Genomic DNA, 72,089 nt, shown 5'->3' on the forward strand with positions numbered 1-72,089 from the left:
GTTTACCAGACTATTAAGATGGAATAAAAAAAGAGGTTGAGAGAAGAGGAAGAAGCAAATATGGCGGACATAAGTGATGCTGTAAGAGAGGCAGGAAACAAAGAGAACTAAGTTCAAATTATGGAGAAAGACTTTAATCAGAATAGCTTTCAACCAGTCTGGCCTCTTTTTCTGATATTCCTTTTGACACGTTCTAGTAGCTTTCAATCAGTCTGGCCTGACATTCTTCTATTTTTGAGTTTTATGCCAATATATTTTATTCCTCTTATTTGAGCTCAAAATTTTAGGGACCACTCTAACAAAAAAGATCCATGTTACATGGATCTAGAATCCAAGCACTTTCATTGGCTGGACTTATATTATTTTAATGGGCTCTAAAAGGGCCCGTTTAGAGCCCAAATTTCCCCTAATGCTTCCCATGGATCCCTCTGCCTCGACTACCCCTCATCCTCCATGAAGAATGGATTCTTCGCACTATGTGCAAGTTTGTGTAGGATTATGATGATGTGTTGGACCCTAATATGATTGACACCATTCGGTTTTTAGGCTCATTTGTTGTCCTTTTTTGGTGAAATTTATTGACTGGCATGCATTTGATGAAGGTCAATAATGCATGGCCTTTGACATCAACAAAGGTCCCACACTTCACCAAATACTCGGCTACTATAAATGAGTACAGTGGATGCAAGGCTAGCGTATCCTCACTTTCAAAGATATGTTCGAAAACACCCTCTAGAGACATCCTCAAAGCCTTCTATTAAACAACATGAAGTCTCACTTTGATTTCTACTAGAACTTCAATGGCTTCTACCACTAATATTTCGTGGAGCTTCACTATCAATTTTGAGGACAAAACTGTGATTAGGGAAGGGGATATGTTAACCACATTGGCTAACATTACTCTAAAACATGTGGTAACTTCTTTAAGCCATATTTTTGTACCACACGCGATACACTTCATGTAAAACAACTAGGGGAAATCTCCAAGCTTATGACTTGTGTGATGCCAAAAGATAGTCAAACATCGAGCTTACAACTTGTGAATGCAGGTGATGTACAATTTGATTGGAAATCAAACTAGACTAGCTCATTGGGCCCCTGAACATTACTTGGGACAGTCGAGCATTGTATAAATAAGTATTATATATAAGACATTCTCACTAATGAGAAAACACATAATCCCATTATCACAATAGAGTTTAAACCTTTGTTCTCTTGTGATTAAAGTTTCTTGTATGCTTTTCTCTTCTTCCTTGTTGCATGCATGCTTAGGGTTTTTGTAGATAAGTGATAGTGTTGATGTATGGACTCTTCTGCCCTTCTCCTTCTCTCTCAATACTTTCACTCACTATGGAATCAAAGTGGAGGAGTGGAGGTTGAGCTTTCCATAGCTCTTTTCTTCCCACCCATTTTCAAAGCTCCTTTTAATTGACAAAAAAGGAGGCAAGGTTGAGGGCCTAGCTCTCCACAAGAGAGAGCTACTCTACCAAGAGTGGCTTAAGGTGCAAACCGGTATGACCCTTGCATTCTCCTATCCTTATCTCTATCTTACAAGGCCTAAGTGTTCTCTCCCATGAATAACAATGCAACCAAACAAGTTTAAGTGATACAAATGGTTTTCTATCAGTAAACTATGTTCAAGAAATCATGCTATGAACAACTTCTACAGTGGGGTTTCTGTTCACAATGTAAACTGAAGTTGCCTATTGCTTCACTCCAAAAGTAGTGAGGCCTCCCTTTCTCATTCATTAATGTAGGGGAAACTTTTGCAATGTGCCTAATCTTTGTTTCTATAACCCCATTTTGTAGTTGGGTGTACTACATGTGAGCTACCTCTTTATCCTATACTCTGTTAGATAATCACTGAATCCATTCAAGAATTATTCTCCCCCACTTGAGCTTAGGCATTTTATGTATTATGCCTTTATCTTTCTAAACCATTGCCTTCTTGAAACTCTAAAAATACGTAAACACTTCGCTTTTCTCTTTCATGAAGTAAACCCACATAGAATGCACTACATCCAATGATCTTTGACTCACATTCCTATCATGTGAAAATGCATGCTTAGACTATTTTTCCAATTGGCATGCTTCATATACTTTGTGCATTCCATCCACTTTAAACTTTGTTTAACTTGTAACAATTCTTTGGGCCTACATATTTTTTTAGCTCGCTAAATATTGACATGATCAATATGCTTATACTAAATGTCAATGTCTTTAATCACACATGTACCATGTGCAAACATTACAGCCTTCACTTCAAGCATGTTTATATACAATGTAAGCATTCTACAAATTTTGTTACCCCTTGTAACCATGCGACATTAGTTATTGAAGTCTTCTACATAACATCTATGAGGGTTAAACCATTCGTCCAATAGATAACCGAGTTCTTTGTAATGTTTAAAATATGAAATGTATTAACTAGGTATGTCACTTTTTCATCCTGCATAGATAATGGCACCTTACAACCATGGAAAATGTATTGCGCAGTATCATCACACCTATTTCCACATACCCTAGATTTTTTATTTTTTATATATCTCTAAACCACTCTCTATGACTGGCCATGTGGTTAGAACAACCCAAATCAACATGCCATACATCTCTAGGGTTTTATACAGATGTGATCATAGAACTAAGCATCATATGTTGCATCACAAAGAAGGTGCTCACTTCTATCTTTAGTTTGCATGCTTGAAGACGCATAGTTTCCTCCAGCTTCCCATTTTTAATGTTAATCTACTTTTTATAGCACTCTTTGCTATATGACCTAGTTTTCCATAATAATAGCACTCCATGTTATTTCGGCTTTGATTTCTTTGCCATTCACCTTGGCCTCTTTAGCTCCCTCTACCTCTAGAGCAACCTTCTCCTCCTGTTTTTACATTAGGTTCTTGTTGTTGTCCATGATTTCTATTTCTAAAACAACCTCACCTTAGTCTCTAGATAATGATATACCTCAACTTCTACTTGTGTTCGTGTAGAAGGCCTATTTCTGCATATTTTTAGTGCATATCTCTAGAAGATGATGTACTCCTGATATTTATCTCCAAAAGATGATGTACTCTTGATATTTATCTCCTCAATAATAAGAAAGGCTATAAGATCCTCAAAGTTTGGAATGCATGTGATTTCTATGCTTTGCATTTTAGACACCCATCTAATTGTTTTCTTCAACCTCTATAGAATTCTTCACTAGTGTATAGCAGCTACTCAATTCTTCAGACACAACATCCTTGCTTACTTGTATCTCACAAATGCAATAGGGTTATTACATCTATAACCTTTTTTCTCAAGAGAAAAACAAATGAATATATACATTTTTATGCCTTGGGATCTAACTTACTTCTCACCTTATCTAGTACATATACATAAGCCATGCATGCAAACACTTTCAAGTGTACCAAATCTGGTTTTCTACTACTGAGCTTTTAATCAGGCACCATGTCACCATACAAGTTACTGCATTGGTATCATATTCATGATATAAATTGTAATTGTTACTATTTTAGCCAAAAAAAAAATACTAAGGTTTTTTCCTTTCTTTCTTGCTCATCATTGCACAAGCAATTTCTACAATGTGCATGTTCTTCCTTTTTGTAACCCCATTTTGATATGTGGTGTACATGTATGATTGTTGAACTCATTGGAGAAATATCATCAGGCATTTTATGTACATGTCTTTGTCTTTCTCTACCATAGCTTTGAAGTTATGAAAGTGATCAATACTATTAGAATATAACACAATAGAAAGATAGTAAAACAAAGTGCAATAAGGCAATGAGAGAATTCAAAATTCTTAAATAGATATAATGTTGTGGTGCTGTCCAGCACTCTCAAGTAGAGCTTCGATGGTGATCTAGACAAACTCTGGATGGGGCATGTACTAATTGTAGAGGGTTTGGATAGTCACAAGCATTGGATACCTTAGCTTGTGAGCAACCATGCCTATATATAGTGTGGGAAGTGGTGTGGTAGGCACATATATAATGCGGGTAGTTATGTGGCATAGACATGATCACCACCCTTAACGCAGCCAATCGACCACCACCCACTAACAATGAACCCATACTATTAAGCCGCCCCAGCTAATGCTCAAAACCTTGACCATCCCCTAACAATCAATGGTCACAAATAACGACCCTATCACGACATCTAAGCCGAGGCTCCCACCAAAGACATCATGCACCAATGGCTTCTACTCATAATGGGGACTTTCACAAATATGCACCAAATATCGATGTGGGATACATGTTGAGAGGCGAGCATCGAGTGTATACTAACAAATACTTCACTCCTGTTTCATGAAATACACCCACACTTTCCTAGTGTGATCATATCAATGAAGGTCACATAATCGTGGCATTCTTTGATTGATGCTAACTTAGTTGCTCCCTAAACATCTGTGTACCACATCCAAAGGTCTTTAACTTGCATGCTTACCATTTAGAACTGCATGCTTACCTTGTTTTCCCAATTAGCATGCTTCACATACTTTATGCATCCAATCCACCTTGAACTCTGGCAACTATAATAATGTTTTAGGCCTTCATATTTTTTAGCCACTCCAATGCAGTTATGTAAGTATTAATGTTTGCACTCACACATATACCAAACATTGTAGCTCTACTTCAGGCATGCTTGCATCCCAATGTGAACATTCTACCAACTCTATTTCCATTTGGAACCAAGTAGCACTAATTATTAAAGTCTTCTACAATGTCATAACATATATGAGGGTAGCCATCACGTGGAGACTCTAATCAATCATTTGAACCAAGAGAAACCAAGCTCTTTTGTTATGTTTGGCACATGAAACACATCGGCAAGGTAGCAATGTTCTTCATTTTTCCATCCTAATAAAAATAAATAATTTTTACTAATATGTGCATTAGGGCACAATGTATCACCTAGTTCTACATGCCCTGGCTTCTTCAAATTCCTCAAATTTATGAACCACTCACCATGTTTGGTCATATGGTTAGAGGCTATCTTCATCATGTTTACTTGAAGATGCATAGTCCCCTCGATACAACTTTCGACTTTTTATATTATTCTTATTTTTATATCTGCCCTTTGCTATATATGCCTTTGTTTTCCATAATAATAGAATTCTATGCTATTTCCAGTCCGATTTATTGCCATCCACCTCGGTCTCTCTGGCTCACCTAGCCTCTAAACTAGCCTCTTCCACATGTTTGTGATTGAGAGTGCTTTTGTTATTATCTATGTTCATGTTTTCATATCGGCCTTTTCACCTCTACCTATAGATGAAGATCTACCTCTACCTCTATCTCTACATGTGTCTCAGTAGAAATCCTACTCCTATATATTCCTAAAAATGATTACTCCCGACATTCATCTTTATCACTTAATCAAAAAGGCTATAAGATCTCAAATAGGGAAAGTTTCTCGAGTTTGGATAGAAGCTCAAAAATCGTGCTCCAATAGAGACCATAGCATCAACAAGATCTTTAATCTTCAATGAATAATCATTGATGCATAGCTTTCCCTTTATCACATTTTGCAACTCTTGGTTTAGGCATATCTTTCTAGCCTTAGAACATTTGATATATATCTTAACTAAGGTATATATATTTCTAACCTTGGTACTCATGCATCTTAACTAAGGTATCCCACACATCTTTTGGTGTTTCTACATCCTATATATGACCAATCATAGAGTTCAACACACTAATAGGGAGCCAGTAAGTGACCTTGTTGGCCCTCTTATTATGCCATACTTTAAAAGCTTGTATCTGTTGTGGAGTGAAATTTTCTATGGGAAGCTTTGGCTCCTTCTCATCACCTGTAATTAAATCCCAATATCCTTTTTGCATGAGAAAATTTGTCATCATGAACTTCCATGCTTGCAAAATGTTATTGTCCTACTTCTCTCTCAAAAATGTTAAACAGGCGGCATAGTTACTTACAATAGCTTTCATCTCTAAACAGAAATGATATTCCGCTAGTAGTGAAAGTAAATTTTGCACTTAATGCAATCCTACAATCTTCAGTGATATGTCTAACACATATATCCATAATCCACCTATAGTACAATAAACCTCTTATATTGTAATGTTTTTATGTGAACTAGTTACATCAATATACATGCTCAAGTATATATGTTTTTATGTGAAGAACTAGTCACATCAACATATATGTATCATACATATGCAAATCCCAAAATCTCTATGAGCACTTCACATCAACTAGAATTCCCAATTGTTTGTGTGTGAGCATCGAAACATTGCACAAGACAAAACAATCACTATCAACACTTTCACAGAGTGTCTGTGAAAATCTTGCAAGCCCAAAATCGGGCCTGAAACGACTTCGAAATTATTTTCAAATATTAGAGAGCCTATGAGCTAACTTGCATAGTATACATTATTCTCTTTCTTCACACTGAAGAGGGCTCCCCAAGATATGATAATGCCCCTTCCTATTGTGATTGTTGTTGATATCCCTAACTAGTAGCTGCTACTTGTGTAGGGATTTGCTTGGTAATCAAAGTGAAAGAGATGGAATTAACCTTACTTGTGTACCAATTCCTTCGCTTACCTCTTTCTTGGTGGCTCTCGATCTTGTTTACACAAATTGATGCTCTAATACCATGAGAAAAATACAAGGGAGAGGGTGAGCTTGAGCTCCTTTGGCAAGAAAACTTCTTCTATATTCTTACTTCTCTATAACTATCATAAAGATAAGGATACATGATATAAGGGAAAGTACTCTCCTACTAAAACATACAAGGTCAGTCCATAGTGCGAATCCGACTATATGGAGCTGGCACTACAAGTATGCCATAACTCTATTAAACTAGATTGGTTGTCACACAACCTCTAAACCATTGGTAGACAAGTTCGGTCCATAGTGTGAACCCGACTATATGGAGCTAGCACTATAAGTATGCCATAACTCTATTAAACTAAATTGGTTGTCACACAGCCTCTGAACCATTGGTAGAATATCAACCATAATCTCACTAACCATGCTAGTGGCCTAAGTGCAGAGCTATCATCCTAGCATGTTATCCGTATCCGCACTAGTTGAATTCGACATCTCAACAAGGGTCTCATCAATTGATAACAACTAGAGTTGACAACAATGTTCATGGGCCCCTCCCTCACCACAACCATCTACTCATCGATATCCTCAAGCCCTCATACTTTGATCTCAATGAGGCCTCAATAAGCCACCTCCACCATCCCACAGGGAAGTTACCTTGGAACGATGGGAACGACCCAAGAGTGTCCTTATGAGCAACAAATCACTTATCCACCCTGTGTATGGGACATCACCTTCCAACACAACTTGGTGAGGGTATCAAAGGAGGGCCATCAGGACATAACAAGACCATGTGCATCTCACAGCTCTAAGAAATGTCTCCCATACACCATGACCTCCTGACGGTCCTGTGATGATCTCTGTAGCCCTGTGTCAAGGATGCCCAACTCCTGTAGTCTAATAGGGTCGTCCAGATCAAGTAGTAGGACATGCTGACTTCCCATCATGGCATTGACGTTCCTGAGTAGGAGGAGTTCCCCCATCTATGAGAACTCCATAATATCCCCATATAATGGTAAGAACAGTGACTGGCCATGCTATGCGGCTTAAGGGGAGTGGCTTGGTGCAAAATAACACACACATCAATGTGGATGACTCTGTCTTACCACTAAGTTGTAGCCGCACCCAAAGATACCATGCATCCTCGTCCTTCTGGACAATGCTAAGAATCTGTCAGAGATGGGATCTAAAAAGGACAGCTACCCCTCCTAAGCCACGTACTCGTCCTCCTGGTGTGCGGGTCTCGCCTCAAAATGCTTACTCCCACTCATACACGGCTATGTATGGTAAACATCTCTCATGGCTCTGATGAGTCTCTCTATAAGAAATGGCATCCCTACCAATGAGAATCTCACTCAAAACCCTTGGATTTGACTACAAGGCGTGCCATTGCAGTTCCATACTGTTAACCTCAGGTGTTTGGTCTTATAAACACTCAATGATGATAATGACCTTACCATCTCTATAGATAGCCCACTTGCCCACTCTATGGGTCTCATCATGTACTATCACCATCACCTCATGCCGGTGTACCCTTCTCGGTGTAGCCTCTGGCATTCCCTGTTGCTACATCTGGGTCTCTTTTAGTGTCCAAATCTCGTCCTCCTGGTGGCTCACCTCTCTTGCCAATTCTTAAATATTGTTATTCTTTCCCTATATCTCCTTGTGGAGGCCTTCCAGCCGTTTTTCATCTTGGTTTAGGACCCTATCCCCAACACCTTCTTCTGCTCGCGCAGCACCTTCTTAATGCTCTGTGGGGATTTGTGCTTCTTCACCACCTCCACCCAATCTTTCTTTGTGGTCTACAATTCTTTCAACTGCTCCAAGTCCATCCTTAGACCCTCCTAAAGATTTAGTACACTGTATGGTCCTTGACAGTAGCCTTTAGGGCTTCCATTTCTGCTCGAAATTCCCTTGTCACTGGGGCAGCCTCTAGCATTACCTGTTGGTGCATCTGGATCTCTTTCAACGTCCGAATCTCGTCCTCCTTATGGCTCACCTTTGTTGCCAATCCTCAATCTTGTTATTCTTGCCCTCTATCTCCTTATGGAGGCCTTTCTCTGCAGCCCCTCTAGTGAATCAGAAATAAGAACAATATCATCTGCATACAAGAGGATCGGTATCAAGACTCCTGCCAAATGTGCTCTTGGTCCTCCCTGTCTGTCTATGTAATCCGAGATCTCGTCAATGTATAGACCAAATAGAGTAGGAGACAAGGGACAGCCCTGCTTCACCCCCAATAGTGCTGTGTATGATCTCTCAGTCATCTCCTGGAGTCGTACTCTGCCTGTGACTAACTCATACAGTGTAATGATACCCCACAACATCTCTACTGGCACTCCCATATCTGCAGTCTCTTGATCAGTCTGGCCTGTGGGACAGTGTCAAAAGCTTTGCGGGCTCTCCCCTCCTCAATGATCCCCCGTAGTGTAAAGATATGATCTAGTGTGGAGTGCCCTCCCTTGAAGCCTGCTGCCTGCCCCGATGCTCTGAGTCTCTGCTCCTCGGACCATCTACTAAGCTCATGCTCCAAAATCGAACCATAAATCTTGGCCAAAATGTGACCATTCATGATAGTCCTATAGTTATTGGGGTCCATGGGGTCACCTGCTTTCAAGATAAGTACAATAGTATTCGATGACCAGCTGACAGGGAAGCCTTCACATAAAGCCCTGTTAAACATGTGAACCAAAAAGGGGCTAGCATGTCTCTAGCATGGGAGAAATGCTCGGTGGAGTCCATCATGATCCTGTGCTCTCCCAGTCTACATCTTGTATAGGGTACAATAAGTGATGGGATGTGGAACAGCTAAATAAAAACAGGCAATCAACCCTGTATGTCAGGCAAGGGTCCATCCAAGATGTCCATCATGGGTGATACAAGAAGACTAGAGATGTCAATAGTTTGCTGTGAGGATGAGGCTCCTTGATGGCGGGCCAATATATCTTTAATCTGCGAGAGAGAGAGAGAGAGAGAGAGAGAGAGAGAGAGAGAGAGAGAGAGAGAGTGTTGTATTAACGTCTACTAGAGGCAACACCATAATCCATAAGCATTCTAGAACAAAGAAGCAACAAGCATGCATTCAAGTTACTACAACAAGAGAACCTTACTCAAAAGGAGGCGAGGGATATTTATTTGGCCAAGCCGTGCTAGTTATCAAATAACATTTAGTGGCTTGTGTTTTACAACAAGGTAATCATGAAGTAATCAATCACCACAACAAACAGACAAGAATATGATTCTAAAACATTCAAACAATTTTAAAGGCACAAAAAAATGGATTATAAAGGAAGTGACCCAATGCAATTCAAGCAAAAGAAATTACACTTAGTAAGGGTTAGACCAACTAGCAAGGCAAATAGGGTAGTCTATCACGAGGGCAGAGCCCTGATTGAGAATTTCCTTCCAACCAAACCAATACCCAAAACAAAAATATGAATGCATACACTAGAGCACTACTAGCTAATTAGTGTGATTTTCTTTTTAGTGTGGGTATTTTCTATTGGTGGACACAAATTCGGGTGTATTTGATCCCATAGGACATTGTCTTTCACATACATATAATTTCTTTCTTTCACGTTTATGTTTATAATCTTCCAATTACACGAGAAAGATATGTAACGATATCGGTTTCATAGACCCATTTGGGTCTTTGCTAAGACATTACAGAATCTTCCGTTCTTTCTTTTATAAAACGCAAGCGAGTTTCTCTTGTTTGATAAGTAAAACACCATGTGTATTCCATGAGTAACAAATACTCACGGCTTTTCATAAGTTAATGATCGACAAAATGTACATTTATATAGCTTATTTCAAAGCTCACTTACGACAAGCTCGTAAAAAGCATGACAAGGTTAATTAATTGTGACAGTCTCGTCCACTAGTAAAAGTGCCTTTTCTAATCAGCAATTGTCTTCACTTGATCGTCCAGAATGCCCATCCTCAACACCTTTCCCTACTACACTTCTATCTCCAAGAAACTCAATGAGCCTATTTTCACTTGAACTCATTTACCAGCACATGTTCTCTTTCGTGTTCATGTGTTTTTTGACACCCAGTTTTATCATAGATCATATTTACTTTCGGCCTCAGAAAGAGAGAGAGAGTAATATGTAACAAACTCTCCCCAACAAAGAGAATCTTAGATTTCAAAAACCAGCACAAACTTCCCCCATGGGTCTTTCGTACATCTTTTTCACCACAATCCTCACGATGTACTTCAAAGATTTAGTTTTTTCTTCAGCCAGAAATCCAACCTAACAATCCCCATGTTCTTTAAGACAGCTTTCCAGACCTTTGCAAAACCATGGCAGATAAACCAACATGTGCAAAGAAAATATCAATGGACCATATCATAGGAGCGTTTGAGTGTAGTCATGATAAAGGGCATCCATCACAAATACTGTGCCCGAATATATATGGTCTAAACAAAGCTCCTCTTGAAATTGAATCGAGCTTTCTCCACCTCTTTAGTTCTGTTTTCTCAACTTCTCTAATTATCCACATCCCATGCATATTTTACATAAAGAGCATTAAGCTGTTGCCTGCATAGGGCCTAGGCAAAGTTTTTCCCACTCCTTTCCATCATTGCAGTCCACCTTATGTAACTGCAGCCTGGTTTAAGTGCCCTTCGAGCTGCACATCTTCGTGGGCCTTTGATGCACTTGAAATTGCTCATGAGTCATAGGTTGCTCACAGATGGATGTCTTCAAACAGAAGCTCGCCACATAAGGTTCAGAGTCCACACGTGTCCAGCGGACATGTCTGAAACCACCCTTAATGGTTCCAACCTTGCAGCTTTTTGCAACATTTAATTAAGTCCACTTTTTGAAAATGCATCATGAAGGCATGTTGTTTACAGAAAATTACATTTATTTTCCAGAATTTAAGGAAACAAATCAACTTCTTTTGAACTCTTCGTCATCGTTCAAATGCCTATCTGCATTTTCCAAGACAGAATTGATATCTGCTTCCGAGGGTAGTAGTCCCAAAAGTGGCAAAGGAAGCAAAGAAGTAGCATTACACAGGATCAAGAGCAAAGCCAAATTATTGAAATTTTGACTCGTAACCCCAAGAACCTGAGTGAGCCATGCTCCAAGTAGACCACCACATACACTCCCTCCGTTAGATATTGACATTAGAGTTGCGAAGAGGGTGGCCTCCACACCTGGTGGGCATAATCTTGCTGCCAAAACGAGGACAGGCATAAATGAAACCTGCACAAACAAGCATAACTATTATCCTTCTCTATCAACTGGAATATTTCACCTTATCAGATTAACAAGTTTCCAGCAACTTTGGCAAAACCATCCAGTGCATGTAAAGCAAGAAGCAATCTAAGCGGAGTCTGGTGGTGCTTTCAGGAGGCTTTAACAAGTCCTACAGTAAAGCACTCCTTGACAAAACGCCACAAGTTTTCTTTGCATGTATGAAATTTAAACTAGAACTTTCTTTCTCGACCTATCAAGTGAAAAGAGAACATCAGCCACACTGCTAAGAAAGCGGGAGCTCCCAATCGTGATGTGCACACTCCCCTCCCCCCTGTAGCCTCGTGTGCCCTAGCCGTCCTCTAGCTTCTACACGCCAGCCTTGCACCGCTCCCCCCCTCCCTCTCCTTGCGCTGCTTTGCCCCTTGCTCGTCTGCTTCACCTCTTCCCACTTGCCTGCTTCACCTCTTCTCCCTTGCCTGCCCTCACCCTCCCATCTGCTCAGCACTGTCCTAGTCTTGGTTGCAGGAAACGTGGGCTGAAGGCGGGGAAACGTTGTTTCCCGTTTCTTGGCCGGTGTGCAGTGTGCACGTTTCCCACCTTGGAAACGTAGATTTTTTTATGCATGTGGTGTGGCCTTCTCATTGGCTCGCTCCCCATATTTTTATTTTTATTTTTTCAGAAAGAGACTTCTATTAAGTATGAAAAAGACATACAACAATCACAGCTATAAGCCGGAAAAGAATAGAATCACTCCAATATGTAAGGTGATTTCAACCTGTCATGGCCCTATGAAAATGGAACAGCACAAGTGTGGGCATGGTGGTTGCTGAGTCAAAATATTGAATGATTCACATGGGGGGGTGCCCGGACAGAGTTAATGATGTGTAGACATCCCTAGGTGTGAAAGGGGGAACTAGAACATTAAAATTTTAATGTTTTATTGAAGGTTGCCCCTAGGCCTTAGTGGCCCCTAGGGAACTTCAATATTTATTAAAGTTGGGGCCCTAGGATTATTATGGGGAGGGGGCAACTCCACTTTTGGAGTGCATGCCTCTCTCTCTACTCTCTCTCTCTCTTCTTTTTGGAAAACGTGAAGCCTACGTGCAAGAAGGAAGCGTGGAAAAGCAAGAAGAGCGCAAGCCGGCTGCTGCAGATTTTTGGGCTGCTGTTTTTCTGTGCAAACCAGCCATACAGCTCTGTACGGCTGGTGGAAAAGCAAGAAGAGAGCAAGTCGGCTGCTGTTTTTCTGTGCAAACCAGCCGTACAGCTCTGTACGGACAGGTTGCTGCAAGTACACTTCTGGTACAGGCTGCGCACAGGTGCTGCTGCAAGTGCATCTGCTGGTACAGGGACTGGCTGTTGCAGGTGGCTGCTGTTCCTGGTACAGGCCGTACAGCACTGTACGGCTGCAGTACAGTGTACGGACTGGTCTGGAGCAGGCGGCGCTGGACTGTGCAGGTTCAGTCGGGTACAGCTGGGAGCATGCGCACCAGAATCCTCAGGCGACAGCAGAACTGGCCGTACAGTTCTGTACGGACAGATTCTGACACGTGTGTAGGGGCAGTACGGACTGGTTCTGTGCAGCTTCTATGGTCTGAACAGTCAGGTTCAGAATTGAAGTGGATGCAGAGAGGAAGGTACAGACAAGTACACTCACACGTGTGAAGCAGGGTTGTTGAAACAAGTGCCTGCAAGTACAGATTGGTACCGTTACTTCCTCCGGTGCAGATCCACGAGCTGATTTTGGGTAAGCTCTGAGTTTGTTCATCTATCTCTCTCTCTCTATTGCTTTATGTCTGTTGCAGATTTGAGCTATTTGGCCCCTTGTGAGAGGAGGGGTATGGCAGATTGAAAAGGGTGGAGACAGGTGTTGAACAGTGAATGTATGTATGAGCTGAGATGTTGAATCATGTGCTTGAGATATGCCAGATGTATGCTCATGGCTGCCCTGCTTAGTGGTCTTGGCTGATCAGAGGGAGGCACAGTGTGTTGCTTTGAGACACAGATCTGTGTGTGTGAATCCTCTGTGCTAAGAGGTATTGTGGGCTATCAGATTGGACATACAGGTGTAATCTCTTGGCTGATTTTGTTGTACTCAGCCTTTCATACTTTTGAAATTGAATAAAGAAATACCGCAAGGGGTGCCAAGCTTTGGGGCTCGCTTTGTTTTCAGATTTGGGCACTCTAGCTCCAATCTTTTCTGTTTTCATATCTAGACTACAAGTGGACGGGTGACTGCTAGTCCACCGCACTCTAGTTTCATACAAATGGCCGGTTTCAAGGTTCCGTTGCCGGGACCAATCATCAACTTTCTGAAGGGGGTGAGCTCGTGGTTGCCTCGAAGAAAGCCATCGCTGAAAAATTCAGCAAACATGTCTGATACAGAGGATGAGTACTTCTGTCATGAAGAGGAAGAGCAAGAGACTTCTCCTGAGAGAGATGTATCTGAGGATATACATGCAGGAGAACAGGCTGCAGATGTTGAGCAATATGAGGATGTAACACAGCCAGAAGATGTACTTGGTAAAGAGGATGATGATGCTCGGTTCAAAGATCGTTTGGCTGGTGTTATGGATGTATTTATGCAGCTCACACAAAGTGAGAGGTTTGCTGAATTTATGAGATCCCGTACAGAGCCCGAGAAGAAGAAGAAGAAGGTTCGTTCTAAGAACCTTCCTCAGGGTCATAGTGGTGCCATCCCACAGGATCCATCTTTTGGCCAGTTTCCGAACATGCAGCATGCTTATGGAGCAAACTCACAGAGTTCCTTCTTTGGACAGCCATCAATTCCTCAGTAGAATATGCATCCAGGTTATTTTGGTGGTGGCTCGGTGTTCCAATCTATGACTGGGGGTTACCCTCAGGGAGGCATGGGTATGCATGGGCCTTTTGGAGCTAATTTTTAGCCTGGTATGCAGGGGAATATGTATGGTGGTATGCAGTCCGGTATGCAAGGAAATATGTTTGGAGGCATGCAGCCTGGAATGCAAGGCAATATGTATGGTGGCATGCAGCCAGGTATGCATAACGGAATGTTTGGAAACATGGCTGGAATGTATGGTATGCCACGTGTGGGAATGGGTAATGTTGACCCAATGATGGGCATGAATGTTGGGGGCAGCAATCTTGCAAAGCCACTTCCATATGATAATCTAACGCCTATGGGAAAGGCGAAGGATTACAAGGAAGGGGGAGCTGCAGTGAAGTTTGATACATTCAGTGGGGCCAAAGATAAACTTAAAGCACTCACCTTTTTACAGCAGTTTGATGCTGCTTTTTCTGGTGGGAATTACACAGAGTCCTCTAAGGTGAGAAAAGCTGCCACTTTTCTCAAGGGCAATGCTTTGCAGTGGTGTCACAAATTAGACTTAGACTCATCATCTTGTGCATCCTTTACATAAATCAAATACGCAGAAAGATGCTTTTTCATTACTGATGAAATCGCCGAAACGGATACAATAGAAACAGATTCTCCTTTGAGTTTTACATCCAGTACATGTTCTTACCCTCTATGAGTCAGAGTGATTTTCCTATTGTATGTATCCACCACTGCATGTACTCTGTGGCACCATGGCATCCCCAACAAAACATCACAGCCATCAAGTGGCATGATGAAGAACTCTTCGCTGTCCACATAACCCTGCAAATGAAGCCGAAGCTTCCCAATGATAGGAGTAACGGGTTCTGCATACCCTGGACAAGCCATATTAGCCTCATGTAACGACCCCATCTCCTCTGCACGGATCCCCAATCAGCCAGCCAAATTTGGTGAAATAAAGTTGGCTCTAGCACCTGTGTCAAAGAATATCAAGGCATTCTGATCTCTCACTTTGCCCCATGCCCTGCACAACTGTGTCTCTTCACCACCTGGCTGTTCCCCCACAAGATCAGGAACTAATCCCGCAGAAGGTTTTGGTTTCTTTGACTTGGGCTCTCCTTTATTGTCAGAGTCCTTTTGGGACTTTCTCTTGGGACAATTAAATGACATGTGAAATGACATGTGTCCCTCTTCTGTACAGTAAAAACACTTCCGAGCATCTCTCAAAGCCTGTCTTTCCTCAGAAGTCCTCTTGGGTATTGGCAACTTCTTATACTTCGTCTCTGAAGACCCTTTAACATCACGTGAAGCATGCCCAGATTTTTCAGCTTTCTTGCTCAAGTTCTTACTGCCTTTAAACCCAGATGATCCTCCAATGAGTAACGCATTAGCTGTCATAGCATTTTCAATCATCTGTGACATGTTCGTTACTCTTGTCTTGATACAATAATCTCGCACCTCTTTGGGCAGCCCACAACAATACTTCTCTACCTGCTCAGACAAAGGCACTGCACGGTAAGAAGTCACTGGGAGTAAAGCTTCCCAAAACTTCTTGTTATAATCCTCCAAATTCTCACACTTTGAAGCATCCAACTTGTGCCATGCAGTCATAACATCCACCTCAAATGTAGATGCGAGCCATACGGAAGAGAAAACCTGTTTAAATTGTACCCAAGTGGTGGGTGCTATTCCCCCCAAGTGTAGATTGTCGTCGTGGGCCACGTACTGGTTGAGAGGCCGTGGAGATAGAGGGTGCCGGTGTCGTGGATGGAGTAACATTCCGACTTGATGGTGAAGGTCATGGTGTGCATGATCCCGATCCACCACATGACTCCATTGTAGAGGCTTGAGTTCCTCTCCCCATCGTCGCCGGATCCACGGCCACTCGTGGTGTCCTTCTTGTTGCTTCGACCGCCTCGTAGACGCTGAGCTTGTCAAGAAGTTCCCGTCTCTTCTTAGGCATGACATTCGTGCAAAACCTCACCTCATGCCCACTCTCATGCAAGAGGTGGGCTCGCACTTTGTCGGCCCGTTCGCGGTACGGGCAAAGCTTGCATACCCATGGCCGAGAACCGCCTCCATGAGCGGATGGGGTGTAGTTAACCTCCTCCTACCATGTCCATCCCATTGTCCTTCTACGGGAAGCCCCGGCACGTGAGAAGGATGCCATGGTTGAAGATGGCTCGACTCTTGAGCCTTGACGAATGAGAGAGAGAGAGAGAGAGAGAGAGAGAGAGAGAGAGAGAGAGAGAGAGAGAAAGAAAGATATATTAACGTCTACGAGAGGCCAAAGTCGGCCTATGAGACAAAAAATAATACAACTGTGTTCTTCCGGTCATCGGAAGAAAAGGAAAAGAAAGAAAAGAAAAAGTGTGCATGTGTCTGGATACAACTGTGAATCATCATGGATCCGTGGAGCCCATATACAAACAATATAAAGGGGGGTGGGGATGTGGATGGAGTGCTAAGGCAAGATGCATCTCTATATGCTTAAGGGGTAGTACAAGCATGCTATGCAGATCTATGTCTAACTCCATCCAGTGCCATAAGAGGGATATAAGATATCATACATCGCCGATGCTGAGGCTGTGAGTGGCGTGAACATGTACCCTGAGTCTGAATGAATGCGGGCTAGCCTCTCTTGTGTCTCCATCTGGTGTCTCATCCGGATAGCTGCTATCTCTCAGGGACGGAGTCAGGGTGCTCTATGTCCAGTCTGTCTAGGTCTCCTCCTGGCTCTCAATTCCTCTGCTCTCTGTGCGGTCACCCCACGTGGTACATCAGCTGGCACTGGCATAGCTCTCTGGAAGAAATCTGTGAGCTGGGACTGTCTCCCACCCCTAGTGGGAGCGGGTGTCTGGAGGAGTCTCTCTCGAGGAGTGGGCACCCCTGCTTCACACCAATGGTGCTAGCAACTGTGTCGGACAAGCCTCCTGGGCATCGGACTCTCCCAAAGACCTGCTCATATAGCCTGTATATGCCCCACATCATGTCTGAGGGTATGCCTAGTGTCTGTAGTCGCCGAAAGAGGCGCTCTCTGGGCACAGTATCAAATGCCTTGCGGAAATCCACAAAGCAACAATAGAGTCGTTGCCTCCGTGCCTTGGCCTGATCAATCAGGCACCTCAATGTAAAAATGTGGTCGATGGTCGAGAAGGCTCGTCGGAAGCCTGTCTGGCCTGCTGCTCTCAATCCCCCATCCTCTACATGAGTGCTCAGCTCTGCCTCCAAAACTGCCCCGTATAGTTTGGCCAATATATGGTGAAATGAAATGAAATGATGACCTATGAGACCAAAAAGGTTACAACAATTGGTGGATCTGATACAATGTTTGTGTAGGAAAAGCTAAAACAACTAAACTAACTGAAACTGAAACAACTACTATAAGGAAAAGTAAGGTACTAGGAGCTCCTAATGGATAACATCTGGGAAGGAAAACTCCAACAACAAAGGTAAGCATCATATACATCACTATCCAAAGATTTCTCTCATCGGTCGATGGCGGATATCCTCAATGTCCTCCATGGTGAGTACTATGACTGGACGTCTCCCATGCCGTGCTCGTATGGTCCTGACCCTCTGTTGTAGTCTCCGTCGGTGTTGGGATTTTATTAACATCTTCCAAAAGACCGAACTCGGCCTATGAGACAAATCGGTGTACCTGTATGGGGTATCCTCTGTCATCCAAACAAAATGAAAAAGTACTAAACTAAAAAGCTGAATCTGGGTGTGCAATAAGTACAAGGAGTGGGGGACGGGATGGAGCTCTACTACTAGAAGAATGCAAAGCTATATGCATGGAGTATACAATCATGATATGCAACCTAGCTAGCTTCATCCTGTACCATACTAGGGGTATAAAATGGTATACATCAATGAAGGGGGGGATGTCCACAGCTCCCTGAAGAACATGCCTGGGTCTGCTCTGAAGCGAGCCAGTCGCTCCGCACCCTCCCTGTGAAACTGAGCTCTGATCTCTGTCATCTCTCTCTAGTATAGACGTGGTGTCCGAAAGCCAGGTGTCCTCTGTCCCCTGCGGGCTCTAAGTGTCTCTGCTCTCTGGAGAGTAATTCCCTGTAGGGGCTGGGAGTGGGATGGATCCTTGAAAAAATGTAGTAATTTGTGTCTGTCGTCCCCCCTCTGGAGCTGTCTGAGCCTGTAATGATGTCTCTCTATGACGCTGTATGTCTAGAATGAATCTCCCCAGTATGCGCTGGTTTGCTGCCTCAAAGATCTGGCATAGGGAATGTGGCTCTCTGAATAAAATGGGATATCTCTCTCTCATGGCTGTATATGCTCTGCATCTGCATACATAATGCTCCTCACTCTCCACCTCCTCTCTGCACAATCTGCATACCCTCTCCTCTCGGGGGATCCGTGCTGCTCTGCCAGTCTCGATCTCCAATCGATGTGATGAAACTCTAAGCTGACCAATAGCCACTCGGGAGCCGTGTGGTAAAAAGCCCTCCATGTATCTAGGCCTCTCTATAAATCCATCATCAGTGATACTCATGAAGTGATCTCTATAGTATAGCATCTTCGGTGGAAGAGGCTATGTAGGCAATATCCATGTCTCTCGTGTATAGAGCTGCCATATACTCTGTTCCTCTCACTATGAGAGAGACGGATATGTGGTGCATCCCTGTCATACTGGAATGGTGGTAGATGATCCATGTCTAGGCCATGCTGTGAGAACCAATGTGTGACCTGTGCAAAGTGCATACCATGATCCTCTGTCTCCTGCCTCAGCCAGCTGTCTAGATGCCTCAAAAGCTCTGTATGACAATCTGTCCTGTGGCATCTCTCTGAATCTGTCTAGCAGGCATATAGTCTGGAATATGGCCTCTACCATCATAGGAGGCGCAGCAAACTCTGCTCGGATAATGTCATGAGGTACTGACGGTTTGCTGCGTATCATGTGTGCCATCATGAGGGCCTGTGGTCGCTCTCTCTCTCTCCACCAATGGGTAGCAAGGCCTGGCGCCCATACCGCTGCTCCATACATCAGTGCCGCTGTGACTAATGTGTCAAATAGCCACCCCTTCGTCCGGGGCTCCTGAAAATGCGCCTGGTGGCACTGTCTCTCTAGCATAGCCAATGCTGCATATCCCTGTGTCAATCTAGCTCTGGCTGCTGAACCCATGGTGAAGCGTATGGCTGCTGCAGAGAAGGTAACCCCTAGGTACACGTATGATGTCACCACCTCCACCTGGCGTCCTGCGAGACTGAATGTCAACTGACTCCTGCCCTGTCTCGATGTATGAAAGACCATAACCTTGGTTTTCCCAAGGTTCACAGTAAGACCCCTCTGTGTGCAGAAATCATCGAGTGCATGTAGATGCTGCTGTAGACCTCCTTGAGACTCAGACACTAATACAATATCATCAACATAAAGCATAATATGTACTGAGGTACCTGCTAAATCAACTCCATCTCCGCCTCCCCATGTAATGAAGTCAGCCACCTCATCAATGTATAACCCAAATAGCGTGGGGGAAAGTGGGCATCCTTGCTTCACACCAATGGTGCTAGCAATAGTCTCGGACATACCTCCTGGACATTTGACTCGCCCAAAAACCTGCTCATATAATGCATAGATGCCCCATGTCATATCTGCTGGTATGCCAAGAGAGTGCAGGCGCTGAAAGAGCCTCTCTCGTGGTATTGTGTCAAATGCCTTGTGAAAATCCACAAAGCAGCAATAGAGCTTTGTCTTCCTCACTCTGGCCTGCTCAATCATACATCTCAAAGTGAATACATGGTCAATGATAGAGAAAGCTCTCCTGAGGCCTGCCTGCCCTGATGAGCGTAAACCTGCTCGCTCAGCATATAAGCTAAGCTCTTGCTCCAACACTGCACCATAGAGTTTGGCCAACACGTGGCCAACCATAACCGTCCTGTAGTTGCTCGGATCAAGCATATCCCCTGTTTTGTGAATCGGCACAATGGTGTGCATCGTCCACTCCGCAGGCAAACCCTCTGCTAGTGCCCTGTTAAACAGGTGTGCAAGAAAAGGAGCCAAAGAATCTACTGCATATATGAGATGCTCACCTTGCAGGCCCATATGGTCGGCGGCCCGTCCATGCTGTAAGCGACGGATAGCTTCCTTTACCATCGAGTGGGTAAAGAAGCTAGCTGTGGTAGGTCGAGGCTCCTGTGGTGGCTGAGGTATAGGCTGCCAATGTATATGTCTGCCATGTCATGTGTGAAGTAGATGGTAGTGTGTGGCGTCGGTATGTGGGGGGCTGGTGATACTGATGATCCGGCTAGTGAAAATGCCAAGTATGTATGATCTGCCCCAATAGGACGAGGTCGAATGGAGAATGAGGTGACAAGCTGTGATGCCTCCAAAGACCCATGATGTAGTCTACCACCGTGCCTCCGGTCCGTGTATGACCCCCATGTGGGAAGCATGTCAGCCCTCCTGATCCCGACCACTGTAGCATCCCGTTATAAATAACGAGACGATGCCTAGCTCCCAACTCTAGTAAGTGGTCCCCATAAGGCCCCAAACCACTAATCCATGGGCCGGCCATCAATGATGACCCGACCATCTCGATAGAAGGCCTTCTTGCCTTCTCTCCTCGCGTGTAAACTCGTGGCATGCAAGCTCTCCTATGCTCAAGCTGCATCCTCGTGAGATCATCATCCAAGAAAATAGGAGCTCCCTCTAAACCTCGTAGTATGACCCTCTTCCTCATGAAGGTGACCCTCTCTGTCTCTCCTGCAAACTGTAGGATGAGGGTTCGCTTGCGTGTTGAGTCTTTCCCGGCTCTCCATGCTTTGGTGAAGGGGAGAGGATCCTCTTCCCTGTAGTCGAGCTTCATGCATAGAAGCTGTCCATCTTTCTCGGGAGTGGAGTCGGCTCTCGAATGTTGAGGCGGCCAGCATGCCTCATCTTCTCTTCCTCAATGGTGGTGTGAATGATTTGGTGTTCTTCCCTATGAGTCTCCTCCCTCACTTCTTTACGGATGTTCTTCTTCACCACCTCAACCCATCCTAACTGCTTGGCTTCGAGTTTTCCCTCCATGTCCTTTGTGATCTCCTTGGAGATCTCTTCTTTGATGGCCGTGAGAATGTTGTCATTGATCTCCCCTTCTTCCTTCTCAGTATTCTTGATGGCTACCAATTCCACTTTCAATGCACTCACCTCCTTCTTGAGTGCCGTGTTCTCTTGTTCAAGGTCTGTGACCCGTGCTTCGAGGGCCATGATGTGCCGGTGTAGTTTGTTCTCCACCTCATTGAGGTTGGAATCGGATGTCTTCTTGTTCTCCTTGATTAGTGCCTTCATTGCCGTCTCGAGGGCCTCGACTTTCTCTTGGAGACTCGGGGCCATTCCTCCAAATTACTCTGCAGTCCTTCCCACAGGCAGGGAGGAGAGAGAGTTATGTTGCTGCCTTGGGGGCCTGAGCAAGGGTGGGTGGGGAAAGGGGGGCACAGAGCCTAGCGGAGAGGGAGGCGGGCCAGCATAGCGAGGCGGCGGCGAACAGTGAAGCGAATCAACGAGCTGGAATCACAGGGCCTACCGGAGAGGAAGGCGGGCCAGCATAGCGGGCGGCGGTGAACTTATCAGCAAGACAGAAGGGCTAGTGGGCGGCAACGAAGCGAATCAGTGAACAGTCAGCAGGGCAGCGCTAGTGGGCAGCAGTGAGGCGGAAGGGCTAGTGGGCGGCAACGAAGCGAATCGGCAAACAGTCAGCAGGGCAGCGAGGCGGAAGGGCTAGTGGGCGGCAGCGAAGCGAATCGGAACAGTCATCAGCAGGGTTGCGCTAGTGGGTGGCAGCGAGGTGGAAGGGCTAGATAGTAGGGCGGCGGCCCGCGGGCCTTGTGTGAGAGGCTTGGAACTTGGAAGTTGGAAGCTAGAAAAAGCTTGAGAGTTGTGTGTGCTTGTAGCCTTGTAGAGGCTTGTTCTTATATACATAGGCAAGCCTCAAGAGCAAGAGAGAGAGAGAGGGCCAAGCCTCAAGGCTCAAGAGCCAAGGCCAAGCCATAAACGGCCAAGCCAACAGCCATAAACGGCTAGAAACGACGAACGCAACGGCTAGAAACGGCGTGTGCAACGGCAGAAAAACGGGCAGAAAAATGCGCAACAGCTCCCTGCCGCCCCCCACCGGCGTCCCTGCAAGCGTCCCCGTCCCCGTCCCCGTCCCCTGTGAGTGACGCTTCCTAGGGGACGTCCGTCCGTCCCCCGCCGTACCCGTCATCGGTCCGTCCCGTTTCGGCGTCCCTCCATTCCAAGCACTCGTCCCTTCCGTCCCCTATGACTATGATTGGAGGTTATTTCCAGCCAGATGAACAGACACGATACAGGACAGAGAACCGTTGTTTCTTCTATCACACTGTGGGACACGGGAAGAAAGATTGCACTAAGTTCCAGACTGAAAAGTCTGCTACGGCATCCACTTTCACAATAGCAACCGTAGCATCCTCATCCACACCTCCGCGATCAGCCTCAAATGCCGTTCAGCTTTTACCCTCTTTGAATTCAATGTCACCAGTGGTTTGATGATAAGCAAGAGGGTGAGGCTGAGGGAAAAACAAAGGCTCTCATTCGTGCCTATGGCACTGCAAAGGGACAGCAATTCATTGTCCTCTTTTACATGGGTAGTTCTAAGGATGCCATCTCTCCGCAGTTGGCCACCAATATGAGTTGTACCTTAGGTTTAGCAGGCCACATTCTAGCGGGACTTATTCTCCCCTTTCCCAGGCTGTGACATGATCCTCGGGATCCAGTGGTTTAGACAGTATGCACCCATTCTTGATTGGAGGCAGGACACTTTCACTATTGTTTATCAGTACAGCAAGGCTTCCACGCATGCAACATTGGTTTCAGAGCATTCAGGCTCAGCCCACTAAGCTATGTCCCAAGGAAGGTGCACAGTTCCAACAGAAATGATGCAGCAGGGTAGCACATGGAGTGGTCTGCAACAACAAGCGAAGCCAGAGGAAGCATTCACCTGAGGGTAGGTACGCATACCCAGTACCTCATTAAGCTCTCATATCATTTTCAAAGGCCTAGCAACAAGCATGATCAGCTCCAGTAGGTGACCCGACACTGTGTCAAGGTTAAGGGAAAGCAAGCATGGACACAGCAGTGAACAGATGCTCAGTTCTTCATCAAAGACTTGGAAGTGGCGATCAGGAGTGAAGGTGTTCAGACTAAAAATATCAATCATTTAAAGTCAAAGTGAGTAGAAGCCAAAGTGAGTATAAGCAGCAGCAGTTCAAGGTCAAGTCTAGGGAGGAAGGATGGCAAGGTGTCCACCCCATCATCAGGTTCAGCAGAAGGAGATGTCACGTGCATGCCCGTGCCATGGCTAATCTTCGGCATGAACTGTCTAAATCCCTCATTAGTGCAACAGTAGGATAAGCATCCTCATCATCATCAATAGCATCAAAAGCATCACCATTAGCAAGAGCATCAGCAATAGCACCATCATCCACAGCATCATCATCAGCACCATAGCATTAGCATCACATTCAGCATCATCCACCACACGGGAGGTCACAAGGGCTGTCGGCTGACAGCAGACCTTGTGCAGCAGCTGGCGAGGGGCTACACGAAGGGCAGCAAGTGTGGGCAGAACCAGAAGGCCAACACAATATTTAAATTAGCATTTCTTCTTGGGTTTTGTCTATGCAACGGGCCGACAGACTTAGTGCTGGCCAACTGGCATCCCACAATCATATATCAAGCATAATTCATAAATCAGCAAAGGCATTGAGTTTATAATTCAATCCTTCATTCATGGCATCAGTAGGACATATGTAGAAGGAGCCTAGGTCACCCCTATGTAGGGGACCATAGCCCTACAACATGTACGAGCAGCAGCAAGTTACCTTTTTGTACCATAGTAATACAAGAAAACCTAACACCTAATCTCTATCTTCTTCTCTCTCCTCTATGTCTTAATCATGTGTTAATTAGCATCAGTGTGCTTAATCATGCTTAGGGTTGTGGATCAGTACAGTAAGGCTTCCGCGCATGTAACACAATCATACCTTACCACCTTAAGTAGCTATGTGGGGGGGGGGGTGATGACATTTTGTAACACCTCACATCCAACCACCTTGCAGTAGCCTAAGAATATGGCACCAAGGGAGGGTGTGGTGCCATAGTACAACAAGTATAGAGCAAGGGGGAGAGCATGCACATTAAAAAGGAAGAAGAAAGACTAAGGGTCCTAAATCAAAGGTTGATTGTGAGGTTACATGTAAAAGGTGAAGTCAATGGTCAAAAAGGTAGCACATGGTAAGCACAAGGTGGGACATGTAGTGTGAGCATTTATGGACACATGGGTGGCACAAGGATGCACATCCATGAGAGCTATAAAAGGATGTACGTAGATTAATTCTAATGTAAGATAATTATTGTATCTTTTCTCTTGAGTTAATCCATTGTTAATTACATCATTCATCAAGCCTTCTAGTTCTCTTAATCACTTGACTATGAGGCTAATTAGTTTTGATCCTCCATAGCCTAGCCTAGATCCATGTTTTTCAACATGATATCAGGGCATCGTAGCTAGACTATTAAGTATTGGCCTTAGAAGGAGATTAGAGGATGTTTAAGGCAGTAATTTAGGGTTTAGTTCTTTATTTTTTCATTCTTAGCTTAGAGGAAGAAGAGAATCTCTGAAATCATCAATACGAGCTCTCCTCTTGGTCAAGGTCTTAGCTTAAGCAAAGTGCAAAGATGTTGCTTGCAAATTTTATAGCAAAAGAAGAGGAGAAGAGAGCTGGAATTAGCATTGCTGACAGTTCTCTACTCTCCAGGAGTGGGTGGTCTGATTTTGAGAGGCTGAGAGGCACAGCAATACTTTCAGTGCAAACACAACAATGAGCTGTGCTCTCTGGCGCATATGTGCACTTCAGTAATTATTAGTCGAGAGAGAGAAGGGACCGTGCTAAATGAACAGCAAGCCAACGGTGTATCTTCAATGCTCTGCATGTCTGCAGTAGGAGGCGATATTCTCAGGAAACACACAGAGAAAGCGTGAGAAGTTAATCCATTGTTAATTGCATCATTTATCAAGCCTTCCTAGTTCTCTTAATCACTTGACTATGAGGTTAATTAGTTTTGATCCTCCATAGCCTAGCCTAGATCCATGTTTTCCAAAATGCACTACATCCAAGAAATGTGCTCGGTCAAATACATGATCTAAGGTTACTATTGGTAACTCAAAATAGGCAAGATCAATGATTGTACACGAAAGTAATAAGTAACTAAAAGTAGTCACAAAACTCATCACTAACACTCGGCTATGACACACACTGATTTTAATCGAAGGCTTCATGAAATTCCCTTGTGGAAGCTAATTGATTGACATTTATCTATCCAAGACTATTCCTGGATGCAGGAAGGAACTATCGATCATGGCAAATCTGTCGGCAAAATAAAATTAGATAAGTGCATAGAATACAAGCACTATTAAAGTCATGCTATCGATCCTTCGCATCCTCTACCAGTTCACACAAATAACTGCAATAACTAGATCTCCACAAAAGATGTGGGTTCCCACTTTGACAACACACGAGCCACGGAATAAACACCAAAGCACATCCGCATCCAAGAGTTCATCAAAACAAACTCAAGGTTACCTTAGCAAGACTAGCCAAAGAAGGCTCTCTGGTCCCCCAAGCCAATGGTCTCTAGGATACCCCCTAAGAGGGGTGCAGGCTAGCTCACCACCCAACCGTAGGTTCACGCTCGCAAACCTCTCCCGAGCTAGAGGCTAAGGCTCCAATCCCACAAAAAATGCCAATCAACACTGATATACCACCAACACTTGCTTGCTGAGGCCTTTGGCATGACCGTCCGTGATCCATCGAATCCAATCATGTTCCCAACGGTACTCCTAGTCCATCACAGACCGTAGAGTGAATAACTCTCTATAGACAATAATAACCTATATATTGGCTACTGCTACTATAAATAATTGTCCGGTCATAAATACTAGTATACTTGGTATATTAAACATGAGCCTTAGCCGCCTATATCAACCTGCTTCCTCTAATCCCAGGGCTCCCCTAACCATGCTGTTTTAGAACCAGCTAATCCTAAAGATTGGTACTAGGTACGTAACACCATCGCACCGCCAACCCCCCCACCCCCACCCCCCCACACACACACACACACAATAGAGGTCATCCAAAGATAACATAACAATTTGAATACTCGGGGTTCAAAAATGAGAAAGGGCTTACTGTGGATACCTAGGCACTCAAAGACAAAGAAGGGCATGGTAAATGCTATGGTGACAAATAGAAAAATAAAATATACAAGAACTATGAAAAAAAAGGAAAGAATTATCTATTAACTACGGTTAAGTATGGTATGGAAAAGCATAAGTTGTCACTTATTTGAAAAATAAAAAGAGGGGCAAAAACGATGCTATGGATAAATCAAAAAATGTGAAAATTTCTAATGGAGAGGCGAAAGAGACAAAATATTAAACGGATCGTCTATTCCCCCTTCCCCCCCCCCCCCCCCCCCCCCCCCCCCCCCCACACACACACACACTAATAGAGGTCATCCAAAGATAACATAACAATTTGAATACTCGGGGTTCAAAAATGAGAAAGGGCTTACTGTGGATACCTAGGCACTCAAAGACAAAGAAGGGCGTGGTAAATGCTATGGTGACAAATAGAAAAATAAAATATACAAGAACTATGAAAAAAAAAGGAAAGAATTATCTATTAACTACGTTAAGTATGGTATAGAAAAGCATAAGTTGTCACTTATTTGAAAAAATAAAAAAGAGGGGCAAAAACGATGCTATGGATAAATCAAAAATGTGAAAAATTTCTTCTCGGAGAGGCAAAAGAGACAAAATATTAAACGGATCGTCTATTCTAGCAAAAGGAGAGAGAGAAAAGAAAGAGAAGGAAAAAAAAAAAAGTTTTCAGAGATCAACTTTCAACTCAACTTAATTCTCTTTAATGTGAATTCTCTTTAATGCGATGACACATTGAATCCATAGATGACACACTTTAGCTGAAAGATAAGAAAGTAGGGAAAGAAAGATTTACTCACACCACTGCAGTGTCCAGACGACTGAAACCAAATGACAAGTGGGGAGGTCTTTTTGAAGACTACCTTTTCCCATCTGCTGTTAATCACCTGAGCAAATAACTAGGACATACAAGACATTTTTTATGCCCCTTCTTGAACAGTCTTGCTGCCCAGCTCTTGGGGTGCCCAGTGTTGAGCCTGTGCACCTGTCCAAAATATGCCAAAAGCAGATGACCTTTTGGTGCTAATCTAAATTGCACCTTCTTACCTTTTTCTGATCTTTATCTGCTTCCTTGCTCCCTTTGCTGCTTGCCCTACACTCTCATAGGCCACTGCGTTCTATTCCCTTCTGCATTCCAATTGCACAATGTGCTAGTTTCTATACTAAACCCTGAATTCTCATCCCCAACATGAAACATGCATTTAGTCAATGGTAGGGAATTCTCATTTCTAAATCTCTAAATCTAACCACAAATAGACTACAAGGTATGAATCTGTGCATGCTTTCAAGATCTGTCCATACTTTCAAGTGAGTGATAAGGAGGGTAACTAAGTTCTTCTTGAGTTAGAAAAGACTAGGCACAGAAATCATTCTTGAGAAGAGGCAGTGTATCCTAAGCTATCTAACATATCCTACAGGCTTTTCAAAATCAACGGGGTAGGATTTGAACCCACAAACTCATCCTCCACACAAATTTTCACCGACCACTTGGCCTCCCAATGGCACAGCTTTAAGACTGGAGCTACCTAAATATTGGAGGGTGTTTTTTCTTGCTTGGCACACAGTCTTGAGTCATGAGAAAGTCCTTGTCTGATTCACACAAAGCATTGTAGATGGCTTGTAATAATACATGATACCTTGCAATCCAGCCTCCTGTTCGGCTAGACAACACTTCTGTTGAAAAAATCAGAATTTGAGCCAACTTGTAATGTGAGTCCCAATTAACATTTGATGGAAGATGCTGAAAACTGCGTGCTTTCATAAATTTCAAGTTCACATCACTGCAAGTACAATGAAAACTTGCTGAAATTTTTTTTTAAAGTATCTCGTTTTAACAGCTTATGTCAGTTAGGGTTTTCTATTTCTCCCAAGTTGCCACTGCATTTAACTTTTTTGAAGCTCCTTGACCATTAGGGTATTCAAGCTGATGCTGTTTTTATACTTTGAAGCTTTTCAACAGATAGGGTTTTTGTTGTTTATGCTGAGATTTTGCTGTTGAGATTGGGTTTGCTGGATATCCACGTTGATTACCCCACACGCATGAGCTTCCCCATGTACTGCCAATATGGAGATATACCTTATTCATATGTAGCTAGATATGCCTATTGTCGTCATCATTGTACATGTAGCGAGAGTTGCCTATGTTTTTCTTTCCATGATCGACTGTCTCATGGAGCTATTGTAAACTTTGTTTGGTCTCATAGACCCTTTAAGTCTTCTGAAGACGTTCTTTCTTCCGAAAGCTAGTTGTCCCAGGCTGTATGGATTGAATTCTTCGCAATAAAAGGGCTTCTCTTGCAAGCAAAGAGCTAAAATCCATTAACAGGACTGCCTCTAGCTTGGAGGATTCATAGGCATGAGATTGAGGTAGCTCTGATACCACTCGTCAGAAAAAGAGACGAGCACCCTTGCATATCACAATGAAGAAATACAAAGTGATATGTTAAATATGAAACCCTAGACCCAACCCTAGCTTTGGGTTCACACCAGAAGTGAAAATGCTTCAAACTTAAACTAACAAGTCTAAGCTAGTATATGGGTGCCCAAAGTATAAATGACCCCCATTAGTGAGTTATCCAGCTAATAAGGATTTATCCAACGGTGTTCCAATTGTCCTGCTCATATTTTAGGTTACACTTCAGGGTGTTCATCTGGGTGGTTGAGTAGATTGCTATGATCTATGCCGCGTGACCCAAGAATTGCATCTGTTGCAGCATGAAGTGTACGGAGGTGCAGCGTGAAGTGGAAGATGCCCTGTGCTGTCTATTCCACTAGGACTTCAAAGAATTTTTCACAGTGTGGCTGTAACCAGAAATTTTCTAGAGTGCTTTTTATGACTTTGATGATTTGGCCCATTTTATATATTGTAACTGCAGGCCTCTCCAAGCAGGTAAGGTCAGCGGGATTGTTGGATGTGGTGCATTGCAAGAGAGGCACTGAATAGATGTGCCTGGATTGAGTCCCCTATACACTGCACAGATGCAAGGCATCTCTTATGGTCAGCCAATGTGGCTGTATTCTAAGTGTTCTGTTTTCATCAAGTTTATCAAAAGCTTACGTTGGGGGGTTAAATTGGGGAAGGACATGAGGAGGGGAGGGATTGGGGCCTTCCAAAAAACGGATTGGACTGACAGCCTTCATCTGGAACCACCTACAAGGTCACGTCCAACCGCCTCGATCGCACTAATACCAAGTGTAAGTTGTGTATGGCTCAATATGAAGCCCATGCTTGGAAGCTGACAAGCCACAGACTGTTGTGAATGGTAAGATTGCTCCCCTTAACATTTAAAATACAGTACAACAAATCATAGTAGCAACAGACCTGACCGAGTACAGTCAAGATCAGTGTGTCTCCCATCGCGAACCATTCATTGCTTATGCCCAATTGCTGGTTAGCTCCAGTGACAAGTACAAGCTGGAAACCATGAAATAACAGCATTGTGAGAACGGCAAATTGCTTTAGAGATGGATGCTTCAAAATCTTACAGAGACACTTATATAGAACAACAATACAGCACCTGCGTGAGTGACAGCCCACAACCAAGTAGGGTGGTCCAAAAGAACATTTTTCTTAGAGGAACACTCTTTAGAAATCCATTATATAACCCCACTCCTGCAAGTGAGGCGATTGAGGTGACAAGACGAACCCGACCGAGGAACTCTGGGCCAAAGCCCAATTTATTTGTCCTGTCTCCAAACATGAGAAGCAAATAAAGATGGGCGACATCATCATTTAATCAAAAAACTGCATACACATATGGAACACTTACGAAAAGAAGAACATTGCTGTATCAGATGTTGGTGTTGCTTGCCAAAGAAATATGAATATTGTCGGAAGAAAAATGGCAGGTTCCTTGATTGTCTTCCAAAGATAAAACACCTGTGCTTTTGCATGCTCTAAAGCAGTAGCATTGAATGTAGCCTTAGCTCCCACTTCTTGTACATCATTTGTAGTTGATGATTTTGTAGATGACTCCTCTGAGACAAATACTGCCACTGCAGAAGTCAAAAGAGGAAGAAGGGATGTGACAGAAAACACAAACCTGCAGGAAGCAAAAAATAGTGTGTTAGCTGGCATGCAAGCCTACAAATAGGCCAACAATGTGAAGACAAGCACTAACTTTTTTGAAGGTTGGGATCAGATGAGCACAGATGCCAAACCCCCCATGGAGCAGCGAGTTGTCATTAGCAAAAAAGCAGGGCAGACACATGGGCCAATTCACAAACAGAACGCACAGGCTGGGGACACGAGAAGGGTGGAGGAAGAAAAAGTTTTATGGCAGGGACATGCCACCCAGCATGAAACTGCAAACGTTTCCATGCAATAAAAAGAAATTGAACCCTGGTCCCCACCTTGAAAACCTGCACCATAGCCAGCTGGGCTGTTTAATATTGGAGGGAAACAGTTAATATATAATATCAAAAAGCTGCTCGTGTGAAAAGGGCTGCCGGCCGTGGCCTGCATCCGGCTGCCACCTCCTGAAAAAGTGGCAATGGTGCTGACCTTCGTATGACCCTAGCCTAACTAGTTAGGTCCACACATTTTCAAGGACCATGCACAAAGCATACATATACCAACATACAGAAAACCAAAAAAAAACATTGAAACAAGTAGTTCTCACCTTACACCATATGTTTCAATTAGAGAACCGCTGAAGTAAGCACTCACAATGCCTCCAGTTGCTGATGATCCCCAGCAGAGAGATTGTATGGAGCCTGATGTGCTTTGAGATTCACCACGGGCCCTCTCCACAGCCATAGAATCAACCACCTAACAGAAAACCGAGAAAATAGATCTACAGCTACGAGCTAATCACTGTGTTAACATAACCTTCAATCTCATCTGTTCATTTATAAGTTGCATTTTTAAGGCTATTAACTCATAGAAAGGCTGCAAAGTTACCACATCAGAAAAGGCAACAGAAAGCGAGCTGAGAAGAATTGCTATTGCAGCACCATATTTGTTGTCTACAAACATGGCCATTGCAGCCCATGCAACAGCTCCAAGAAGGCCACACAACACAAGGTAAGACCTTCTTCGATAACCGAAAAGTGGAAGCCCATCACTGGCAATGTGCAAAAAATGGCATCAGAAAGAAATGATGTCTTTATTCTTAGGATATTGTGTGACACTTGAAACCACATACCTTATAAAACCATACAGTGGTTTGATTAACCATGGAGCTGCAGAAACACCAGATATAACAGCAGTCTGCAAAAGAAAATAGAAAATTGGGGATCGGTCCTCCAAAATATATAGGTCTGTAAGATTCAGCAGCATTCTTAGCAAATGCATATGTTTAATAGGTTAGCCATTTCGAGCAATATCCTAGCCAATTGAAGAGTAGCACATTCAACCATAATACGACATAATCATCAGGGTGTCTACCTAAATATTTAAAAGTACATTGCTAATTAAAAGGGTGCGGGTTGTCAGCAAAGCACACCTCTGCTGGATCAAGGTGAAGATCGTCTTTCAAAAAAAAGCTGACAGCAAGTCGAGAAAGTCCCAGTATGCCTTGCACAAAGTAAACCATTGCAATAGCCACTATGTCTGGTGACAGCTTCACTCCAAAAATCATTTTTTCTCTTTTTTTCACCTTCGCGTGTTGTGACTCGGCTTTAGAATCAGCCCCAAGCTGGCGACTCTCAAGATCCTCCTCTTGTCGCTCCTCAGTAGTTGCCAATGGTTGACCTTGTGATGATTGTAAAACTGGTGATATACAACCACAAAAACCAAGAGACATCATGTCACTAGTATTATGTAAACACTCGCAGAACTTCTAAAACTTGACAAAATAATAGAATGCATGACCACAAACTCTTTCTACTATAAAAAGTAACATGAAATAGCTCTTAAATCCTCTGGAACTTTCTTGCTAAGCCTCCTAACATCTGACCCCTCGTCGCTTTTTTATGTCCAGCAAGAAACCTTCCTCTCTCACTTCGTCAAAGATTTGTTGGCGTGGATAAAGCATGTCACTAGTATTATGTAAACACTCGCAGAACTTCTAAAACTTGACAAAATAATAGAATGCATGACCACAAACTCTTTCTACTATAAAAAGTAACATGAAATAGCTCTTAAATCCTCTGGAACTTTCTTGCTAAGCCTCCTAACATCTTACCCCTCGTCGCTTTTTTATGTCCAGCAAGAAACCTTCCTCTCTCACTTCGTCAAAGATTTGTTGGCGTGGATAAAGCATGCAAGTACAAGATGTGCAAGCAAAGATGTATGCAAGAACACATGGGCACGAGAAGTAGTAGAAGCTCTGCGATTCTATTAGTGCTAACTTGAGCTATTACAAAAAAAGTAGGGTACATTATAATACAACTCTAGCTAAGCCCAAGATTAAATCCCTGATTGATCCTTGTTGTGACACGTGGCATCCAATCCAATGTTTACAAAAAACCTACACTAAAGCCTGTAAGTGACATCTTTTGCTAGAAGAATGTCACCAAACTAATATCCTAGGGCCTAAAACACATTTCCATTCACAATCCCCCCCCCCCTCTCAATGGAATATGAATGCACAGAGTAATATCAAGTCACAAAGTGTATCAAGCTTAAGGCTTTTCGAAAAGCTTTAAACTTGTCTTTTGAAAGAGCCATTGTGAGGATATTTCCGTCGTTGTCATGTGTTGGACCCATAGATGAGGTCGATGTCACCTCCATGAAGTCATCTCTCTCTCGTATAATGATAATCTCTCTCTCGTATAATGATAATGAACTTCGATGTGCTTTGTCCATGCACGAAAAGCAAGATTTTTAACAATGGCAATAGTACTCTAATTGTCTGAGAGGATAGGTACTGCATCACTCCATTTATACTCCATGTCTGCTAACAACCTCCTCGACCATATGCATTCGATCATGGTTATGAAGAATGCTCTGTACTCAGTTTCAGAAGAGGATGTTGCCACAATGGCTTGTTTCTTGCTAAGCTAAGCAACCTGTGAAGTGCCGATCATTTCCACTTGTCTCGTATCAAAGTTGGCCCCCATCTGAATCACTAAATCCTTTAACTGAGTCAGAAGAGGATGTTGCCACAATGGCTTGTTTCTTGCAAAGCTAAGCAACCTGTGAAGTGCCGATCATTTCCACTTGTCTCATATCAAAGCTGGCCGCCATCTGAATCACTAAATCTTTTAAGTGAATATCACCTCCTTTGGCATAATGCAATCCGAGTGTTTAAGTTTAGTGTTTAAATCGGGCATCCAATAGCCTAACTATATAGAGTGCCCTTCACAGAATCTCCTGTATCAAAGCTTGATGCCTGTCTAAGAGTTACAATATCGGCTTGCAGCTTTTCATATTGAACCTCTTTAGAATCCCTTTGATGTACTTCCATTGAGACATGACTTTGCCATCATCTTTCTACACACATTCTATGCCCAAACAATAATCTGGCAGCTCTAAATATCTCATATAAAAAGCTGTCCCAAAAATCAACTTTACCTGCTGCAAATTTCTTCTCGCTATACCCTATCATAATCATGTTATCAACATAAAGCAAGATTATGATTATTTCTTAACTTTCTGTTCATATGTATGGAGTGCTCTCAATTATGAAACCCCTAACTACGCAAGTCTCAAATATGTATGTATCTTCTAACACGCTCTAAGGAGAGCCTTCTTCAACAAGCAAGCATACTTGTCCTTCATGTCCAGCAACCTCAAACCCAAACGGTTGCTACATATAGACTTCCTCCTAAAGTTCACCATTCAAAAATGCAGTCTTAATTTCCAATTGATGCATCTTCCAACCATGATGGGCAGCCAAGGCAGTTACTATTCTGATCATTGTCCTCTTAGTTGTGGGAGAAAATGTCTCCTCGTGATCAATCCCTTCCTACTGAGAATATCCCTTGGCTACAAGTCTCACTTTATATTTGTCTATGCAGCCATCAGACTTGCGTTTGACTTTGTACACCAATTACATTCTTGCGAGGTGACAAGTCCACATGATCCTTAGTTTTATTCTTCAGAATAGAGGCATATTTCTCTTTCATTGCATTATTCCAATGTGTATGTTGCCTTCGGCATGCTCATATGTACCTGGTTCCTCCATATCCATGATGCTTCTCACAAAGGCAAAGCCCTTTCCCCGGCCTTAGTTACATCCCTCGTTCTCCCTACTAAAGAGGCCTGCAACTTGCGTTCTTGAAGTGTCTTGATCAGCCATTTTGGGACTGTTTTGGCCTCGTGTAAAGCTTTGCCTTCTTGGGCTGCTCATAAACCTGAGAACACACACCTTATCCAGAGACATATCATGAGGTAATTGTTGCATATCATGAGATAATTGTTGTGAATAAACAGGTTGATCCAAATCTTCCACATTTGAAAGGGGCATCCCTAAACATGTCATTGGAACAATCAATAACTACCTTGCCTGATGTACAAAGAAGTTGAATTCGTTTCTCGGCAAAAACCACATCTCTACTACTGAGGATTTTGTGAGTAGTGAGGCTATACAACATAAAACCTTTGCTCTCACTGCTATATCCAACAAAAATGCATTTCACACCCTTGTCATCAAGCTCCGTCCATACGAGTGTGTGAACAACCTGCATATCATCCAGGCATTGATGAAGACATGCCCAGACTTAGACAGGGGCAACCTTGACAACAATCGGGTAGCTCTAAGGGCCAGTCAGGCCACCTTGGAGTTAGTCACATACAGAGCAGGCAGCATCAGTGAAGGTCACATATAGTCAAGAAACCCACGTGTGAAAACACCTTTTTTGCAAGTCGTGAGACAGGCAAACAGTAGCAGAAGGGACCCAACAGAACCTGCCCCCCCATATAAACAGCAATGAGATCTTAGATTGCATATCTCATATTTTTTGGCACACGATCCACAAAACAAGGGATATGCTCGATCCGAGCAACTACAGGACGGTTATGGTTGGCCACGTGTTGGCCAAACTCTATGGTGCAGTGTTGGAGCAAGAGCTTAGCTTATACGTTCAGCGAGCAGGTTTGCGCTCATCAGGGCAGGCAGGCTTCAGGAGAGCTTTCTCTACCACTAACCATGTATTCACTTTGAGATGTATGATTGATCAGGCCAAAGTGAGGAAGAGAAAGCTCTATTGCTCCTTTGTGGATTTCCGCAAGGCATTTGACACAGTACCAGGAGAGAGGCTCTTTCAGCGCCTGCAGTCTCTTGACATACCAGCAGATATGACATGCGGCATCTATGCATTATATGAGCAGGTTTTTGGGCGAGTCAGATGCCCAAGAGGTATGTCCGAGACTATTGCTAGCACCATTGGTGTGAAGCAAGGATGCCCACTTTCCCCCACGCTATTTGGGTTATACATTGATGAGGTGGCTGACTTCATTACACGGGGAGGCGGAGATGGAGTTGATCTAGCAGGTACCTCAGTACATATTATGCTTTATGCTGATGATATTGTATTAGTGTCTGAGTCTCCAGGAGGTCTACAGCAGCATCTACATGCACTCGATGATTTCTGCACACAGAGGAGTCTTACTGTGAACCTTGGGAAAACCAAGATAAATGGTCTTTCATACATCGAGACACGGCAGGAGTCAACTGACATTCACTCTCGGAGGATGCCAGGTGGAGGTGGTGACATCATACGTGTACCTAGGGGTTACCTTCTCTGCAGAGCAGCCACGCGCTTCACCATGGGTTCAGCAGCCAGAGCCAAATTGACACAGGGATATGCAGCATTGGCTATGCTAGAGAGACAGTGCCACCAGGCGCATTTTCAGGAGCCCGGACGAAAGGGTGGCTATTTGACACATTAGTCACACCGGCACTGATGTATGGAGCAGCGGTATGGGCGCCAGGACTTGCTACCCATTGTTTGGTGGACACAGATAGAGAGACCACAGGCCCTCATGATGGCACGCATGATACGCAGCAAACCGTCACTACCTCATGACATTATCCGAGCAGAGTTTGCTGCGCCTCCTATGATGGTAGAGGCCATATTCCAGACTATATGCCTGCTAGACAGATTCAGAGAGATGCCACAGGACAGATTGTCATACAGAGCTTTTGAGGCATCTAGACAACTGGCTGAGGCAGGAGACAGAGGATCATGGTATGCACAGGTCACACATTGGTTCTCACAGCATGGCCTAGACATGGATCATCTACCACCATTCCAGTATGATAGGGATGCACCACATATCCGTCTCTCTCATAGTGAGTATTGAGACAGGACCTATGGCAGCTCTATACACGAGAGACATGGATATCACCTACACGGCCTCTTCCACCGAAGATGCTATACTACAGAGATCACTTCATGAGTATCACTGATGATGGATTTATAGAGAGGCCTAGATACATGGAGGGCTTTTTACCACACGGCTCCCGAGTAGCTATTGGTCAGCTTAGAGTCTCATCACATCGATTGGAGATTGAGACTGGCAGAGCAGCACGGATCCCCCGAGAGGAGAGGGTATGCAGATTGTGCAGAGAGGAGGTGGAGAGTGAGGAGCATTATGTATGCAAATGCAAAGCATATACAACCATCAGAGAGAGAGATCCCATTTTATTCAAAGAGCCACATTCCCTACGCCAGATCTTTGAGGCAGTAGACCAGCGCATACTGGGGAGATTCATTCTAGACATACAGCGTCACAGAGAGACATCATTACAGGCTCAAACAGCTCCAGAGGGGGGATCGACAGACACACATTACTACATTTTTTCATAGATCCACCCCACTTCCAGCCCCTACACAGCAGGGAATTACTCTCCAGAGAGAAGAGACTCAGAGCCCGCAGGAGACAGAGGACACCTGGCTTTCGGACACCACGCCTATACCAGAGAGAGATGACAGAGATCAGAGCTCAGTTTCACAGAGAGGGTGCGGAGCGACTGGCTCGCTTCAGAGCAGACCCAAGCATGTTCTTCAGGGAGCTGTGGACACCCCCTTCATTGATGTATACCAATCTATACCCCCAGTATGGTACAGGATGGAGCTAGCTAGGTTGCATATCATGATTGTACTCCATGCATATAGCTTTGCATTCTCCTAGTAGTAGAGCTCCATCACCTCCCCCACTCATTGTACTTATTGCACACCCAGATTCAACTTTTTTAGTTCAGTACTTTTTCATTTGGTTGGGATGACAGAGGATACCCCACACAGGTACACTGATTTGTCTCATAGGCCGAGTTCGGTCTTTTGGAAGACGTTAATAAAATCTTTCTTTCTTTCTTTCTCTCATTTTCTGTGTGTGAGCTTCTCCATCCTGCACCTAACCCTAATGTGCAGGTTTGTGTGTGTGAGTGTGTGAGTCCAACACCAACAATTGGTATCACAGCTTCAGTCCAGGGCCTGCAGCTGACTGTGGAATTCCGTCGGCGAATTTTCGTCGAAAACTCAAATTCCGTCTGTCTCCTGGTTTTCACCGCCCAGCCCGCCCGGCTTCGTTAGTGGCCAACTCTCTGCCAACGCCGGCTCCGCCCAGCTCTATCGGCGGCGCAAGTGCGCAGGCAGCCACCTCCGCCCAGCTCGGCCGGCGCTCTTACGGCGCAGGCACCCGCCGCCGCCTAGCCCCGTCGGCGGTCTTACTGCGTAGAGACCCGCCGCCGCCTCTACCTGCTCTGTGCACCGCCCGCCCGCCCGCCCGCCGACTCTGTGCTGCAGCTCCGGCGGCTCCCTGTCACGACATCTTCACCTGCGCCTGACTCCTGGTACTCAAACGCCTCTGCACGCCTATCCCACTCTTCTCCGCCTCTGTGTGCTCCCCGTCTAACGCCTGCAATAAATGTCCCATCCGTACTGTCCTCGCCTAGAGGTACTCTTTATACAGATTTTTATTCACATGCAAATACAAATTTTGCAGCCATTTCAGGGCAGGTCAGATTCAAACAAAATTCTAGGGGTTTGCCAAAAGTTACCCTCTGCCAGAAAAATTGCAGGTGGTGCCATTCAATTTCTTTGGTTTGGAATTTGGGGGTTTTCCAAATTGAGGTCAAAATCAGCAAATTGAGCCTCTTTCAGTTGCAAAAAATTGGGGCTTTTGTGAAAATTGTCCAATTAAATGCACATTCAAGCGATTGGAGTGCATAAAAATTGGGGCTTTTCAGATTGGAGCATGTGATTGGGCATTACAGCTGTGATTTGTCGCATATGTATACACATTGTGTGTAATTGGACAATTTGGTGCACGTTTACACTTGCTTCAGTTTGCAGGCAAACATTTGCACAGGACATTTGGTTGCCTCGTAGTGCACATTGGTGCTTGGTTTGCTCGCAGGTATATTTTGTTGACATGGCTCAAAATGCTACAGATGTATTTGGTGTGCTCACCCAGGAGGACAAGTTGGATGGATCTAACTACTCCCTCTAGAGTTTCATGATCCGTAATTTGCTGGTAGTCAAAGGGCTTTGGGGCATCGTGTGTGGTGATAACACACACCCACTTACCATACAGCCAGCCACGCCTCAAAGGGGAGGTGCTCAAAGAGCTCCTGATGTAGAACCTGCTCCCACACAAGAGCAGAAGAGATGGGACTCTAGAGATGCACATGCCATGTCATTGATAGCCCTTTCACTGAAAAGGACTATTCTTCCGCACATTCGTTCTTGCAAGACATCGAAGCTTGCATGGGACACATTGGAAGCAATGTATCAGGTACGCAACGAGGCAAGAGTTGCCTACTTGAAGAGGCAATTGGATCTTCTTTCTATGGATGAGGGTGACTCCATGGCAGATCATCTCACCAAAGTGAAAGATTTGCAGGAACAATTGCTCAACATTGATGAGGTTATCCCAGACAGACAGATGGTCACCAATACTCTTCATTCTTTACCACCTTCCTACTTGGGCTTTCACACCTCTCTCAACCTCTCAATGAGAGAAGGTGGTGATCCCGTCACTTTTGAAGAGCTGGTGGGTTTACTCCTGCTAAATAAATACCATAAAATATGGGAAAAAATACCAAATAAATCCTAGTAAATTCCCTAAGGCTTCTGAGATGTTCTAAATGATGCACAGGCATATGAATGCACATTATGCAGAATGCAGAGTCCTTTCTGATGCAAACCCTAAGGCTTCTACTGACTCTACATGCATGAATGATTCTCTCCAAGTGGGTTAAGGGACTTGACTGACTGACTGACCCGCTAAGGTTGAGGAATGACCTACGTAGCTCGTGCCTGACTTATCCTGGAGGACTGAGGATGTGCAATGGGGTCACGGCCTACTGAGTTCTAATAATGTACAAATGTTGCACTGCTGATGATGAGCTTGTTTGTCACCATGCACTGAGTGCAGAGTGCATGTGACATTCCCTCCTGCTTAGCTTGGCGGCAGGTTCATGGCTTCCAAGTAGTCCGCCAACAACTGGGGGTACTCCTGGAAGAACTCCTCGTCTAGCCATACGGCTTCGTGGGTACCTAGATCTCGGAATTTCGTATAGAATTGACGTATCCGTCAACCAGAACCATGCTTCCAACGATGAAGAAGGATCTGCTCGGGCTCAATAACTTCTGCTTCGTCTACCACGTCTGGCTACTGTTCATCTGAAACATCAAACACTTTTGGACCAACATATGGTTTTAGCCAAGAAACATGGAAAACATCATGCATTGTCCAACTGGTAGGCAATTTTAACTTCATGGAGACATCACTCAACTTTTTGACTATTGGAAAAGGGCCAAAACTATGGAATGAAAGCTTGGAACAATGTTTGCCCACTTGTTTCAATCTTTGTTTCATGATGCACTGAGAAACCCAATCCCCTTCCTTGAAGAGGATATCTCGTCTAAACTTACATGCCTGTCTGTGAACTGAATAATGGCCAAGCTCAAAATTGAGGGCCAAACTGGGTTGAGTACCAAACTCTGCGGAATCGACATACTGATCTTCTAAGTCTTTTCCAAAGATGTTGAGAATGGTAGACTCCTGACTGGTCTGGATGCTGGTCTTTCTACTAAGAACATCTGCTATTGGGTTATGCTGACCAGGGATGTACTTAATCATTCCTCCAACCTGTTGGAAGAGCTGACCCTCTCTAGTGTGTTGAGCACTCCACTGGGCACTCGGCATCATCAGGAGCCACTTAAGTGCTTGGTGGTCTGTGGTGACTGTGAAAATGTGTCCATAAGGAACATGTTTCAAATGTTTGAGAACTGACTGCTGTTCTAGCTTGCCCTTGAAAGTCTTGGAAAGACAACAGGGAAACTTGCTAGGAGGTTCTGCTAATTGTGGGATACTCGGTAGGAGATCATCCTTAAAAATGTCTGAATGAGAAAGGAGATCTGCCAACTGAGGGACTGAAGATGATGAGACAGCGGTTATCGATGAGATAGAAGCTGTCTGAGCATAAATCAATGCTCCTTCTGCTCCCTTTCACATAGCTCGTCGGGCCTAGAGATGAGAAATCATAGGAACGCCAAGAATGCTCCTATCCCCCCGAATCATGACAGGCTCAGAAAAACCTACCCCCAATTGGGAATAGGTTCATACTGACGAAACCACTGGATTCCTAAGATCATGTCACATCCCAAAAGAGGAGAGACAATGAAATCTCGCTAGAATGAGGCCTTTTGAACTTGAAAAGAAAACTGTTGTGCCAGTTGAGATATGTGAGTGCGGAGACCAGGTGTAAACCCGTCTATCTCCAAATGATAGGGCACTAAGGTACAGCTCATGTTGGTCGCCAACTGGGGAGAGATGGCGTCCTCATAACTGCCCATGTCAAAAAGGATTATGAATTGTCGGCCCTTGGCAGAGCCATAAGCTCGGAGCAGGCTTTTCTGTGTGGTTGTTGCCTCACCCTCCTGCTTAGCATCAAGTACCACGGATTGCATGGAATGCATAGAAGGTAAGATCTGAACTGCGTTTGTGGTAGTAGGTGGGTCTAGAGGAGCGGGAGATACTGCGGCAACTGTGACAGAAGACTCTTTGGAGGCTTGCTCCGCTTGCCTTTGTGGACAATCCTTCTTACCATGTCCAATGGTATGATAGAAAAAACATCGGTTTTCTTACTGATTGGAGGAAGATAACCTCCAGTAATGCCTGCTTGAGCCTTTTCCTCAAGGGTTTTCTTAGGCTTGGATTCCTTACCCCCTGAACTAGAGCTAGGACCGTTGTCTGTCTTAGTGTCTTTAGAAGACGAATTACCCTTTCCCTGTTGGGGTTTGGTACTGGACTGTGATGACTGCTTGGGCTTGCCTCCGTTCATCTTCATTTCTTCATTTTGAGCGAGAGTCAAAGCCCGGTCATATGTACTGGGTTCAAAGTTACGAACTGTGAACCGAATGTTAGGATCCAATCCACGAATGAATTGCTCCATCTTGGCCTACGCAAATAGCCCTAATTGCTGTGCTAAAGTAATAACCTTTCTGGAAAACTGAAGCACTAGCGATCCGTTCTGTCTAAGTCCATAGAACTCATCTTTCAAACCGGTCATGTACTGGGGCGGGAGAAATTTGGTCTTCAGGTCATGGACAAAGATGTCCCAGTCAAAGGCTGTGACACCTGTGGCCTAGTCTGTATGAATACTAGACCAATGCTGCCACCAAGTGACTGCCTCACCAGTGAGATGAGGAGCCGCTAAGTGGACTTTATCTTGTGGGTCTGTGATCCTAGCTAATGGAAAATGAGCATTAAACTGATGAATAAATTGATTAACTCATGAATGATCACACTTACCATCATACTTACTGAAGTTTGGTTGACTGCGAATGACGATGGTTGATGCTGCTGCGGACTGCGGGCTGGTGACACCTATGATTGGGGAGACTGAGGAGAGTTGCTGATACCTCAAGTGTATGGCCTCCTTTTCCCGTTGGTGCTCGAGTAACATACGTTCTCGATCAAGCTCACGTTGGTGTTCCCGAGCGGCGAGTTCAGCCTGACGCCGGTCTTCGTCGATCCTACGTTGGGCTTCCTCATAGTCCCGTCTTTCTGCTTTTTCTTCTTTCCTTCGGGCCTCATCCTCTCTCCTTTGTTGTTCCATCTAAAAGAAGAGGGAGATGTAGTCAGGTGCTGCTGGAGGCGGAGGAGGACGTGCTGCTGCTCCCTCCAAGAGTTGGAGACGCTCCATGAGCAGCTTGTTTTGAGCTTTAAGAAGAGCTATGGTGTCTGCTGTAGGCGGAAGAACATGGTCTCCTTCGGAGGAGACGTCTTCCGGCTGATGAGTACTCTCTTCTGTAGACATGATGCTGAAGTCGGTGGTCATGCCGCAACGCAATCTAACCATCCAAGGATGCCCCCACGCTAGGATACGGTGTGTGTGGACAATCTGAATCTGATACCAATGTGATAGGCAGCGGAAGTCTTTGTATTGGAAGATCCCGTCACACAAATGCTCACACCGTCTTCTGTATCCTGAGTTTCGTGAGTTTAGCAATCCACTTTAATACTTCAAACTTTAGAGAGATATGAGAACTGTACACCAGATTGGGTCCCGAATTACCCACTGAAGGGCCCCCTATCTCGACAACGAGATAGTATTTGCTATTACTTTAGAGAGAATGACTGTGGACTGTAGATAAGCCAAACGCAAGATCTCGGAGGATCGGAAATCTGGCTGAACTGTACACGGCTGTAGAAACACCTAAATGAACTGATCTCGAGCCTATGCACTCTTCCCAAGGGCATGAGGAAGGGCTGCACACCTGAGGCTAAGAAAGGACTGCGGTGGACTGTTCTAAGCTATGTAAATATGCTGAAAATGCTTATGAATGATATGTTACTTTCACCAGATGACTGTAGCATGTATGGATGATGCATAGAAGGCGGGGTACTGTTGCAATACTGAAAACTGCTGTAGATCTGCAAACTGTAGGGCTGAAACACAGACTATAGGGCTGTAGATCTGCAAACGCAGGTCTGTATGGACTGAATAGCTGCTGGTGGTGATATGGGCTCAAACGCAGAGGGTAAACTGCTGTCGTGGGGCCTGGAAGGGTGCTGTATGCAGGCGCCTATGGCTGTAGGGACTGAACTGCTGCGTTAAGGTACTGATTGGCTGCACCTGATGACTGTAGAGACTGTACTGCTGCTGAACTGCTGTGTAAGACTGCTGACTGAAGCAAACGCTGGTTCTCAAAGGCTGGAGAAGCAAACGCAGAAGCTTCAAGAGGGATGGATTAGTCTAGGCTGAAGGCGGGGAATGCTCCTAGTGCTGAGGAGGAACGCACCTAGTGTCACGTGCATCCCGCACTTGGATGCCACGTAGACATTTCTGTACAGAAGGTGCAGGACCGAGGATGGTGAACTGGTCCCATGTGAGCCCAGTCCGGGACGAGTCAGCCAGGGATCCATCTCAGTCGTCCGAGGTCAGGTGTGCATTGTCCTGCACATGAGTCCAAGGTCAGGTGTGCACTGTCCTGCACATGAAACAGTGCCAGTCCGCGCTGTGAGTCTCCCTCTGGAATGATGTCAGATGTTCTGTGTATCTAGTTTGCAACCGGATGCCAGACCTCTGTGGGCATGTAGGTTTGCATGTAGAGATGGGGCCAGCCCATAGGGCTACCCCAGTGCGAAGATTTGCACCCTTAGTGTGGGCATGGGGGAGATGTAGAACCACCCCCAAGGGGCCAGGAGGGCCCAGGCTGTGCCCACCAGCTATGGCATGGGCTGGAAGGGCTGTCGGCCAGCCCTAGTGCTTCTGGACAGGCAGCCGACAGGGCTACAAGCCCTACCCAGCAGGTCGGCCAGGTGTAGGGGGCAGTCCCACACCCATGCACAGGGCGGCCCAGCAGCCTGGCACTGTCCCAGCAGGCATGCGCAGAGTGGCCAGCAGCTTGCATAATGTGAAAGCACTTTATTGCTAAAGACCTAGTCGTGAGGCTTTTATAAAGCTGGCCGACTGGATAATAAGGGGAGTATAAATACTCCAGCCAAGAAACAATGAAGGCATCTCATAATTCACCAAGTGCTCAAGCAAACAAGGGCCAGGACAGCCAAGAAGTTGCTAACGCAATGGGGTGAAAGACTGAAGGTCAAGGGCAGGATTTTCCAGCCAAGAAAAGGTCAAGTTTCTGTATTTGTTTTCAGATTTACATCATTCTAATAAAGCAAATACACCATCCGTGGTGGGGGCCCTACAGAGGGTAATTGGGACCCAAGACTGTGTCCTCTCCATCTCCCCCTTCTCTCTCTATTTTCTGCACATCTCCTTTCAGTTTGTGCGTTAATTCCGTCGCGAAAAGAGTGCTGATTTCTGAGTTTTGAAGTACCGATCCTTCTCTGAAGCTTCCGCATATTACAGTGGTATCAGAGCCTACTTCAAGGACAAAGATTCAGCAAAGAAAACCAGAAAATTTTTTCGCTCGTGTGGTTGGTTTTTAGACGCCGGTGGACTACCCCTTTCGGAGTGACTCCTGTCCCTCGAAGGACGGTTGGTTTTTAGCCTCCGGAAGCCTCCAGAAGTCTCCCACACAGATAGTGGATGGTCAGATTGCGTTCCGGAAAGGAATTGCTTTTTCCCGCTATGGCGAGTTTCGACGACGAGAGAGAACCAGAACCATGGGACCAGAGTGCACCAGGCAGCCCAGCTAGGGCACCCGGCTTGAGTGTCACAGACATGTTCCAGCAGATGATGCGAGCAATCGCAGACCAGACAACCAAGTTGGATGAGCAGAAGGCGCGGATTTTGGCTCTGGAGGAGCGTTCTCGCTCTCCAGCGTCGCGTTTTCCGTCTCCTCCTCCCTCTCCTTCCGTATCCCAGATACCAGATCCTCGTCACAGGGACCCTCTCGCGGGGTCACAGCCACAGCCAAGCTCCTTGCTTGAGATGCAGATGCGTGCATTGGAGATTCGACAACGAGAAGACGATGCCATGCGACGAGTGGAACACGAGCGTTACCTCTCAGAGCTTTGGACGCCAGATTGACACCGGCGGCGCCCTCGAATCATTTTCCCGAGAAAATGAATTTCAGTAAGTATAATGGTAAACTCGATCCCACTACTCTTTATTCATGGTTACATCAATTTGAAGCTTACTTTGCCGCAGTTAGGAAAACAGATACTGACAAAGTGATCTTAGCTAGTTGGTACTTGGAAGGTGAGGCCATTCCTTGGTGGACTCAGTGGGCTCATGCCCACACCAGAGCAGGTATGGCAGCTTATGTGTGGGACGAGTTTGTCCGCGACCTTAAGCAGCGGTTTCTACCGCCCCACTGCCTTGAGCGACTCGAAGACGAGTTCAGGGGAGCGCGTCAGAACGCGCAACCAGTCCTTCAGTTTGCCAATAAAATTTCGACCTTGTGTCAGCAATTAGGCTTATCTGATACGGACAAGAAAGGGCAGTTTTTGTATGGCCTGGACACGCCGCCGCCTCCACAGCTTCCGTGGTGAGCACAGCTCCCACACAGACCCCAGCGGCTACCCCTAGTTCTTCAACCCCCGGTGCTTCAATTGGAGCAATTATTAGCCGGGAGCTCGAAGATAAGCAGAAGGGCGCCCATGACCAGGAGTATGAGCGCAACGAATTGCTCAAGTCCTTTGGCTACATAGGTGGCCAGAGAGTCGTTGTCTTGTTTGACAGCGGCAGCACGGAGGATGTGATCACGGAACAGGCCGCTAGGCGTGCCCGTTTCGAGCTGACTCCGGTGGACAAACAAGTTGAGGGTTTTAGCACAGGTATGACAACGAGCGTCAAGTATGAAGCTCTAGGTGCTAAGTTAGTGATTCAGGGCATAGAGTTTGTGCGTGACTTTATGGTTGCCCCTCTTGTAGGAGCAAACATAATTTTGGGTATCCAGTGGTTTCACAAGTTTCTTCCTGATGTCAATTGGGACAAGCACACCTTCCAGATCGATCGGAATGTGTCAAACACCCCGGTGACCATTAAGTGTGAGCCAGGTATTCCAAACTTTCCGCTCATAAGCCACTTGCAGGCTAAGCGAGCAGTCAGGAAAGGCGCACAGTGTGCGATGATTTACATCCAGACAGCCCAGACGGTGGCCAGTGCTTCCAAGAAGTACTCGGTTCTCCATGAAAAGTTCCAGAAGATTTTTCTTCGGGACAGTCTCCCTCCCCAGCTCCCCCCGTCCAAACCGGAGGATCACAAGATTGACCTCCTCCCAGGCTCGGAACCCCCGAGCAAGTTTCCATATCGCCTTTCTAAGGCAATGGAATCGGAGTTGGACCGCCAACTCCAAGAATTGTTGCAAGCTGGCTTCATCCGCCCCAGCGTGTCGCCATTTGCAGCACCGATCTTGTTTGTCAAGAAGAAAGATGGGTCTTCTCAGTTGTGTGTCGATTATCGTGCACTCAACAAGCTGACTATCAAGAGCAGATTCCCGATGCCTCGCATTGACTATATTCTCGAGAGGCTGAATGGAGCTAAGGTGTTCTCCAAACTGGATTTAAAGAGTGGGTACCACCAGGTACGGATTGTAGAGGGGGACATCCCCAAGACAGCCTTCCGTACAGAACAGGCCCACTATGAATTTGTGGTTATGCCATTTGGATTTACGAACGCCCCAGCTTCATTTAACCGCATGATGATGCGTATTTTCCGGGAGTTGATTGGAGAGTGTGTGTTCATATTTCTAGACGACATACTCATATTTTCAGCTACAGTTGAGCAGCATGACATTGATGTGGAGAAAGTCCTTAAGTTGCTGGAAAGCAACGAGCTCTATGTCAATGAAAAGAAGACAGAATTTTATCTGTTCCAGGTACATTACTTGGGATATATAATTAGTGCTGAAGGCATTCGACTTGATCCGGCTAAAGTGGCCGAGATTGTTAACTGGGAAGTACCTCAGACCGCTTATGACATTAGATCATTTGTGGGTATATGCCAGGCATATTCCACCCACATTGACAAGTTTTCCGACCTCTCGGCAGACCTCACCGATCTGCTAAAGGGAGTGAAAACAAGAAGGCAAAAGATTCGAATGACTCCACGAGCGTTGGAGGCATTCCAGAACCTCAAGGTGGCTTTGTCAGAAGCGCCTTGTTTAGCCCTTGCCTCGTGGGACGAACCATTTCAAGTGATCACCGATGCAAGTAACATCGCAATTGGAGGTGTATTACAACAGAATGGTCATCCGGTAGCTTACATGTCTCGTAAGTTACTGCCCGCCGAAAAGAACTACTCAGTCTATGATCGTGAACTCCTAGCAGTTATACAGGCCTTGAAACATTGGAAACATTTCCTGTATGGCCGTGACTTCGAGGTTCGCACTGACCATCAGGCATTGCGCTGGATTCAGACGATGCCAAGTGCACAGTGGAGTGATCGACAACACCGCTGGAGTCAGATATTCCAGCAGTTCGGTGGTATGATTGAGTACCTTCCAGGAAAGGCCAATCCAGTGGCCGATGCTTTGAGCAGGAAGGGACAAGTATCTACGATTCAGACCACTAGACTTGACCTTGTTGGTACAGGACTAGAAGACATGAAGCACACGTACGCGGATTTCGAGGAATTCGGTACACAGTGGGAACAGGCATTGGATGCCACAGGACCATGCCATTTTCTGATACGCGATGGTTGGCTTTTCTACAAAGGCCGACTATGTGTCATGAAATCATTCCGGGCAGCTCTTCTCCATGATGCCCATGACGCCATTACAGGTGGTCATAGGGGCATGAATTCGACTCTGGAGAAATTAGAACGGCAATACTATTGGCCAAAGATGAGGCGTGATGTGTTTACATATGTACAACGCTGTGACATTTGTCAAAAGGTGAAAGCTCCTCGTGGAAAGAAGATAGGGTTGTTACAGCCTTTGCCAATTCCTGAGGGTCCTTTCCAGGACATTTCGATGGACTTTGTCACAAATCTGCCTCCCAGTCCGAGTAAGCGTAATACGCAGTGTTTAACTATTGTTGATAGGTTTTTGTTATGCTTATTCCTTGCAGGGCCAATGTGACCGCCGAGGATGTTGCCCAGCTATTCATTCGGCATTGGTACCCGATTGGCGGGATTCCTAGAACCATAGTGTCAGACCGAGATGCCAAGTTTACCAGTCATTTTTGGAGGGCATTGTTTGATAATTTTGGTACTAAGTTGAATTTTTCAAGTGCATTCCACCCACAGACAGATGGCCAGAAAGAGATATACAACCAGTTGGCCTTTGCTGTGCTGAAGTGTTATGTCCACGATCAGCAAGGTAAGTGGGAATCATTTTTGCCTTTAGTTCAAGCTGTTTTGAATGACTCTTTTTCTTCAGCTATTGGCAGGACTCCATATGAGGCAGCGTTTGAAAGGCCTTTCCAGTCGTCGTTAACCAGGATTTCGTCTTCAGTACGGGAGGCGAACAGAGTGACGGAGTCTTACCAGGAGATCCTAGAGTCCGTTAAAGACAGATTGGCTAAAGCGCAAGAGGCATACACTCGACAGGCCAATAAAGACCGAAGGGACATGAAGTTTTCGGAAGGGGATTGGGTGTATCTTCGGATTATGAAGCAAAGATTGAAGCAGGTGGGCAAGCGATGCCCAAAGTTGTCTTTCAGGAGCTTCGGACCATTTCCCATCTGGAAAAAGATTAATGAGGTGTCTATGCAGTTAAAGCTACCTCCGAGTTGGACTATGCACGATGTATTTCATGTCAGTTGGTTAAAGCCATATGCAGGTCCACCCCCTTCAGAGGTCAAAGACGAAGCGGAACCAGACATTATTGATGAAGCAGAAGTAATGGTTCCAGAACAGATCCTTCTGCACCGTTTCAAGCATGGCTCAGGCCGAAGACTACGACAGTTTCTCACGAAGTTTCACGACCGAGGAACTCATGAAGCGGTATGGCTCGACAAAGAATTCTTCGAAGACTATCCGGCATTATTGACAGATTATTTGGAGGCTATGCAGCTTCCGTCAAGTTAAGCAGAAGGGGATGTCACGTGCATCCCGCACTTGGATGCCACGTAGACATTTCTGTACAGAAGGTGCAGGACCGAGGATGGTGAACTGGTCCCATGTGAGCCTAGTCCAGGACGAGTCAGCCAGGGATCCATCTCAGTCGTCCGAGGTCAGGTGTGCATCGTCCTGCACATGAGTCCAAGGTCAGGTGTGCACTGTCGTGCACATGAAACAGTGCCAGTCCGCACTGTGAGTCTCCCTCTAGAATGATGTCAGATGTTCTGTGTATCTAGTTTGCAACCGGATGCCAGACCTCTGTGGGCATGTAGGTTTGCATGTAGAGATGAGGCCAGCCCATAGGGCTACCCTAGTGCGAAGATTTGCACCCTTAGTGTGGGCATGGGGGAGATGTAGAACCACCCCCAAGGGGCCAGGAGGGCCCAGGCTGTGCCCACCAGCTATGGCATGGGCTGGAAGGGCTGTCGGCCAGCCCTAGTGCTTCTGGACAGGCAACCGACAGGGCTAAAAGCCCTACCCAGCAGGTCGGCCAGGTGTAGGGGGCAGTCCCACACCCATGCACAGGGCGGCCCAGCAACCTGGCACTGTCCCAGCAGGCATGCGCAGAGTAGCCAGCAGCTTGCATAATGTGAAAGCACTTTATTGCTAAAGACCTAGTCGTGAGGCTTTTATAAAGCTGGCCGACTGGATAATAAGGGGAGTATAAATACTCCAGCCAAGAAACAATGAAGGCATCTCATAATTCACCAAGTGCTCAAGCAAACAAGGGCCAGGACAGCCAAGAAGTTGCTAACGCAATGGGGTGAAAGACTGAAGGTCAAGGGCAGGATTTTCCAGCCAAGAAAAGGTCAAGTTTCTGTATTTGTTTTCAGATTTACATCATTCTAATAAAGCAAATACACCATCCGTGTGGTGGGGGCCCTACAGAGGGTAATTGGGACCCAATACTGTGTCCTCTCCATCTCCCCCTTCTCTCTCTATTTTCTGCACATCTCCTTTCAGTTTGTGCGTTAATTCCGTCGCGAAAAGAGTGCTGATTTCTGAGTTTTGAAGTACCGAAGCTTCCGCATATTACACCTAGCTCACTGAAGACTGGATGAATGTCTAAGCCCTATGCAAGCCTATTTATACTAACTAGGGGTTGGTCAAGTTGGCTCGTCATTTATTTAATAAAGTTTATGTTTATAAATGCTAAATAAATACCATAAAATATGGAAAAAATACCAGATAAATCCTAGTAAATTCCCTAAGGCTTCTGAGATGTTCTAAATGATGCACACGCATATGAATGCACATTATGCAAAATGCAGAGTGCTTTCTAATGCAAACCCTAAGACTTCTACTGACTCTACATGCATGAATGATTCTCTCCAAGTGGGTTAAGGGACTTGACTGACTGACTGACCCGCTAAGGCTGAGGAATGCTACGTAGCTTGTGCCTAACTTATCCTGGACTGAGGATGTATAATGGAGTCATGGCGTACGACAAATATCATCCTTCTGGGTTCTAATAATGTACAAATGTTGCACTGTTGTTGATGAGCCATCTTGTCACCATGCACTGAGTGCAGAGTGCATGTGACATTCCCTCCTGCTTAGCTCTACGTTAACGAGAAAAGGAGTGCATTTAGCCTATTAGAGGTCCATTATCTAGTATACGTGATCCATGCTCCCATTCTTCGTGCATTGACCCCAAAAAGATACAGGCTATAGTGGATTGGAATGTACCCAAGACTACTCAAGAGATCAGATCCTTTGTGGGTCTTTGCCAGGCCTACACCACTCATATGGACAATTTTTCCGACCTTGCAGCACCTCTTACAAATCTACTCTAGGACATGAATACGCTCGTCAAAAAGTGCTCGTTACAGATAAGGCTCTCGAGGCCTTCCATACATTAAAGACAGTGGCCTTGGAAGAACCAGTTCTCGAGTTGGCATAATGGGTTAACCCATTGGAGGTTATCACGACTGCTAGCAACCTTGCCATCGGCGCTATTTTACAGCAAGAGAACACAACAATGGCTTGTTATAGCCGCAAGCTGAATGACACCAAGAAGAATTATTCAGTGTATGACAAAGAGCTTTCAAGGGTGATCACAACTCTCAAGCATTGGAAAGCTTTTCTTTACGGAAGGGAATTTAGTGTGAAGGCTGATCATCAGGCACTTAAATGGTTGCAAACCATGCCTAGTGCCCAATGGAGTGATAGGCAGGCGAGATCGAGTCAAATCTTCCAAGAATTTGGAGGTATGATTGAATATGTCCCTGCAAGAATAACCCTGTTGTTGCTGATGCTCTTAGTCGAAAGTCCACCATTCATACATTACATTATAGGAGTCATTATACAATCCTAGATGGTTGGTTTTTCTATAAAAACTAGTTAAGTATACTAAGGCAAAAAAGGCAGGCACTTCTTCATGATGCCCATGATTCTCTTGTTGGGGGTCATCAAGGGATCAACAGTACCTTGGAGAAGTCAAACTTACTCCAACAAAGAAATAAGAAAAAGGCGGTGGAGAATCTCAAATGGTCAAACTTGGTGTGACAAAGTGAATAAGGTCCTTATAATAAAACAACCCTCGTTATCATTTTCCATAAAAACACATCGTTTTGCACATTTTAGTGTTCTAGATTCCCTTCATTTCAATGCTCCTGCGGCAGACGAAGTGCCACATGCAGGGATAATGGAACATGTGTGAATAAAGTTTGGTGTGCAGGAATAGGTGTAAAAGTCACAAAATAGTAATCCTATGTTTGGGTGATTATCGAAAGCTGCATGGTTGGGTGTGTCACCAAATACTTAAATAGAATTGTTTTATGCCTATACCTGTATATGATTATGCATAGTTTGTACGTAGGGTTTGGCCCCATGCAAGACGTATGTAAGGTGCAGTTCTTTGGAAGTAGGTGGATGCCTAAGCCTGTGTTGTGTGTGATATTGTGATATGGATTCAAATGGGTCACTTAAAAGCAAGTAGGTAACCTGATGAGGTAACTTTGTTACACAAAGAAAGCAGAGCTCACTTTGTCGCTGTGAGCTCCCATAATTTAAAATTTTATCCCCTGCCGCTCTAGCATAATGGCAATACAACACATGAGATTGCTACAGCAAGTCCGCACAGATGATCCTTGCCTTTTCATCTTGTCACATGTCACGCTGGTGGTACCATAAGCCAGCCATGATCGAGGCTGTTCGTTTGTACTCAGTGGCATCATACAGATGATGAACATAACTGCGGGCCAAGAAAGAGGAGAATGGGGGGAAGGGGGCGGGGGATCAGTGTGCATGGAAATCACCTGGAAATGGAGCCTTGTCACGCGAGGATGTCATATTTTTGTTGATGGAGATGTTGATGCTGTTGCGAAAGAATAGGCGGTTGCCGGTAGGACGAGCACAACGTAAACGTGTTGTTGCTGTTGATGATGGTGATGGTTGTTCGCATGGACGATGATGTTGAAACACTGCAGCCGAAGGAGAACATGAGAGCGAGTGAGCGATTGATGCCATCCAAAGTGGAAGCCTCTCCACTCTAATGTTTGCCTAGGCTAGGGTTTCTCCTCCTGCGTTTTTTAGCTCAGCCGGCTGCGAGCCTAAACAACAACCAGCTGCACTCGTCTTCTGAGGAGAATCGGACTCCCCGTCAACCAACAAATGGCACCAACTACGCTTTGTCATTTCAATTGATCAGCGTTTTGAATGCTTACCTCTATTATTTGCAGCCACGAGTCCACGACAATCGATCGCAGCTTTTTACCCTCACAAAGCTCCAAACGCACACTCTTGATCTTCGGTGATTTTTTATTGATTCTCTATACATGATTCGTAAGAAGTAGGATCTGTAGCATAGCATAAAACTTGTAAGAATATCGTATTTATTGAAGTGATATAATAGATCTCATAACCTCACACTTATTATTGAAATGATACAATAGATGGCAAAACTTCACACCTGTATACTCGGGCTTCAGTAGTTGACATAAAAATACTAAGACAGAGGTTGTATGCTAGTAGAAGCTAAGAAATGATACAATAGATGACAAAATCCCACATGCATGTGCTCTTGTGAAGGACTGGTCTAAGAAGGAGATTGTATGCTAGTAGAAGCTAGGGCGTAGACTCACAGTGATGATTGACTCGAGAGCTTCGGTAGTTGATCTAAAAAATACTAAGATGGAGGTTGTATGCTAGTAGAAACTAGGAAGTGATACAATAGATGGCAAAACCCCACACGCATTTGCTCTTGTAAAGAGAGCTTCGATGTGGTTGATCTAAGACAGAGATTATATCGTAGTAGAAGCTAGGCAATAGACTCATAGTGATGACTAGTGAACTTTACAGAGAGAAGGGACTGGCCATGTATCTATATAGGCATGTATATATACGCAAGGTAGCCATGACATAACCATGTAGATCTACAATCATAGGCACACCCACCGCCTGTGTGTGGACTCAGCCCATAGAGGTTATCTAACAATTGTTGCCCCACCCCCCATAGCCATCCAAGCTCATATTTGGCGTTCGAGCCCTGTAATGTCAAGACTGGGTGTCCAAGAGTAAAGTCTACCCGCTCCATACGTAGACCATAATGAGATAACGGTTTAATGTAGCATGTAGCATATTTAGCAATGTGGTGCAAATCTAATCCAAGCTATTTGCTAAACCATCTAATCTCCTAGGCAACCATCCACGAGGATGTTGCATGAGCACCTAGGCTACTTTTCCATCAGTGTACCTATGGCATCATTGGCAACTAGAACGCTCACCACCTATCCACTCAGGGGTCTTTTCAATAATTCCTAGCTCATAGTACCCGGAAGTATATTCACTTATAAAAATCCAGATGGACTCTCCGTTGAAGATCAGCAAGATCAACCAACAGATCCATATAAAAGAGCCATGGACTCATCCGTTGTGTTGAGGACCAGCAAGGTCAATCACCCAGATCCATGCCCGAGTTTAGAAAACAACTCTATCACCTTGCTCCATTTTCTTCCTCGATGCACGCGTGGGTATCTTTGGCAACCCAGAGCCCAAGCTGGTCAGCACCCTCTAGGATCCTTTGCAGGTCACCTAGCGTTTCACTCATAGGCTGCTTCCTTGGACCCTCATCCACCATACCAGAAGCTCACCATTTAAATCAAACCGAGGCTGGTGGTCAAGACCTCGGCCGACCTTGCTATGTCAGACGTCCTCCATTGACTCTCCGTGAGAGCTGTTGCAACTTTATCACTTAGGTCTCCACGACCTCATTCACAAGACGGTCAAAATGCTTCCCCATCATTCTTGACATGAAATAGTCATTTAAAAATAAGTCATAATACAGTTTCTATAACGAACTCTCGTCTTTCTACATTGTTTCACATCAATCTACATTTCTTAATCCACGTCCAATCATATGTATTCCCATCGTCCTTCATCCATTCTCATCCAATCACATCATCATATTCCATCTCATCACATCTATCCACATTTATCCTTATCACATCTCATCCATTCGCATCTACCCATGTCCACATCTCGTCACATTACATTCATTCACATCTCATCCATTCATATCTACCCCGATCCACATCACATCACATCTCATCCATTCACATCTATCCCGATTCACATCACATCACATCTCATCCATTCACATCTATCCCGATTCACATCACATCACATCCATTTCACATCACATCTCATCCATTCACATCTATCCCGATTCACATCACATCACATCTCCTCCATTCACATCTATCCCGATTCACATCACATCTATTTTACATCACATCTCATCCATTCACATCACATCTATTTCACATCACATCTCATCCATTCACATCACTCTCGATTCACATCACATCCATTCACATCTATCCCGATTCACATCACATCACATCTCATCCATTCACATCTATCGCGATTCACATCACATCACATCACATCTATTTCACATTACCTCATTCCACATCTGCATCCACATCCATTTACATTACATCAGATCTTATCGCATCCACATCCACATCCATTTACATCACATCACATCTTATCATATCCACTTCCACATCCATTTACATCACATCACATCCACATCTATTTGCATCACATCACATCCTATCACATCCACATCCACATCTATTTACATCACATCACATCCTTTCACATAATCTCACATCTCATTCTCATCTCATCATTCACATCCACATCCATTTACTTCACATCTCATCCACATCCATTTACTTCACATCTTATCACATCCATTCACATCCTATCACATCCATTCACATCCTATCGCATCCCATTTACATCTTATCGCATCCCATTTACATCCATTCACATCCTATCATATCTTATCACATCCGTTCTCATCCTATCACATCCCATTCACATCTTATTCCCATTTAATAGCTTTTCTTACTTCGATATCGATAATGAGACTTTTTTTAAATTATTGCCAATTGCTTGGCCTAGATAAAGGTTCTTTTTCTTGACGGCTATTTTCATATTCTTTCTCAATTTCGCAAATGAATTATATTCAATATTCTTCTTTTGAATAAAAGAATTCATGGGATTTACAAAAATCAATTCTACCCATATTTTCCAATAATGCTCAAAATTCTACATTTGATAAATACTCATAATTTGAATTATGCTAAATTCTCCTCTTTTTTTCATTTAATTTCTTGGATCTCAATTATCATGGGAATTCCTCTTTTTGTGTTTAAATGATTACATTCAAATGTCATGAGAATTCCTCTTTTATCATAAAATAAATTTATCTAAAATTTCTCTTTTATTTAATAAAAATATCCATTAATTCAATATGCCAAGAATTCCACTTTTACTATTTAAATGATTGAATTCCAAATGTCATGGGAATTCCTCTTTTATCATTTAAATAGAATAAAATATCCATTAATTTCAGTATGCTAAGAATTCCACTTTTCCCATTTAAATGATTGAATTCCAAATGTCATGGGAATTCCTCTTTTATCATTTAAATAAAATTATCGTAATTTTATTTTTTCTTAATTATTTAATTATGCATAAACCTTAAAAATTAGTTTTCCATTGAATGTGATGTCTTCAAAAGTGGCTTGCTTCAAAAATAGCTTTCTTGAGCATGCAAGCTAGACTTCTTTTAAAAATAGGTGTGAGCCTTGAACCTTATAAAAGTACACATGTCTTGAAAATTAAAATATACACTAGGGAGCTTTCACATGTCCTAATTAACATATACACTAGGGAGCTTTCACATGTCCTAATTAACATATACACATTACTAACAAATATTAATAGCGTCCAAATATTAATAGCGTCTAAATATTAATAGTGTCCAAATAAATTAATGATACTTGTCGTCACAAAATCAAATATTATTTGTCCATATTCAAAATTTACCATCTCAAAATATATGTCCTAACCAACACAAATTATCTACACTTACATCAACTAGCCAATCAATTAATAAATTAATTAAAAAAATAAACATCCATATAAAATTTTATATCAATAAGATGATGCAACCAATACATCCCATGCATGTACGGATTCACCCGTATACATGTAAAGTAAGCTACGATCGCCCAGATTTAGAAAGGTGTAATTATGGATTCTTATAATAATTCATGCAATATTTTTATTCTCAAGTTTTTTGTGTTACGAATTCTCCTAGACGGGTTTGGATTGGGATGCCTTTGTAAATTCGAGTGATCGTAGCTTACTTTATGCGTATGCGGGTGAATCCACACGTGTGGAAAGTATTAGTTGTATCGTTTTATTGATATGAAATTTTATATGGATGTTTATTTTTAATCAATTAATTTATTAATTGATTGGCTAGTTGATGCAAGTGTAGATCATTGGACTAGATAATGAAGGGGAGATGGTGTTGGTCAAGAAATAGATTTTGAGATGACAAATTTTGAATATCAACAAATAATTTTCAATTTTGTGATGATAAGCGCCATAAATTTATTTGGACGCTATTCATATTTATTAGCAATGTGTATATGCTAATTGAGACATGTGAAAGCTCCCTAGTTCATATTTTATTTTTCAAGACGTGTGCACTTTTATAAGATTCAAGGCTCACACCTATTTTTAAAAGAAGCCTAGGTTGCATGCTCAAGAAAGCTATTTTTGAAGTAAGCCACTTACTATTCTTGAAGAAGTCAACATTTTCGTTAAGCATACTATTTTTAAGCCTTGAAGGCTACCCATGAAATATATTTAAGTACACCAAGAGGAAGCCTGGGCTCACTCTTGTGTCGGGGTAGAGTGGACCCAATATTGTATATTAAGTATTTTGTTTGTTCTATTTATCTTCAATATTTTATTTATTGCAATCACTTTTATGGGTTCATGTCAACCTCCCACAATAGAAACCGACCTAAACAAGGTCACCATTTAGACCAAAACAATGGTCTATAAAAGTGATGAGGAGCCCACGAGCTATGAGCCAACCAAGATCTTAAGGCTGAGGCAAAGAATGAAGAAAAAATCAAAGAGCTCTCGTCGACCCTCCAAAGGAAGATCTCAACTAAGTGCCTAAGTACTTTAAGTCCTACAACATTGGGGGGACACAGTGGTACACGATGAGAAGGCTCAGCGAAGCCTAGGTAAAGCCATATACCTCATATGATGATAGCCCCACCGAGATTAAGGAAATATATCTTGCTAGCCCCGACGATGAAGAACCTAATCCCATGTTCATTTGCCAAGGACCTTACCCCTGAGCAAGAAGGAGATATGGGGCTAGTACCCTAGTACTTTAAGTCCTACACCATTGGGGACAGAGTTGTACACACCAAGAAGGCTCAATGAAGACTGGGCGGAGAGCCACATGCCTCATACTTAAAGTACTAGTACCCTAGTACTTTAAGTCCTACACCATTGGGGACAGAGTTGTACACACCAAGAAGGCTCAATGAAGACCGGGCGGAGAGCTGAATGCTAAACGTTTGCCATAGTCCATGAGAAGGACCAAATGCCCTTGAACCTCATAGTTTTGGAATAGCCTTTTGAAAAATGGGATTTATATTTTGTGGGTCTCGTTAGCCTAGCTACTAAGGGAATAGCCTTATAAAAAATGGTCCCAAGGAAGCCCAGGCGCATTCATACAGACTATTTCACAAAACGGGCCAAGGCCAAAGCAACACAAATAGCGGACGTGAGGGCTACCACTACGAGAATATGATTACCCATTTTGGTTGCCCACTGGAAATAGTGATGAGCAAGCAATATACATTTTATCAATTAAGTGATGGAGTCCTTAAGGAGTTCCTTGTGGTGGTGCACAAAAAGTTGACAATTACTACCCACAAGTAGATGGTCACATTAAAAACACAAACAAGACTTTGTGCATTCGAACTTAACCTAGTCATGCCAATGGGTTCCAAGCCTCTAAATTGTGGCCAGACATGGATTTTTTGACTAAAACACAGAAAATTGCTCTCTCTAGTTTTCTTGTGTACATGGTTGGCTCGGCTTGCAAATAAGAACGCACGTTTCTAAGTTTGATAGGGAAGATCTACATAATATTCTCATTTACGAAAGGTAAGATAATGTTCTTCCCATTAATAATCATAATGATAAAAAGGTTGAAAACTGATCATCGCGTGGCCTTGAATTTCACCACTACAAGTGGTGAAACTTATTAAAATTATGAATGCACATGCCAAAGTGGGAACACACGTTCTCACTTTTGAATGCATGTTCATAAGTCCATAGATATCTATACATGCACGTTCACGTCTCGGAACATGTGTTCATAGATCTTACCTGGCCACACACGTTCCTATCTTACTTGGCTTAGTTTCCCACACACGTGTTCATAGATCTTACCTGGCTATGGGTGGTTGCAAGATGAGGTTATCTAGTTTCATGTAGTGGGCACCCTTGGCTTTAGCTAGAAAACAGGCATTTTTTCAAGAAGAATAGCCAATCTCTCATAATAGTTAGCCAAGGAGTTTCACTTCAAGGTCTTCTAATGAAACATCATATGCAAAGTTGGGCACCTAAAACTATAATCTGATCGAATATCCAATAATTGCAAATCCCCTTTTCTTTGGGAACCAAGTTTGTATACAGGCCCTGTCCTAGGTTTAGACAAGTACAGTGAATGTGAGTAAATTACCTATAACTTTTACATTATTACTCATATGATGTTCCCACTTTGCATATCACAAATACAAATAACATAGAGCTTAACTTGATTTATCGAGTAATTTTTGATGTGTTCTACTATTTTCTATATTATGTAAAAGGTATTAGAATTGTTAAAAAATATACTATTTTATCCTTCCACCACATCTACCATTTAAAATGCTCAAATTGTATGGATCTAGTGATGATTAAATTGGGAAAGATTAGTATAATGTGGGTATAAGGTAAAATTACAAATCTAACGGTTGGATTTTTGTAGATTTACTTTGGAAAATTTATTATGACTGTTAGCAGAGGCCCATTAAATCAATAGTAATTTAATTCTAGAAAATTAAACATTGAATCTTTCAATCTAAAAACTCAAGGGATCAATACTCTTGTTGCCATGAATTTATTAAAAAAAATTTGGCTTGATTTGAGCATGGGAAGGTCCATTTTCAATCCTCCCAAGTGAAAATTCCCATATTGTGTCCACTCTCCCCTTTTCAAGTCTAAAACCAATCCTAGTTAGGTTTGGAAATCTAGGCTTGGTAAACTTCACAGCTTAGGTTTCATTCCATGTGTGAGGCTTGGGTAGGCACAAATCTTATATATGCATGCCACTTTATGTCCACATGATCATCGAGAGGATCCACATAAGCAGCTTGCCACCTCCACCCTCCATGTCAACATGGTCAACCTAGTTGACTCCCCACCTCATCATCCTAGTCATCATTAATGCCACATCATCTTGCCACCTTTGCATGCCACCTCGCACTTGGTGACATGGTATGCCACATCATGGAATTGCCACATCAACCATAATAGTGCCACATGTCAAGAGAATGCCACGTGTCATGCACGCTTGTGACACGTGGCATCTCCTTACCACCTCCCCTCTTTTTTCAAAAACATATTTTTGAAAAAGTTAATTTAGTAATTTAAAGAAATAGAATATAGAAATTTAAATAATAAAATATATGTAACTTATTAAATAAAAAAATTTAAAATCACTAATTTTAAAGGATTATATTTTGGGATTAGATCAATATTAATATTATTAAAGATCGTATTATTAATTTTTTTAAAAAATAATTTTTTTAATTTAATATTTCTTGAAATTTTTTTATATAGAATAAACCTTTGAATAAAATTTGAAAAAAATACTTTATTAAAAAAAAGCAGTTATATAATTATAAAATAAAAGATATCTTTAAAGATATATTTATATATCTAGTAATGATAAATATTTAGACTTGTTAATAAATATTATAAATAATATTAATTTTTAAGTGGATAATAGTTTATCTTTAATTATCTTTATGTTTATCTTAGTTATCCAATCAATCTTAGATAGGAAATCCAATGAGAATTGAAGTGGATAACCTATTTTTCCTATATAATCACACATCTCTAGAACTATCCCACACTTATCTCTAGTACTATCCCATCATTGAGACTTTATAATATTTTCTCTCTTAGCTTCCTTGAGAATGGGTTCTCAAAGTCGTAGGAGTCGGAAACGTGATAGGACTAGACTCCCCCCCATCCACCAAGTTCAAGAGGAGGAGAGGAGAAGGGTAGCTCGTGAGAGAAAGAGAGAGTGGAGAGCACGTCTCTCTTAGCTTCCTTGAGAATGGGTTCTCAAAGTCGTAGGAGTCGGAAACGCGACAGGACTAGACTCCCCCCCATCCACCAAGTTTAAGAGGAGGAGAGGAGAAGGGTAGCTCGTGAGAGAAAGAGAGAGTGGAGAGCACGTCAATGAGCAACACCTTCCGTTGGCGATGATCCAAGCCTTGCTCCTCCTCTTCCACTTCCTCTCCCTTCGTCCTCTTCCCCCCCACTACCCCTTAGTTTAGATAATCCACATGAACCCGCCCTTCTTGAGTCCTCTCTTCTACAAGAACCCACCCCCCTCCTTTGGGCGCCCTTCGTGTGGATAGGAAAGAACTATCAAAGTCAGGGGCACATCGTCGTGCCCATGCAATCTTCCATTCCTATTTCAAAGACCTCACGCCTTCATCACAGGCATGTGTGCTTTGATGCTTTGATTGATCTGCCCAACATGGCCAACTGCAGGGCGCTTTCCGACATTGGAGGTCGAAGAGAGAGGAGAGTTGGCATGGCGGTGCTACAAAGTGTACGTCATTCCTATATAGTTAACAAGAAGAGGAACTCTGCGGACGCTTTGGCTGCTCGACGGGCTATTGTGGCAGCCCCATAAGTAGCTCCCAAATGAAGGGTAAGGTTAGTGCCACATCTCGCATCCTTTCCATAGCACCACACGCACTTAGAGTTGGGTCTATTAGGCGACAAAGTTTAGATGCCAATGAGGTTGGTGCTTTGTGGGCGAGTAGTGGTCGTGTAGCTAGGCATGATCGCCTACTAGATGAAACCACTAAAACCTTGATAGAAAGTTTTTGGGAGGAGAATTGTCGTGCCTCGCCAGTTTTCAAGAAAGCTTTGCGTAAGAGAGTGACAAGCGGAGTGTTCATTGAGCACGGTGCTTGCTTTCTTGAAATGACCCAAACTGAGTGGTATTCTCAGTTTGTGGCTTCGTATCCAGAGCTTAAAATTGGGTAAAGGTCATTTGAGGGGTGTAAGCCTTGGTTTGTGAGGTACTCACGTCAGCATGACACATGTTGTCGCTACCATGTTGAGTTCAAACTTTTTTATGATGTGTTCCGTTCTCTTAGTGGGCATAGAGAGTTGCCTCGTAGTCCACGTGATTTCATCCACTCTCTTTTGTGTGCACGCACGGAGGATGCCCAGTTCCATAGGATGCCTTGTGTGGAGAGCAATTGCACATCATGTGGTTCACTTGCACATCTACAGATGGTAGATCTTGATGTAAGTGACCAAGAGATAGTGGCATGGCAACGTTATGAGTATGTGACACACCAGCTCCAGAGTGGTGGACAGTCCAGGAAGTTGCAGCTCGTGGACAAACATACACCATGTTGTCACTTCACAGCCACATTTAGGGAGCAGATCTACCCCTACATACGGCATAGTCATTGTGCCAACAAGTGGCAGGATCGTCAGTTCCGAGCATGCCTAGCAGAGTTTCCTATTAGTGTGGTCATCTCTGTGATTGATTTTGTAGAGAACTACACTTTCACACCTTTTCAGGAGATACAATCTCAGTATTACTTCTCAGAGCAGGTAATGGTTATATTTTGTAATATTTGTTTTATGTTTGAGCTACATTACTTATTTGATTTTTTGTGTCCTAAACGTATGTATTGCTTACCTCACCAGGTTGCTATTATGGTCCACATTAGCTATCGACATGCAGAGGCTCATGTAGATGGGATAGCGAGTACCCCCGAGACCCGTGTCATTATTCGAGAGTATCATTTCTATATCAGTGATGATCGTTCACATGATGCACATTTTGTGCAACACTGTTTTCGTCTCCATGACGATTTTTTAGGAGATTGTGGGATTAGACATGTCCAGCGATGGGTTTGGTCGGATGGTTGTGGCGCACAGTTCAAGTCATCACGACAACTCTATTGGCTCTACAAGTAGTACTTATGGTTTTCTTACATTTATAATTAAACTAAATTCACTGGAACATCTTAAAGAAAACAATAACTAAGACTATCTTTTATGGATTTATAGGTGGCATGTGCAGTCTAGTATCCCAGTGATTTGGTCATTCTTTGAGACTGGTCATGGGAAGGGAGAGCATGATGGTGCAGGCACGTGTGTGAAACGTGCCTTGAGGCGTCATCAGCTGCGGCGACAGGCTGCTCAACGGTTCAGAGATGTGGGCCACGTAGTCAAGTGGTGCTCCCAACATTTGTGTGGGAGTGCAGCATCATCGTACCCCAAACGTGATGCTCGGATTGTCAGGAGATTTTTTTGGCATGTGGATGGTGGCATGATTGACCGTAGAGCCTCCCATGATTGTGACACAGTACCTGGTACCTTGGGTTTACATTCCATCAGGAGCACGTGCATGGCGGCCCCCACGATTTACACACGACCGTTTGCATGCTTCTGTGGAGCATGTATGGATGGCGATTGGTCACATTGTGCCTCGAGAGGATGGGCAGATGCATGGATACAGACATTCCTCTCCTGCGTTCATGGTCAGTTATGATGACCTGACAGATTTGCTACAGGAGGGTGATGTATTTGCTGTTATTGCCAGTGAGGGAAATAGCGAGGGAGTAGACTACTATCTAATGAGTTGCACTAGGCTAAAGTGCATCCTTGACCAGGATACAGTGGATGATCATGGGTTTTCTTATGATGCCCATAGCATGATTGTGGCAGGCCGGTTCTACCAGCAGATTCGACTTCATCGGGGGAGTCTTGAGTTCCAGCAGTGGAAGTGGGAGTTAGAGGCATTTCAGTTCTCTCATCTAGTGGTTGCTACCAGGCTCACTCTTGTTCGAGTACAGAGCCGAAAACACAGTTCTCACCCTCGTTTTCGGCTTCGAGTGGATGACCATGAGAGCATTCTAGAGTAGTTGAGAGCTAGAGGGGGTGCTACTGACTAGATCTCTATCTTGATAGTGACTAAACTCAGACTAGCTGGGTTAGCTCACTTACATTGTACTTAGATTTTTGGGCAGTGACTAACCTCAGACTAGCTAGGGTAGCTCATTTTCATTCTGATGTACTTATTTGATGTTTATATCATTATGAGTTTTCTCATTATTGAGTATCATTACATTTTAGTTGATGTTCTTGATTTTATTATATTTTTTAACACTTTGGCTATCATATTGTTTGTTGAAAATCTCCATGCTCCGATGGGGACCAAACTTTGCAAGCATGTGGGGGTGGGTCTCCATCGGAGCATGTTTGGATTGGTAATTAGCGCCCATTGGACCCACCCCCACATGCTTGTAAAGTTTGGTTCCCATCCAAGCATGGTTGGGTACGATGGTATGGGGAAGGCCCGAGTTTTCCATGGCCTCTTAAGCACCAAGAGACTTGAAAAACCCGCATTGGGCGCTAATTACCAAGCAAACATGCTCCGATGGGGACCAAACTTTGCAAGCATGTGGGGGTGGGTCCCCCCCATGCTTGCAAAGTTTGGTCCCCATCGGAGCATGTTTGGGTACGATGGTATGGGGAAGGCCCGGATTTTCCATGGCCTCTTAAGCACCAAGAGACTTCAAAAACCCGCACTGGGTGCTAATTACCAATCCAAACATGCTCTGATTGTGACCAAACTTTGCAAGCATGTGGGGGTGGGTCACCCCCCATGCTTGCAAAGTTTGGTCCCCACCATCGGAGCATGTTTGGGTACGATGGTATGGGGAAGGCTCGGACTTTCCATGGCCTCTTAAGCACCAAGAGACTTGAAAAATCCAGACTGGGCGCTAATTACCAATCCAAACATGCTCTGATTGTGACCAAACTTTGCAAGCATGTGGGGGGGACCCACCCCCAAATGCTTGCAAAGTTTGGTCCGGAGCATGTTTGGGTACGATGGTATGGGGAAGGCCCGAATTTTCCATGGCCTCTTAAGCACCAAGAGACTTCAAAAACCCGCACTGGGTGCTAATTACCAATCCAAACATGCTCTGATTGTGACCAAACTTTGCAAGTATGTGGGGGTGGGTCCCCCCCATGCTTGCAAAGTTTGGTCCCCATCGGAGCATGTTTGGGTACGATGGTATGGGGAAGGCCCGGATTTTCCATGGCCTCTTAAGCACCAAGAGACTTCAAAAACCTGGACTGGGCGCTAATTACCAATCCAAACATGCTCTGATTGTGACCAAACTTTGCAAGCATGTGGGGGTGGGTCCCCCCCATGCTTGCAAAGTTTGGTCCCCATCGGAGCATGTTTGGGTACGATGGTATGGGGAAGGCCCGGATTTTCCATGGCCTCATAAGCACCAAGAGACTTGAAAAATCCGGACTGGGGGCTAATTACCAATCCAAACATCCTTTGATTGTGACCAAACTTTGCAAGCATGTGGGGGGGACCCACCCCCACATGCTTGCAAAGTTTGGTCCCCATCGGAGTATGTTTGGGTACGATGGTATGGGGAAGGCCCGAATTTTCCATGGCCTCTTAAGCACCAAGAGACTTCAAAAACCCGCACTAGGTGCTAATTACCAATCCAAACATGCTCTGATTGTGACCAAACTTTGCAAGCATGTGGGGGTGGGTCCCCCCCATGCTTGCAAAGTTTGGTCCCCATCGGAGCATGTTTGGGTACGATGGTATGGGGAAGGCCCGGATTTTCCATGGCCTCTTAAGCACCAAGAGACTTGAAAAATCCGGACTGGGTGCTAATTACCAATCCAAACATGCTCTGATTGTGACCAAACTTTGCAAGCATGTGGGGGTGGGTCCCTGCCCCATGCTTGCAAAGTTTGGTCCCCATCGGAGCATGTTTGGGTACGATGGTATGGGGAAGGCCCGGATTTTCCATGGCCTCTTAAGCACCAAGAGACTTGAAAAATCCGGACTGGGTGCTAATTACCAATCCAAACATGCTCTAATTGTGACCAAACTTTGCAAGCATGTAGGGGGGACCCACCCCCCACATGCTTGCAAAGTTTGGTCCCCATCGGAGCATGTTTGGGTAGTACGATGGTATGGGAAAGGCCCGAATTTTCCATGGCCTCTTAAGCACCAAGAGACTTCAAAAACCCGCACTGGGTGTTAATTACCAATCCAAACATGCTCTGATTGTGACCAAACTTTGCAAGCATGTGGGGGTGGGTCCCCCCCCCATGCTTGCAAAGTTTGGTCCCCATCGGAGCATGTTTGGGTACGATGGTATGGGGAAGGCCTGGATTTTCCATGGCCTCTTAAGCTTCAAGAGACTTGAAAAATCCGGACTGGGCGCTAATTACCAATCCAAACATGCTCTGATTGTGACCAAACTTTGCAAGCATGTGGGGGGACCCACCCCCACATGCTTGCATAGTTTGGTCACCATCGGAGTATGTTTGGGTACGATGGTATGGGGAAGGCCCGAAGTTTCCATGGCCTCTTAAGCACCAAGAGACTTCAAAAACACGCACTGGGTGCTAATTACCAATCCAAACATGCTCTGATTGTGACCAAACTTTGCAAGCATGTGGGGGTGGGTCCCTGCCCCATGCTTGCAAAGTTTGGTCCCCATCGGAGCATGTTTGGGTACGATGGTATGGGGAAGGCCCGGATTTTCCATGGCCTCTTAAGCACCAAGAGACTTCAAAAACCCGCACTGGGCGCTAATTACCAATCCAAACATGCTCTGATTGTGACCAAACTTTGCAAGCATGTGGGGGTGGGTCCCCCCCATGCTTGCAAAGTTTGGTCCCCATCGGAGCATGTTTGGGTACGATGGTATGGGGAAGGCCTGGATTTTCCTTGGCCTCTTAAGCACCAAGAGACTTCAAAAACCCACACTGGGCGCTAATTACCAATCCAAACATGCTCTGATTGTGACCAAACTTTGCAAGCATGTGGGGGTGGATTCTCCCCCCATGCTTGCAAAGTTTGGTCCCCACCATCGGAGCATGTTTGGGTACGATGGCATGGATATTTTCAACAAACAATATGATAGCCAAAGTGTTAAAAAATATAATAAAATCAAGAACATCAACTAAAATGTAATGATACTCAATAATGAAAAAACTCATAATGATATAAACATCAAAGAAGTACATCAAAATGAAAATGAGCTACCCCAGCTAGTCTGAGGTTAGTCACTGTCCAAAAATCTAAGTACAATGTAAGTGAGCTAACCCAGCTAGTCTGAGTTTAGTCAACGGCAACCCAATCAAAATCGTCATCTCTAACTGTCGATCGACGTGCGCGTCGAGGCTGCTGTGCACGTCGAGGAGGCTATGCCGGCTCGGGGGGTCGTCGAATGTCTGCGGGCGGGGAGGTCTGCCTCAAAGGCAGGATCGTGAGCTGGTGCCGGTGTACTTGGGAGCTCACGAGTCCCAAAAGCGGTTATAGCCCTCTCTCTCTCTCTCTACGTCGTGCTAATGCAAGACATCTCTGTCTGTAAACCCAAAATCTATAATCTGCAATGGTACGTGTCTGCCACTCTGCTCGTGTAAGCTCCTTTGCTGTAAGGACACGCTGCTCCATGAGAAGTAGCACTGCTGCTAACACCATCACCCGAGGTGCCACTAGGACCAGCACCACCCATGCGCTCATATGCTGTGAAGATCATCGATGCCCAAAACTCTGTATATCGCTAGGTCGATGCGTGCACGGCAGGAGGGGCATGCTGAGAACTATACTAGCTCCTGATGCAAGACAAATGGAAAAAATGTCCACATCCCAGGGCATATCCACCAGTGCTATCAATGTCCTCGATACATAAATTCGCAGCACGCATCACGTAGGAAGGGTGGTGCATCCTGCGAGAGAGGTCGTCGAAAAACCTCTATGAGATAGGCCGTAGATATAAAGGTAGGTAAGGCACTGTCACGTCCGAGGATCTGCGAAACTCTCGAACATGCAGCATCAACTGCTCTGCTCTGCTCTATGCTGGGCAATCCGCTCCATAATCTGATGATGCTGTGCCTCAGCTCTAGAGCTCTCTACCTCGGTCCGAGCCTACATAAAAAAGTAAAGCATTAAAATAATTGATTAGTCTCTCATTAGGTATTACTTAAAGAAATTTATAACTTAGGACCTTAATTATAACTCTTTTACGTGCAAGAGAAACCTACCTGCTGGATGTTGGACTCTCTCAGATGCTGTGCCTCTACAGAGCAGTAGCTGCCTCTGCCGTCTGTAATGCAGCTCTGAGGCAGTCAATCTCCGCTCTCACCTCTACCAACTCCTGAGTGAGTCTCTCAGTGGTAGGTGTGGGACCCTACGTGACACAATCAACCATGCCGCTCATGTAAAAATATAGAAAAGTACATATAAACATGTAAATAAATGACAAAAACTTAAGAAGTAATATATATATAAATACCTCGACATCTATCGTCGGTATAGATCATGAGAACAGGCGCACCACGTGCTGGATGCTCTCCGTGGTACTCCGTACGTCGATGCCGACCTGGGTGCCAAGAGCCTCTACTGTCGACAATGGCACAAATGAAGAATCTATAGTAGGTGCTACACGAAGGGCTGGTGGAGGCCGCCTACCCTGGTCCTGGAGACGGCCTCGGCCAGCACCACCACCCGGTCGATGGCTGGTGTAATCCACCTCCTCCCCTAAGACAAACTCTGCATATAATTGCTTTGCGAAGTATATGGGAATCTGGCGGTTGTTCGGCATCCTCCCATATGCGGCAACATATCGACTATAGATATGTGCCGCCATACGAGGATGCGAACACCGCGAAATAGTAAGAGGCTTGCCCGCCCTAGGCCTCATCCCACGACTATCGAGGAAAAGATCTAGGTAGGCTCCATCCCTAATCGGAGCAAGATCACAGACCTGACGATATGCCAGGTCATGTGACACAGGAGTAGTGCGATGGTGGGCTATCCACTCAGCTATTTGGACAGTGGAGATTTGATCTTAGTATCTCTATCGAGATACGGGGACGGTGGAGATTGTATCCCATTACCTCGAACAATGAATGGTCGCGATTTGATTTTAATTTCTCGTTCGAGATACGTGGACAATGGACATGTTCTAGTCAAATATGCCTAGGGGGATACAGCGTGGCCCTGATGTGGATCCGAGTGGCATAGATATCTCGATCGAGATAATGTGGTGGCGATGACATGTAATGGTGACATGGATGACGCCTGGAAACCCGGACCTGCTAGCGTGGCATTAGTTGGCATCTCGATCGAGATATGTCGATTTAGGCTTGGGAGGCACGTGTCGTGTTTTAATTCGCGGCACTATCACGATCGAGGTACTCCGCCGGAGATGCATGGATGTCCCAATTTTAGAGAGAGTGAACGAAAGTGAGTACCCTCATCTTGCAACCACCCCTATGCATGTCCTATCTTACTTGGCTTAGTTTCCCACACAAATGCCTAAAAGTTGTGAACACACGTTTATAAGTCCATAGACATCTATCCATGCATGTTCACGTTTATAAGTCCACAAACATCTATCCATGCATGTTCGCATCTTAGAACACATATTCAGAGATCTTACCTGGTCATGCATGTTCCTATCTTACTTTTTTTAGTTTCCCACACACGTTCCTATCTTACTTGGCTTAGTTTTCCACACATGTTTCTAAAGTTGTGAATGCACGTTCGCAAATATAAATGGGACAGCCATGCACGTTTTTGACTCACTTAGCCATGCACCTACTAACATTGTGAAAGTACATTTGCAACTAGCCCACACACATTCTCAACTCACTTAGCCACGCATGTACCTATGTGGGAACACATGTTCACAAGTCTAACAGAGACTAAAAACATTAAAAAATCACCATTAGAGCCAGAATCATCGCTTGACTTATGCTCTCTAAGCTAATCACCCTTACATGTATACTAGGTAAGGAAGGATTTTTTGACTCAATCCCACACTTGAGGAGAGTGCCTTGAATGACGTTGAATCAAGAGCACCTTCTCAAGAGGAATCTCTACATCCTTCATAATCCTTGAGACCTTACAAGAGCCAAGTAAAGCCTAGGGGGACTGAACGTTCGAGTGATAGCAAGGATAAACATTCGAGCAATAGCAAGGATAAACACTCAAGTGATAGCAACAAGGATACTAGCTTGAGTGAGGCCAATTACTGGGAACCTATCTCTTTATAGGTGCATATGGACCAAGAAGTTGGAGTGCTTGACTCCCCTACAACTACTCATCAAAGGAGTTTTATGGACATCACTAGAGACATCACTAGAGACATTATCATAGAAGGTGCAACCGACAAGTGGGAATCAAATACTCATCAAAATATCCAGCAAAGCGAGTGACCGCCTGCTAGAAAGGCCACACATGGATGTTATGGCTCACCCTAACCCTCCTTGAAACACATCCAAAAAGAGATTACCTAGTGAACCGCAACTGTCATGAGGATCTTTCCAATGGCCGAGCTCATAACCCTTGAGGTCTCTAAGCTCTACAACTCCTTGAGAAGCAATTCCATCTCGTCTCCCGCGAGTGTTATCACACCGCCGCATTGCACTACAGGTCCTTGTCCCTCCTCTCACCTCACTTCTCACACACACTCACTAGCATACATTAGGGAGAAAGATTAGCAAGAGGATTAGCTAGAGCAAGACTCAATTGCACAATGGGAGAGTATGTTGTATTATGAGAGAAATTCACTTATATACATGGCCATAAGTGTTCACACTCACTTAAACTGTGGCGGACCGAGCACTTTAGGCTCATAAGAGGCCTAATGCTATTACAATGACTACTCTAATAAAATATCCATGAAGTACATCACTTAGGACTTCATCCTACCTTGCTACCACACGCTCTTGAAGCGGGAATCGCCATAAATACTCTGTGACACCATTATGGGCGCTCGTCCAAGTTGTAGCTTTAGACATTATGGCTTCATATCTTGAATGTATGACCCTTTGGTGTATTTACCATGACTCCTTGATATAAGATAATGGCAATAGCTCTTGTTAACCCTAGAATTGGGTTAACATTCCCCCCTTCCTAATGGTGGCGATCACGTCCGCGTGATCACATTAAAGACTGTTGTGCAGGGAGAATGAACAAGCTTTGTCGATGGCATTGATGTTGAATGACGTTCAATGGTCTTTGTTCCTCCGGAAGAAATAAGAAAAGCTAGTTAATGAATGAATAGGTTAGTGGTGTATTGGGAATTCTTAACAAGGTGGTGGGTTTTGAGCGAAATTTGTATTTTTATATTTGTGTGAGCTTTTTATTTATTTATTTTTTGTTTTATTTATTTATTTTTTTTCTCACTTTGTTTTTGGCAATCATTGGCAAGGTTACATTTGATTTTTGTTAGTGGGGACACTAAGAGATGTTAATAATGGGAGAGAAGAGAGAGAAGGATCCGAAGGAACGTAGACTTAATCATCAAAACGAGATGGTGATTCTCAGTTCCTCATTTGATTCATTGAATCGACATTTATTATTTGAAGAATTTGGCCTTTGATAATGTCCCTTTGTGTGGCAGGATTCTTGTCAAATGTTGTTGAGAAGGACCTGTTCCTATCTTCTTCTGCCCATGTGCTTTTTATGTTTTATGTATATTTAAGTGCTCTTATGAAGTAAATTTACATGAAGTAAAATAATTGAGTCATATAGACTCTTATTTAATTGCTATGTGTTGAAGTAGCCACTTGTTGGTGAGGATTGAAAGAATTACGTCGACTTACGAGGCTAATATAAGTATCTTCACTAAGGATTGAAGGTCATTGATTTGTGATGAAGATGGTGGTGTCGTTTGTTGGAGAGGTTTGTAATTTGAAGGAAAATTTCAAGCAA

The 72,089-nt window shown here is 44.2% G+C and overlaps 1 protein-coding gene across 3 annotated transcripts; it reads right to left on the minus strand.

Moving 5' to 3' along the window:
• Positions 1-10,904: 10,904 nt before the first annotated feature.
• Positions 10,905-53,473, minus strand: LOC147625469 (Major facilitator superfamily protein). Of its 3 annotated transcripts, none has more exons than XM_086818817.1 (10): positions 53,332-53,473; positions 52,924-53,088; positions 32,291-32,556; positions 31,991-32,055; positions 31,747-31,909; positions 31,466-31,614; positions 30,614-30,886; positions 30,362-30,530; positions 30,166-30,258; positions 10,905-11,792 (listed from the first exon to the last, which is right to left on the minus strand). In XM_086818817.1, exons 2-10 carry the CDS (start codon positions 52,955-52,957, stop codon positions 11,475-11,477), a joined length of 1,530 nt encoding a protein of 509 aa, XP_086674943.1. In that variant the 5' UTR covers positions 52,958-53,088; positions 53,332-53,473; the 3' UTR covers positions 10,905-11,474. The 3 variants fall into 3 exon arrangements, with proteins under 3 accessions (XP_086674943.1, XP_086674942.1, XP_086674944.1); XM_086818818.1 differs by lacking the exon at positions 53,332-53,473 and adding an exon at positions 28,370-28,517 and having other exon boundaries at positions 11,660-11,792; positions 52,924-53,325; XM_086818816.1 differs by lacking the exon at positions 53,332-53,473 and having other exon boundaries at positions 52,924-53,325.
• Between the last annotated feature and the right edge of the window lie 18,616 nt (positions 53,474-72,089).

The sequence above is a fragment of the Cibotium barometz genome, chromosome 24 (genome assembly GCF_041138505.1).
Source record: "Cibotium barometz isolate CiBa-2024 chromosome 24, ASM4113850v1, whole genome shotgun sequence".
Taxonomy (NCBI): Eukaryota; Viridiplantae; Streptophyta; class Polypodiopsida; order Cyatheales; family Cibotiaceae; genus Cibotium; species Cibotium barometz.

What these genes read in the sequence shown, in the direction of transcription:
- LOC147625469 (XM_086818816.1), bottom strand. Translation starts at nt 53,134, where the DNA reads ATGGCATCAATCGCTCACTCGCTCTCATGTTCTCCTTCGGCTGCAGTG. An exon ending in GTGGGCTGTCACTCACGCAG is followed by an intron (nt 30,259 to 30,361) that starts GTGCTGTATTGT and finishes CATGGTTTCCAG; the next exon opens with CTTGTACTTGTCACTGGAGC. An exon ending in TCTTGACTGTACTCGGTCAG is followed by an intron (nt 11,793 to 30,165) that starts GTCTGTTGCTAC and finishes TTGTTTGTGCAG; the next exon opens with GTTTCATTTATGCCTGTCCT.